The 58,598-nt window shown below is 34.7% G+C and overlaps 6 protein-coding genes across 14 annotated transcripts; 2 read left to right on the forward strand and 4 right to left on the reverse strand.

The window, feature by feature from the left end:
* Positions 1-2,153: 2,153 nt before the first annotated feature.
* LOC147412124 (phosphatidylglycerophosphate phosphatase PTPMT2-like) lies at positions 2,154-5,796 on the forward strand. 2 transcript variants are annotated; one of them, XM_086456555.1, is made up of 7 exons: positions 2,154-2,311; positions 2,426-2,752; positions 3,117-3,239; positions 4,039-4,132; positions 4,341-4,423; positions 4,685-4,774; positions 5,230-5,796. In XM_086456555.1, the coding sequence occupies exons 2-7, from the start codon at positions 2,555-2,557 to the stop codon at positions 5,485-5,487; spliced, it is 846 nt and encodes a 281-aa protein (XP_086312681.1). In that variant the 5' UTR covers positions 2,154-2,311; positions 2,426-2,554; the 3' UTR covers positions 5,488-5,796. The 2 variants fall into 2 exon arrangements, with proteins under 2 accessions (XP_086312681.1, XP_086312691.1); XM_086456565.1 differs by having other exon boundaries at positions 2,456-2,752.
* Positions 5,797-14,710: 8,914 nt separating this feature from the next.
* LOC147412125 (NAC domain-containing protein 75-like) lies at positions 14,711-20,479 on the reverse strand. Of its 7 annotated transcripts, XM_086456579.1 has the most exons (7): positions 20,331-20,479; positions 19,035-19,341; positions 18,662-18,839; positions 17,767-18,308; positions 17,369-17,647; positions 17,051-17,146; positions 14,711-15,492 (listed from the first exon to the last, which is right to left on the reverse strand). In XM_086456579.1, the coding sequence occupies exons 2-7, from the start codon at positions 19,170-19,172 to the stop codon at positions 15,406-15,408; spliced, it is 1,320 nt and encodes a 439-aa protein (XP_086312705.1). In that variant the 5' UTR covers positions 19,173-19,341; positions 20,331-20,479; the 3' UTR covers positions 14,711-15,405. The 7 variants fall into 7 exon arrangements, with proteins under 7 accessions (XP_086312705.1, XP_086312719.1, XP_086312712.1 ...); XM_086456593.1 differs by lacking the exon at positions 20,331-20,479 and having other exon boundaries at positions 17,051-17,137; positions 19,035-20,207; XM_086456586.1 differs by lacking the exon at positions 20,331-20,479 and having other exon boundaries at positions 17,051-17,140; positions 19,035-20,205.
* Positions 20,480-24,508: 4,029 nt separating this feature from the next.
* LOC147412126 (pentatricopeptide repeat-containing protein At1g51965, mitochondrial-like) lies at positions 24,509-28,165 on the reverse strand. Its single transcript, XM_086456627.1, has 2 exons — positions 27,320-28,165; positions 24,509-25,913 (listed from the first exon to the last, which is right to left on the reverse strand). The coding sequence occupies exons 1-2, from the start codon at positions 28,070-28,072 to the stop codon at positions 24,708-24,710; spliced, it is 1,959 nt and encodes a 652-aa protein (XP_086312753.1). The 5' UTR covers positions 28,073-28,165; the 3' UTR covers positions 24,509-24,707.
* A 1,792-nt stretch (positions 28,166-29,957) lies between these two features.
* On the reverse strand, positions 29,958-34,752 carry LOC147412127 (mitochondrial-processing peptidase subunit alpha-like). The gene is made up of 13 exons (XM_086456633.1): positions 34,566-34,752; positions 33,739-33,966; positions 33,342-33,638; positions 33,052-33,219; positions 32,757-32,924; positions 32,580-32,660; positions 32,355-32,421; positions 32,129-32,226; positions 31,208-31,280; positions 31,046-31,116; positions 30,821-30,870; positions 30,423-30,535; positions 29,958-30,325 (listed from the first exon to the last, which is right to left on the reverse strand). Exons 1-13 carry the CDS (start codon positions 34,602-34,604, stop codon positions 30,273-30,275), a joined length of 1,506 nt encoding a protein of 501 aa, XP_086312759.1. The 5' UTR covers positions 34,605-34,752; the 3' UTR covers positions 29,958-30,272.
* A 4,029-nt stretch (positions 34,753-38,781) lies between these two features.
* LOC147412128 (pentatricopeptide repeat-containing protein At1g51965, mitochondrial-like) lies at positions 38,782-42,451 on the reverse strand. Its single transcript, XM_086458968.1, is given in 3 exon segments — positions 38,782-39,743; positions 39,745-40,110; positions 41,616-42,451. Coding segments are annotated over 3 exon segments (1,950 nt in total). The 5' UTR covers positions 42,360-42,451; the 3' UTR covers positions 38,782-38,903.
* An 8,948-nt stretch (positions 42,452-51,399) lies between these two features.
* LOC147412129 (nudix hydrolase 8-like) lies at positions 51,400-58,455 on the forward strand. Of its 2 annotated transcripts, none has more exons than XM_086456645.1 (9): positions 51,400-51,543; positions 52,820-53,100; positions 53,239-53,322; positions 53,925-54,062; positions 54,151-54,228; positions 56,065-56,115; positions 56,264-56,298; positions 57,756-57,864; positions 58,196-58,455. In XM_086456645.1, exons 1-9 carry the CDS (start codon positions 51,429-51,431, stop codon positions 58,370-58,372), a joined length of 1,068 nt encoding a protein of 355 aa, XP_086312771.1. In that variant the 5' UTR covers positions 51,400-51,428; the 3' UTR covers positions 58,373-58,455. The 2 variants fall into 2 exon arrangements, with proteins under 2 accessions (XP_086312771.1, XP_086312780.1); XM_086456654.1 differs by having other exon boundaries at positions 53,257-53,322.
* The last annotated feature ends 143 nt before the right edge of the window (positions 58,456-58,598 follow it).

Below are 58,598 nucleotides of genomic sequence, written 5' to 3' on the forward strand. Positions count from 1 at the left end.
ACCCAACACCGTCGAATATGAGCTTTTTTCATGTTATGGACATGATTATGATCCAAAATCAATTATGCTCAACCCAAATCCACTAACTTTGTATCTTCCATGAGTTGTGTTAAGATTACCATCCCTAACTAAAACCCAATTGACATCAAATTCTGATAAAAAATAAAAAAAAGTGGTATCACATTGTTATGTCTAGGTTGGTTTGGGCTTATCCTAATCCAAGCCCAGGCCAAACGAAGAGACTCCTCTTTTTTTTCCTTTTTCTTTTTCTTGTTAATGGTGTGTTGGGCTTTGAACGGACCAGGTTCGAATCTAGTTGTTGCTAAATTTGGTCTGGATGTGATCTGATTTTGTCCGACAACCCAATATTTTTGGATCGGGCTTAATCTAATCTGATTTGATTTAATAAAAATAATATTTGCATCTTATATTTAAATAAAATATAATATACATATATAGAATTCATAATTTTTCTTATATGTTATTGGATCAAGATATAGTTGAACCAAAACCCATCCGATAAGTTATCAAATCAGATCCTTGTCAGATTTGGTCTTTATTGAAATTGCAATCTTTGGTCCTCTGATCTGGATTTTTCTTTGGATTGAAATGGATCAGATATCGGGCATGATCCACTCCATGGCAGTCTTGTAGTTGAGTGGTTTGATCCAGGTAGAAAGTGGTGATAATCGGTCCTGAAACGTAGCATAAGCCCGATTTCTTCATGAAATGGGTTAGGCCCATGACGTGTATCGTCCATGAACAAGACTGAGTCATCTCGGACAAGACATTTGATTTATTCGAGTTGTCTTGGACGGAATTAAAAAGAAAATGCTTTTAAACCTAGAACAAACCATGTTTTTGAGATGACTTGTCAACTCATCTCATTGATGGACGATACCAAGATAACTTGGACAAGTCATATCGGTCTTGATCGAGATTTAAAACCATTGTTTGGCCTTTGGGAAATGAAAAAGCAGTAAGGCCAAATGCAAATTCGACCCATTTGTGTGATGTAAAGTTACATTATTTATTTGAGATTTCTTAAAACAAGTTATTAAATTAATTATAAAGATAATTATAATCTTACATAAACATTAATTTTTATAAGCCCTTGAAAAGATTTATAAATGTATTTAAATATATAATAATATATATAAAAAAGTATTTTTAAGATTCTCTAAACAAACAACAAAATGTGCAATAACTTGGCCTCAATTTTATAAAAATCACATTGCAAAATTGATTATTTGGTTGATAGTACAATATGCTTTTTAGTTATTAATATCATTTATCTTAGAAATATTATAAAATTATTTTAATAATTAATTTAAATTAAAGGTATTTATATTTAAAAAAAGGAAAATTATTTTAAAAACAATATATTAATTTATAATTATTAAAAAATAATAGTTTTTTCAAATTTATAAAAAAAAGTAATAAATCGATGGTTGGATCGTCGATTTTCAAGATGACAAAAATACCCCAATGAAAATCGATGGTTGGACTGCCAATTTTTGAACAAATTATTTATATTTTATATTATTTTAAAATAATAATTATCCATATATCTCTCATTTTTCATTTTCGTTTTTCGTCTCTTTGAAACAAAACAAATTAGAGCCATGTTCTTCTCTCTCACACATAATAAAGTCGAACACCAATGAATAATTTTAGTTTTAAAATATAAATAATAATAATTATTAATTAAATAATACTGAAAACCGGTGTTCCAACAACGGATTTTTGAAAATCGGCCACTGGTTTATTACTTTTTTGCCAAATTCAAAAAAAGTATTTTTTAATAATTATGAATTAATATATTGTTATTTGAATAAATTTCCACAAAAAATAAATCATGAATTTAAGTTCAGTCATAGTGGAAAAAGGTTGTCTAGACAGTCACTTTTACTTAAAAGTCAAAGTTCTTGGACAAGTAGTAAAAAAAAAAAAGCGTGCCACGTTGCGCTAGAAGATGCTGGGAGTTAGATACAATTTCACTCCATGAAGCTCAGGATGCTTACTTTTTCCCAAGACACGCACAACCACATTCAGCAATATTTTTCGTTAACTAGATTGGTCTCGTTTGTAAATAAAAGCTTCACAGATGGCATTTTAACATTTCTATTTTCCAATATATATATAGTTGCATTCTGACTTTCCTCACTAGTATCGTTCTGGTTTTCTACTTCCGAAGAGTTCCAGACCTGAAAATTCGCTTAAAAATTGTCACTTTTGGGGGATTAACAACTCAGAATCCTAAAATTCTCGCGCAAGAAATGAAAATTATGCTTACCAGCTGTGGATCGAGGTATCTTTTGTTCGATTTGGTTTAGTTTTTTGAATCGGGAAATGTTTTTCTTATAAGGTTTGATTTGATGCAATTTCCTTCAAATTCGTTCGTAATTATGATATTTTATTTCAGTTTGAATGATTCTTCGTGAATCTGATGTAGTATTGGAGCTATTGGAGGATTGTCTGTATAGAGAGAACTGTTGATCGAAATTGGGGTTAGGTTTTACATCTGTATTTGAGTTTTGGGTGCCTTTGTAACATGAAAATCAAGGAATTGGAGGAGGTGGAATCTGATGGAAAAGATAGTCGTCTTTCTCAAAGAGAGATTGTTCGAGTGGACGCAAAGAGAGCGTTAGTTGGGGCTGGAGCTCGGATTCTATTTTATCCGACTCTTCTGTACAATGTCTTCAGGAACAAGATCGAAACTGAGTTCCGATGGTGGGACGAGGTTGATCAGGTTTTGTTTCTCTTCTTTTTGATTCAATCTTCCTCTAATGTTTCATTAAATTTTTTTATGTTCATTCAATGGAATCTGTTTGCATACTTATCTGTGAAGGAAACAATTTTTATGAGAAAACGAATTCTCAGTACCTAGCAATTTTATAATGTTATTTGTAGATATGTATTTGGTTCTATTTTTTACCTGTCTGTTGATTTTTGGGGATAGAGTGGCAAATATTAGTTGCGACTTGCAAGTAAATTCAACCAAAAAATGCGAGTGCCCATTTGAGACAGGAAGTAAACTCTGGGCTTTTGACATTTGTTCACAATTTGTACTTTGGAATGTTGAATGTAATTAACTCTTTATTGTTGTTTTACAGTTTCTTTTGTTGGGAGCTGTCCCATTTCCCAGGGATGTTCCACGGTTGAAGCAGCTTGGTGTTGGGGGTGTCATAACCCTTAATGAACCTTATGAGACTTTGGTTCCGACATCTTTATACAACGTGAGTATGTTGTTCGATTCTTCTTTAATGTTCACATGATGTATTAGTGAATAATTCATGGGTGATGGAAATTTTGGATTGGTAGTAAGTTTTATAGAATCTTTAAGGGTCTGTTTGGGAGTAAATTTTCAGTTGTCCACCAAGTGTTGGGGATTTAATTGTTGTTGGGTTTTGTTTATAAACGGGTGTTTAGAATGAATTTCAAGCTGATAAGTACCTTGGTCAGACAAAATTAAGGGAGAAAAAGCTTCAACTTGCATTCCCTTAATTTTGTCTGACCAAAATATTTATCAGCTTGAAATTCATTCCAAACACCCTTTAAGTTTCTCCAATTGATTGGACTTGCGCTTCTTTACTATGATTTCTTACTGTTTTTTTTTTCCTGCTTTTCATGTCAAGAAACTTGTGTCATTAATCTTTATTCGCTTAATTTTTTATGAACTGCTTCAAACACAGCTATAAATCTGAGGTCAAACTATCCCAGGGCTGTCGAGCATCAAAATATAAGTGGTGGGAAAGAATTGTGTATTTTCCATCCATGTCATCTGATATTGGTCTATATGATTACCTAAAAATGTATTGACTTTTTAATTATAAAAAATGTGTTGACTTTTTATTTTTTCAAAAAATATTATTCAATATGGTAAGATTAATTTTTAATATTAAGCAAAGATGTTGAAGTATAAAAGTTTTTTCATAGGGGCCACAGTTGCTCTTTTTATTTTTGTTTTTTTATGGAGAAATATAGTTTTCCAAGTTCACTTTTCTTCATTCATGATTTCCATTTAATGGTTTTCAGGCGCATGGGATTGAGAATCTGGTGATTCCTACAAGAGATTACCTTTTTGCCCCATCATTTTTCGATATTAGTAGGGCGGTGGACTTCATTCACAGTGAGTGACTCTTCGCTGAACTTATGTATGTCACATGGTTTTCTTTTTAAATATTTTCCAAGGAGGGTGGAATTTCTGTAGTGCTGTTTAGATGTTATATATATTAGGATTTGGATCTCGGAGTTTGTTGGTTAGTTTAGTTGTCCATATCAGAAATGACACATTTATATCCTTTGTTCTTGAAATGTAAATTTGCTTTCTTATCCAGGGAATGCATCCTGTGGGAGGACTACTTATGTTCACTGTAAAGCTGGTCGGGGTAGGAGCACCACAATTGTCCTGTGCTATTTGGTATAGTCCTGCTCACTGTATACCCATTGTTTCTTATGTTGTTGAACCATTTATGGTAGTTCTGTTAATCTCTTAGCTGATGCATTGTTCCTATGGTTCATGGCTCGTAGTCCTTCTAGGCCTCTCCATTCCCTATTTTTCTTACTGAAAACTTCTCCTATGAGGAATTCATCGAACAGCTCGCTTCCCCCCCTCCCCCCCTTTTGTATTTCTTGGCATTGAAGTGGTTCTTTACCTTTTAAAATCATATGAATGTTTTAGGTGGAGTATAAGCATATGACACCTGCTGCTGCTCTGGAGTATGTACGTTCCAGAAGACCTCGAGTGCTCTTAGCTCCCTCTCAGTGGAAGGTGTGCAAAAAAGCCTCCCCTTTGCTGCTCATAATAGCATTCTGTTATTGCATTTTGTTTTGCTGTGGTGACTTGAAATTCTATTCTCCAAAATTTCTTCCTTCGCTGATTGATGTTATTTTTTTGTTGGATTGGCTTAAGTAATTGTACCATGAAATGAATTACCCTTAATTTTAGAGCGATGAACCTGTAGCAAAGTGGTTTCCAGATTTACCTGCAAAAGTTACATTGAAATGTTAAATCTAACCTTTTCAGAGTTCACTAGTATTCAGTTGTAGCTACAAAATCACCATTGCTTGAACCTTTCGTTGAACCTTGTTTTTCAGAATTCCCTGATTTTTTAGAACAAGTTGAATTCTTTAATCTGGGATGCTTAATGGATGTTTTTTATTTTTTTGAAAACCGTTTACTAACAGATCAGTTCACCCACTGTAGTTGTTTACACGTATTTGTAGGCAGTTCAAGAGTATGGAAAGCGAGTGCTAGATTTTCCTGCAAGCTCTCCCTCGGGTGATGAAGTTCTGATAACAAAGGCAGATCTCGAGGGGTATCACAGCACTTGTGATGATAGTACGAAACAACTAAGCCTTGTCCGAAGGACTGTGAGTGCTCGGCCCATGATTGCTAGGCTGACTTGCCTTTTATCATCCTTAAAAGTTTCTAGTGGTTGCTCTCCAGTCACTGGGCGGCTGCCCGAGTTACGTGCTTGTTAAGTTCAAGTTCACTTGCCACTGCTTGTACAGGAAAGCATTATGGAAAACAGCTTTGGTTGGTTGCTTGATACTGCAAGATAGACAACCATAAATTCCTTTTTTCGATACAGAACAACTTTGAAACTACCTTATGTTGTCTTATATATTATCTGTATTCAATGAAGAAGAACGCAGTACTTGAATAGCGCCCACACATCATTTTAGTTCACATGGTAAATAGCATGTAAATCCTGGGATCCTATGAAAAACTCTCTTTATGGGTTATGCCAACGGTACTAATATGATCTCTCTTATTTTTGCTGTATATAATATTTGTGGTGCAGGTTTATTAAACATGATCCAAGTAAATAGTCTTTTTATTATGGTCGTTCAATCTACGTGAGCCACATGTCAAGCATCTTTGGAATTACTTGTATTCAGGTATAAATGGGATTACTGTATAATTAGCTTTCTATAAGAATCAAATACGATTTGGGATCATTCCAAATGCCAAACAGACTAAAGAATATTTTCCTTCATTGGTCTTTAAAGAATATGATGGAAAAAAAAAATTATGGATTCTCATTTCTAAGATGAAGGAAACAAAAATAGCATATATTCATTTTTTGTAATTTACCTTATATCTCAACCTCGGATGGTTATATGTTTCTTATTTTCACTATGTTCAAGGTTCTGTTTGTAATATTTTTGGTGGAAAGTCTTACTCATATAAGTGAGGGTAAGTGGTTAGTTTTTATAAAGCGTAGTGTGAATAGTGTGATTTGGTCATAGAAAATTTTCATATTGTTCTTAGGTTTATAATTCTTTTATATTATTTTAGAGTGCAATAATTAAAATGGCTAGCAAAATTTTCATATTGTTCTTAGGTTTATATTTCTTTTAAGAAGATTTTTATTCATATATTTAAGTCGATCTTATAGTTCCTCAACATGTGAACTAAATAAGGCAGCATTGAAGTTGTATAAGCAAATGGGAGAAATAGATTTGACACCATATATGTTAGAAAGCTTAATTTACAAAATAATCAGATCAAAGATGAAAAGTAATTGTGGTGATATTAAAAAATAACAGATCTTAAGAAAGTTTGAAAGTTTCCTAAATATCTGGATACATTTTTGAAATTATTTATTTGTTGAGCTCGATTTATACCCAAATGTTTCTAGTATCACATATTTTTTGTCCTTTGTTTTTTTAACAGAAGTTTAGATGAACTGCATCGAATTAATCCTGTAAAGTTTATTTCTGTTTAAAATCATGATAAACGGACTAAAAAAAGACATTTAAAATTAACTACAGTGATGTGGCATGTGCACCAAACCATAGATTTTTTTCATCGGGATACACAAGGAAAATATCTAAGGTTCTATGCAGTTGAGTGGTTTTTTTTATATATATATTTAAAGTCAGTTTATCATTATTCTTCTGTTTAAATAGAATTCTTTACTTACTTATATAGCTAATAAATAAATAAATAACACTAGAAAAAAATGAACTCTAGGCTTGCTTACCAAGGTTTTTGGTATAATAAATCAGGTAAAATCATGGTGAACAAAGTAGTCTATACTATACAAACTACAAAGGTTTCCTCCTCTTACAAAAGGTATTAAAAAAAATAATTTACAGCATTGAGCCTCCGTTTGTTTGCAGCTGCATCTCTTGGACTTAGATTGAGGATTTGATTTGAAATATCGATAACCAAATGAACCAGAAGTAAGCCCTCATAGGCCTAACATGTATCTTCAAGACTTGCCTAGCCTCAAATAACATTTTGGGGCTCTCCATAACACAAATGTACAGTTGAGATGGATGAAAACAAGTTTCCTAGGAATCCATTTCTTAGGGAATCCTTAGAAATATCATGGAACACATAAGTTGTAAAACCCTTAATAAAAGAAAGAGATGCAGTGTATGAATGTCTCAAATCAATTTAGTAAATCAACATGCAAGAACAAATCCTATTTTTCTATTAGAAACATCCCTCAAAATGACTTATATCAATGGGCATTGTCAAGCCCATTGGACCCATAATTACTTTCCCTTGGCTATGCTCGAATTCAACAAATAGCTCTAGGTAGAGAATGTAATTGGATTCTCTCGATTATGATTACAGCATCCCTGACAATCCAATTATATTTAATATTGCTAAAACATCAAAGATTTACTAACAATGGATTTTGAGTTTGTAGGTCTAGCCAAAAAAAAAAAAAAAACAAAGGAAAAATATATATTTGTAATACGTAGGTGTACAATAACCTAATCACAAACAATAATGATTTCCTAACTAGAAAGTCTTCACTTCGTCAATACTCTGCTAACATGGCATGGACGCGGAGCCATAGATCTTTTTTCCTCTGGATACACAACTAAACATCATCATAAAAGATGTGCAGTTGTGTATCCCAAAGAAAAATATCTATGGTCTCGTGTCCATGTCACATCAGTCGAGTATTGACCGAGTGAAGACTTTCCAGATAGAAAATCAACAATCAAATCATGAATCATTCATCTGAGAGTGTTCCAGTTTAAAAAGAGTCAGGATGAATGCAAGCAGTCTTGGTACGCGGTTGGGTATGGAGCTAATGTGGCAAAGGCATGGAACCATAGATTGTTTTCATAGGGATACACAAGAAAAAGATGTGCGGTTCTGTACCTTACCACGCCAGCTACGTACCAAGACCTCGTGCATTCATCATTATTCTTATGGAAACTACTGGCTCATGTTCGTCTTATTGTTTATAAAGTTAAAAATCTTGACTCACTTAGCTTTCGATCTGAGTTAATCATCTGGTTGAATTGGATGATTTAACTCAGGTCTCAACTCAATAATTAATTAAGGAATATTGTTCTCTATGCACTGCCACATCAGCGCAGTGTCGAACTAAGTCAATGTAGCACGACTCTTAATTAAAAAATTACAACTTAAAATAGAAACTCATCTCTCTCTCTCTCTCCCTCTCTTTCAGAATTTAGAGAGCTTATCATGAATGTATTACAAGTTAAATTCCACTACAACATCCCAATAAGTTTTTATTTTTTTATTTTAAATAATTTAATTTAAGCTCACTTCAAGTTTCAAAACAGAAGAAGAGAAAGAAGAAAAGATAAAGAGGTAGGGTTGAAGTTGAAAAGTAGGAATAGTTGTTGTAGTTGTAGAGAATCCAATAAAAGAGAGGGTCATGTTGTGATATTCTCCTTCCCACTATCTTCCAATTCTTTCTGCAACTTCTTTAAGAGACCAAATCTGTATATAGTAGCATGGGAAAACTCTTAACAATCCCTCCCTTTAAAAGCATCCAAAATCTTCCATAAAGTCATGAAAGAAACGAATATCGACTTTTAAGTTAGAAACAAGACATATCTCCCTTTTCCCTATTGCATGCATGTGGAAAGACACTCTTCTCTTCCACATTCTATTCTGAATTCTCCCCCCCACCCCATGTTCTATTCCCAAGTTTTATTCCTCTTTTTTTTTTTCTCTCTTTCAAAATTTATATTTTCAGGCACATTTTGTTATTGCCAGGCACATCAACCCCCACAATAATATTAAAGAAAATTGTATTCGAAAATCACACAGATTTTCTAGTGATGGTGACCATATTCCAGATGCTTTGACTGGTTTAATTAGGGTTTAAAATGATTGAAGAAAAAAAATATTCATAGTATTTCTATACTTAAGACACTTGTTCACAAGAGCTTTCATGAGAGATCTTATAGAGTTTCCAAATTTTCATGATGGAGAGTTGATCCCATGATCTAGGACTAATATATATTGATATGTATGTTTTGTGTGATACGTAATTGTAAAGAGAAATAACTGTGCATTAATCTAAGTCGTACATGTGTCCTAGCTGACTAAGTGGTATCAGGCGCGGAACAGTTTACAGGCTGCAAACCTATCAATAGGACAGGTCAAAGTCAAGACCTCCCTAACCTGAATGGCAGAGCAGGCGCGAGGTCTCTTCATCTCCTTGAGAGTAATCTTCTTTAATCTTACATAAAGGTGAATGGAACTAAATCAACAATCTTCCAAGGTTGATTCTCTTGATTGAATTACATAAAAAATAAAGATTTTTTTTTAATAATATAATTAGAAGAAATAATCTAATCTTCTAATCACATTTTTTCTTAATTAATCTTTAGAAAAAGATGATTTGATGTGGCATAAAACATCTTATTCAAATACATATTATGATACTGTAATAATGCCAAAATATCAAGGCAGCTCATTCGTCTTTATCCATTTGAGTTTGAAAGACGAATAAAATAAGGAACTCATCCACAACTAACTACATTAATTACATAAGATGTACCAATGAGGGAGAAGATGTTGGCTGTTTGGTAACTTAAAAAAGATTATTCTTGTTCTCTCTTTGATTTGCGCACTTTATTCCCTCCATTTGAGAAACTACTAAGAAGCTGCCTCTCTAACCACGTTGATGTTCATCTACCTTTCTTTCATGCACGTCCCATAAAAGAAAAAGTTAGCATGATCTCTCTCTCTCTAACACATCCAAATCTTGTGTACTAATGGTGAAAAAAGCTACAATCTAGAATAAAATAAAGTAATAAAGAATCTCACTTTCATAAGTAACAGAAAACAAAGATTGAATGATTTAAAATATGAATTATGTCCTCACTATTATAAAAATATTCACAATTCCCAAAAAGAAGTCTCTTAACCAAAGCCAACATTAGTTCCTATCCTTTTCCAAGTAAGGGTACGACCATTATTCCTCTACAATTCTATCTCGCATTACATTTGTGGATAAATAATATATGTGAAGTATGGGTACTGATGTGACCATTCAACGAGAAATATTTTGCTGAGGTGCCGCGATGTCAAAACAGTGGCTCAAGGGCTATGGAGAAGAGAAGGGATAGAAGCAATTTGTATATATTCTCTTTGTCATATGGGCAATCTAGACCCATTGAACATTTTGGCCCTGTTTGGTACCTTGTAAATTTTTTGTTGCAAGAAAATGTTGTGGTCTTTTAAAATATGTAATTTCTATGAAAAACTATGGAGATATTGCTGCATTTCACTATCAATGAAATATAATCAAGTACCTCAAAGTGATAACCAAGCACCAAAAGACTAGAAACTTTTTATTTACGACAATTTGCTATCGTGCCAATACAAAAAAAAAAAAAAAAAACAATGTGATACATCCAAATGGTTATAAGTCAAAGTAGTCAACTTTTAGATAGTAGATCTTGTAGGCAAGGGTCACGAAATGGCTTATCGTCTAGTCTCACCATAATTATTTTTGAGGAGTACCAAATTCAAAAGAGTATCGAGATTCGAATCAACTGTTTCTTCCACTAATAAAGATGAATAATCTTTCACCCAAATAAGTGTTGGTGGAGATCAATGTTGAAAGCATGGAATAAATGGTTCGGGAATCTTATTCCATTCTCTATCAAGATATTCAGAATGGAATGATTTTGAATAATGATTCACTGGTAAAAATTCCTCGTCTACTTTTCATCTATCGAAAGAAAAACTTTATGTGAGAGTGGAGAACATATATTTGGGAATATGTCCATATTTATGTTGTATTTGGATATTTACTAAAATCCTCTCATGTAGATGATTTAGAAGATATAATTGGAGAACATGTAATCAATGATAATGTCACTGTATTGCAAGTAAAATCTCCAACTATCATGTAGTTTTACAAATTCCTGGATCCAGACCATCAAATTGATGGGCCCTAATTATCTCCTAGTCCAAGAATCAACGTGATTAGGTGAGCCTATCCAACAAGTTGGTAAGTCAATACAACTAAAATATAAGCAAAATAATAATTATGTATGTTGTGTAAATGTCTTGTATTCTATTGATGGTATACCGAGTTGTGTGGGTGCAGACACATTGCCGAACCACATAACACCTTGAGTTTTCTGCCTATTTGTTCTCTTTGCTGTTTTGATTTTTCACAATGTAGCCATCAATATTCAGGCGGTCTGACACCTCTCTAAAATGTTTTAATTTTATACATTCTTGCAATTTTGGGTGAATATTTGACACCCTTATATTCTAAAATTAATAAAATATCCCTTAAACCACAGTTTCTACAAAAATATTATATAAAATTACGATTTTTACCCACCTTTTAAAATCCAATTTAAAGTGGGTGGGACCTAGGCACTTGGATGGTCTAGGCAAACCAAAAGGAGGACTAGACACAACTTTTGACAACATTGATCCTTACCATCCATACATTAAATTCTTTTGAATGACTATGGTGGATTCTCTAAAAAAAAATTTATAGTTATTATAAAACAATAAACATTTGGTTTAGCTCAAGCCCTTTTTGTTGGCCACCCCTAAGGATTTATCCTGATTTACCTTATATGTGTGATATTGCATGTATCTAGTGAATTTGGGCAAAATATAATGTTTTAAGAGGTCAATTGCCTCGCCTCTCCTAGTATTTTTTTTCTGCTAAGAATGCAAAGATTGTATTAGTAAAGGAACAGTAGGCCTATCACCCAACAAGCTTTTCTCAATTAGTAAAGGATGAGTGTCAACAATGGGCCTACGGTTTGGATAACTCGTCATAGAAAAGGGAAAAACCATAAATAAATAAATAAACATTTGGCTCATTTATCCATGTTCTATATGGTTGCCTTCATATATGGACCCAACTTCATTTGGCCAAAAAGATGGTTCTAATGAAGAGGTGGATCGACCATTTTATCAAGTGAAACTTTGGCATTGTAATTGGTATCATTGACATTTTGGTGCTATCATGACCATCTTATCATGCAACCTACTTTTAAGAAAAGATGGGATGGTCCCTTTTTTTTTCCCCTCCCTATTTGGGAATGCTAGCAGTTTCTGTTGTCAGGAGAAGTAGAAAGCCAAGGAGTGTGTTTAGGCTAGTTTGATATTTGGTAACCATGTTTGGAAAAGTGTTGTTCTGTGTAGATAAATTAGAGTTATTATTTGGTAAAAACATTAACTTTCAGTTATTGTGTGATGTCAAAATGATGAGAATGCCCTTACATATACAAAAAGCAAGAGTATATATTTTAGCCCTCCTAAGACAAGTACTATACATATAGTAGTTCTAAATCCAATACTATCATATATCTATTTTGATGTGCATATCATGTGATCAAATTTAAATATCCGAACCCATATCAAATTAAACAGATCTTTACAAACTATTAAAAACCAAAATTTGGACCTAATAATTTATCATGGAGCATTGATCATCTGTTAAAAATTGATCAATGATCATTAATACATGATCAATATTTCTAAAAGTGATCATTGATCAGTTCCATGATCAATAATCGTGGGTTAATGATTGACGATCGTCCAGACTTTGCTAGTTTGGAAAAATGATTTTTTTGTGTGTGTGTGTGTCATTAATCAAAGGAGGACGAGATCATAGGAGTTAAGTAGTAGATGATGGCATTTTTGACATACGACAAACAGTTGTGAATTTGAGGTCATCGACAATGACAATAACAGATTGAGGAAGAATAAGAAAGAAAGAAAATGTTCGGTTTCGATCAAGTAAAATGGGAAGAAATTTTTTTCTCTATTTCTTAAAAATAATAGGGACAACTACTAAATTACAAGGCACATTTGACGACAATCTTTTGCTTCATGAAAAATCTAGAAGGGAAGAAGCATCTCCAGGTTACTTCTCTAGGACTTGTTTTTTTTTTATATTGGTGGATGGTGGATAGCAAGAGTTCTTCTCATTGCCAAAGGATCTTCTCAACATTGAAAGTGTGAGAAGAGCTCCTGGACAAATTTTCAAATTCCAACACATGCTATGCACGAGCTTCTTGATAAAGTCTTCTCAAAACTATGAGTTCTTATTGTTACACATTGTTTTATCTATCAAAGGAATTTTAATAAATAAAATAATATTTAATTTACATAATTATCCAGGAATTATTTTAAATGCATTAATTAATCTATCTTCAAAGTATATCATTAATTTAAAAAATATTAATTGATTTGGATTTGCATCATCAACCCTCATCTTTATCTCATTATTATAGTAAAGATTGAATATATCTTCAGCATACAAGTGATGCATATTCTCATCAATCTGGACCATCCAATTGATGAGTTTTTAACCTTAGGCCAACTATTATCCTGATTGAATGACCCCATTGGATAAATATATACAAGAATGCATTTACCATATGATTGGGATCATTTAATTGGGCTGATTTCAGATTTAAATCAAAATGAGACCCCACTGATACAAAGAATTAAAAAAGGAGGGGGGGGGGGTGATAATTACGAAAAAGTAATAAACTTTTTTGTGGATTTTATGATTCTGGCTCACTATACATTTTAATTACCAAAACTAGAATGATAACGAATTTGGAGGTTTTTAAAGTGACTATTTTGTAGGTTTAAAAGTGAACTTGCTAATTAAGTCACTTTAAAACCACCAAATTTGTTACTGTTCTAAATTTTTTTATATAACATAAACGTGATCATTCACATTTTGACAATCAAAATGGACAGTTGGCCGGAATCTTAAATATTCAACTCACGAAATGGTAATTCACCTTACAAAAAAAGTGAGTTCGTGTGCTGCCATAGTAATATTGGTGCACTATCAGATATCTCCTCCTATCTATCTTCAAGATGTGAAAAGATGGGGAAAATGTGATACACCAATAAAACTCGTGATAAGGTGACTAAAACAACATACTCAAATGACGTGGCATGTGCACAGAACTATAGATTTTTTTCCTTAAAATAATGGAAAATGCTGGAATAACACAAAGGTGACAAAAATGATGTGGTGGCATGCACATAACCGTAGATGCTTTTTACTCATATCTCATGGAAAAGCATCTACGGTTATGTGCATACACAATGTGAAAAAAGCTCAAATGTGACGGCCATGGACTGTCAAATTTTTTATTGTCAACTTTTTTTTTCGATGGGTCGAAACTGTCAAATTAATGAAGGATGGGAGAAATTCGACAGTTCTAAGTAGTCAAATATGGAAATATCTAGAATTTCGACAGTCCTAGACTGTCAAAATTCAATTTCTAAAATTCGTGGCTCATGGCCTGTCAATTTTTTCTGTCGAATTTTCCAATTGTCACGTAATGACACCACCACATCATTTTGTCACCTTTGTGTCTCTGTTTGTGTCACCCCAGCACGACTCTAAAATAATACAGATTTCATTTTCCCAAGTAAAGAAGAATGTTAATGTCTTTGCCTCGTGATTTGAATAAGATATTTAGGGGAGCATCCAATGGTTCAAATTGATCTTCCGACAATTAAGCTTTAAGCATCAACTTTGTCAATGAAAGTTCAACCATATAACAAGAACAACCAACCAGTTTGCTTCAATTACAAGAACAAGAAAAAGAAAAGAAAACTAGCAAAGTTTGTTTGTGAACAAACCCTTTGGTTTCAGAGTTCGAAAACAAATTAAAATGATTCCAAAAAAAAAAAAAAAGACTCAAAAAAAATATAAAAACAATAAAAGTAAGAATTATAATAAAGATTATACCGTAGTCATGATGTTGATGATTTCATGCATGATTGATCTACTTTGGACCTTTGATTTTCCCTCCTTCTATTGTCAGCATCGGCAGCCTTCTTTCTGTCTTTTCCTTTTCTTTATTTAATCTTTTGTTTTTTCTTTCTTTCTTTCCAACATGGAGGGATTATTATATAGTTAGTCTAATCGAACCATTAGCCCTTATCCAATCCCTTAGAAGAAGAAGAAGAAGAAGAAGAAAAACAAGAAACAAAAGAAACAAAAGAAACCCTAGAATGGTACTTGTCTTCTCTTGGAAAAGAGCTGTGGTTGCAGCAGCGTTTCAAGTACTTGTGATGATGACTATGATGTTGTCTGCTATGGTTTCTTGTTTTCTTTCTTTCTTTCTTTCTCTCTCTTTTCTCTTTTGCTCCTACCCATGATGATCCGGGTTGTCAGAGTCAGGCCAGAAGGAGTACTTTAGCCATTCAGGTTCATGTGAGTTTGGGATGGATGACTCCTGCAAGAAAAGAAAAAAAAGGATTAGGGTTAGGGTTATTTTATCACTATTTACAATAAATGAAAAATCTGTAAATATGTTAATGGAAAGTGCTTTCTACCACTACACTTTACATATTATCATCATCATCAAAATTTGATGATTCAGGGTAATCAAGTGTGAAAGAACATTAAGGGAATGAATTAAACAAAATGGGCGCCCAGTGGAGAAAGTACTTCCCTTAATTTTTTCAAATAATCTACTTTAAAGGCATAAATGGTTTGGTTCTCAGTTAATTTGACATCAAATTGGAACCCACAAATATTTGGACTCATAGTCGTATACTCATATTTGCTCTTTTTTTCTTTTAAATTTTAAGGGAATATTTTTTTCTCCTAACCAATTACTTTTATTATAAGAACAAGAGCACTCATTTAAAAAGTCTTTCATTCACTTTCTTTCTTTTTTATTTCAATAAAGACCAAATGGTTTCAGTTATATTTCATGAATTTTTCTTTTGAAATTGTAACAAGAACAGCACGACACATGAGAAAAGCTTATCAACTCTTTTTTCTTTTTCTTTTTGTTTTCATTCAAAATACCTAGCTGGGTACCTGTTTGCATTAGAAGCTAGGTCTAAAAGGTAAAGCATCCCTCAAGAAAAATGGTTGTTTATTACTTTTGGTTGTTTCTAAAAGAATAATAATGAAGGAAAGTTCTGTTTTTATCTCCTATGTACTTGTATTTAATTTGTTTTCTTTATAATCTTGGGTGGATCCTGATTTTGTTAACATGTTGGGAAAGGTCTAACCCAGCAAAAAAATAAAAAATCAGCAGAAGAGAAAAATAAAATTGTTTAATTAATTTTTAGTCTATGTTGTTTAATTAGAATAGAAAAGAAAAAAAAAAAAACAAACATTCTCATTTATTATATAATCCACATTGTATCGGTGAACAAACAAACACCTAGAGAGAAATACACACTGAATAATCAACCAGGTTTTATTTTCATCATGTTTTCAGATATTCTTCTTTGCACCTCTTAAAAGTAGTATTGTTTTTTCTCATTAGAGAATTTTTCTTTAACAATTTTTTTGTCAAAAAGAAATTTGTATTTCTTCCAAATTTTCAAAGAATTCACAAAACAGCAGAAATTTATTTTAAGGAAATATCCTTTAGGAAGTTTCCATTATATAGTACTTAATTTTTTCAGCTAGATGGGTGATTTATAGCCGTTGAATTTGGAAATAATGTGAATCATCAAATCCATCCACTTGTAAGCCCATGATGAAAAACTACTTAATCTAATAGTGTAGAATCACCAATCAGGATGATTTTCGGTATGTGTACCTATCAAGAGGTGAGCCAAACATATTCATGAATTTTAGGTCCAAAAGAGAATATTTTTTTTCTTGAATAATGAGAGGGAGAGACTTCTAGTTTGTCTTTCAAAATAAATGGAAAAGAATTTCATACCTTTCTTTTTTCCTTGTTTATCTTTCTTGCTTTTATTAACTTTAGTTGGCTAAATGAAACGTAAGACTCATGGATTTCAGTGTCAAAATGCCCATAAACTTACTCCTTTGATGTCAGCTGAAGTGCAACCCATCAACAGTTCCTCCAATCCAGAAGCAGACCTCCCTCCCAATTTATGATGTTGTTGTTGCTGCTGTTGCTATCCAAGTTATGAAATTAGAGAAGAAAAATAACAAAATGGAAAAGAATTAATTCATGTATATAAAAAAAAATAGATAATATTTAAATTATATGAAACTAATCGCATCGAGTTGTCACCATATTTATATGAAACTTACCAATATGACTAGCTTGAGTCGATCCAATTCAAACTATAAACACTATCAAAAACTAAATTTATAAATAGGGTTTTCTTAAATACCTGGAATTTTTCATTTTGGAGTATAATTCTTGACATATGGTAGGAGTCTTCATCAAGAACAATGGAGGTGTGATGGAGGGGAGGAGAGATAATTGTAGAGATGGGATGTGAAGGTCTGCTGACATGAAAGGCTGCTGTTGCAATCTGATGATGGTGATGATGCTGTGTTTGTTGTTCATGGGTCACGTGATGCGTCCTTTGGTGCTCATATTCTTCATGTTCTTGGCACGTGCCAACTGCTGAAGCATCTCTTAACTTTGAAGCTTCTTCCATTCCCACCTGTAACAAACATACCAAAGAAAAAAAAGCTTGTTATATAATCAGTTTCTCTTTCTACTTCAATCAGTCGCTTAACTATTTCTTTCAAATATAACAAAAATCACATGAAATATATGTACCTCATCAAAGCTTTTTCTAAATGGAGAAAAGCTGAAATTATCAGATTTCATTTGTTGAATATCCATGGCACTGTAAGTACTTGAAATTACATCTCTATGGTTACTAACTTCCTTAGAAGAAGAACAACTCCCACTACCACTCTCTCTTCTACTAGTTCTTTCAATGCTTCCTTCACCCGTCGTAGCACTTCGATCTGACCAATTACATTGTCGAGGCTGTGTTTGATAAAATATCTTGGAGACGACGAGTTCTCCTTCTTTTTCTTCTTCTAGCTGACCCAAGTGGTATTGGTGCATGACCCAATTAGTTTTTTCAGGTTTTCGATGCTTGCCAAAGTTGGTATAGAGGACTAGAATTTTCTTGCACCCTTTTTGTTTTCCATTCACCATCACTGGCCTTGTCTTTCCTGTTTTATGCCACCGCGTCTCACTGCCTTGTATATCGCATTCAGTCTGTATTTTTCTTCGCTTTCGAGTTCCCGTTGTGTACGCTTTAGAGGGTCTGTGAAAGAAATGTCTGCTTAGACCATCTCTTGTCACACCTGTGAGAACAAGTGAAGCATTTTCAAAATTAAAGTTTGGTTAACTTAGGTGTAACTAACTGTAACACTCTAGGATTCTTGCAACACATAACAATCTTGAGTATTATAAAACAAACCCAAGAATATTACAAGTTTTAGCTTCATTTGTGAGAGGAGGAGAGAAAGCTTATAACCCCAAAATATTGATAGAAATATCTAAATCAACATTATCTCAAATATTGGTTAAAATATCAAAATCAACATGATAATCTTCTTGAGAGATAATTTTCTGTCTTCTTTTCCTCTTCTTTCATGAAAATAACATTATTCTCCAGTATTTTATGTAGTAGGCGGAAGGGGAAGAAGAGAATGACCTGGAAGTTTTTCAGGATGAGTGTAGCAAATCCCATCTTCTCCTTCAAGTGTTGGGATAAACTCATTTATCAATGGGTGAGACTTTGAATCCTCGGCTTCGACCTTGGCCTCAAGATGCTCTATCAGTTCTTGATCTGTTGGATCAAATTTCACTCCTGCTGGAAGACCTAACCAGTCCTACAAAATCCAATTAAAATTCAACAAAATAACTAAATGCATTTTCTTTTTCATTTTTCTTGAAAAGGTATTCTTCTAATGTTCATAGAAATTGTAACACTCAAACAATTCTAATCACGGTCAATATCAAACATATAAATCATTATCTTGTTCGATTTTTTTGAGCAATCTTATAGTTGAAGCTGAGGATATTACTGTAATTTTTCGTACCGGCTTTCGCTCAAGCTTGTGTCCACAACCAGGGCACTGCTTGGATCCACACATCTGATGCTCTTCAAGCTTTGCGTCGATAAGATCGGAACTACTGAGGGAACCTATTTGATTCTTATTCATAGCTCTATAACATATAGAGAAGATATGCTATTCTTCCTTTCAACTTAACTGAAAATTCTCAACTTTATGTAACAATACACTTCTGTTGTCCTCCTGATCTAATTCTCCAGACCGTTCGCTTTTCAGAAATATGAATCAGTAGCATCTGAATTTTGATTAAAAGGAATACCTACCAACAGAATTATAAGTATGAAAGAGATCTGATGATTCTGATCACTACAGAAAATATAAACAAAAAATAATAATTTGTGGGTATGATAGAATTGACTTTAATTAAACCCTAAATTAAAAGCAATGAAAAAGGAAGAAATAAAATGTTTTGTATCTGATCTTGAGAGGTGAATCGATCAAAAACAGCTAGAAAACTATGAAAGATTCATTGAGAGAAAGAACACCCCACATATTGAAAATTAAATTATTAGAACCAACAACCTAACTCAGTCTAGAAATAGAAATTTAACAAAAACCTATATGAGGAAAGATTCAAAACAGAAAAACAGCATCAGTGCTTCCTAAGGCAATAAGGAAGGAACAAGTGAGAAGAAGAGCACAGAAGAAGTGATGATAGTATGAAAGAGAACAAAAGAAGAAACTATCACTGAGGGATAGAGCTATAAACCCACTTTAACCATGAGAAACACCAGAATTCCTTCTACTTTAACTGAAGCCAATGAGAAAAAGGAAAAGGTGTTGAAAGAGAGAGAGAGAGAGAGAGATTAGAGAAAACCAAATTTGTTTTTAAAAGTTATATAAAGCCTCAAAACACCTTTGTTTTAACCTTGACTACTAAAGGAAAAGCAAGAAACGGCCTTCACAGCTGTTACAGAGGCAAAACACATTCAAAAGCACACACAACCCCAACCCATCTGTATATTTGAAAATTTGAAAAATAAATTAATTGAAAAACAGTTCATTAAGGATTGATATAACTACATATAAAGATATAAAAGTTTATTTTGTTTTAAGTTCAAAAAAGAAACTAACAGTTCAAACTTCAAATACTTGAAGAACAAATTATATTTGGAAATTTTATGTTCTAAGTAAAGAAATTTTTTTTTTCCATTTAATAAGAAAAGGAGATATTCAACTTTGTTATGAGAGAGAGAGAGAGAGAGATCTAAAAATGAAAACATAGAAGAAAAGAAGATAGGAACTCACATGGGTTTTGAACCGGAGTGCTGAAATCATGATTCTTTTGCCATGAGAGTTGCAGAGAGAGAGAGAGAGAGAGGTGTGAATTCTGAAGTTGCTTGATATGCAAGGCAAATGAGCAGTATACTTGATGGACCACCACCACCCCTTCTAATTTAAACATATAATATATAAAATCACCAAACTTCAACAAGAAGCACCACATAGAAATTAGAATACCAAGCCAAAAAACATAATAGAAAGGAAGGAAAAAAAAATTCTGCTTATTAATTATTCATTTTTATAAATAATATTTATCTCTCGTATTTTGGGCTTTTATAGTTTTGTATACTAATGTATATATATGAGATATTCTAAGGATAGACCCACATTTCATGGGCCTTACTTTGTAGGTCATCTCATCTTCTGTACCCTATGATGAGTGGTCCTGATTATTATTTTTACATAACTGATTGTTAGAGTCATCCAATATGATCAATTTTGGGGTAAAAGTTATACCATGAAAACACTACGATAGGCCCACTAACATCATGTCCTACCCAAGAATTAGTTTTTTAATTTTTTTAAGTTTTCTAATTTTTTTTTTTTTTTTTTTTAATTTATAAAGTTCAGCCTGATTCACTAATTATTACCAAAGAATATATAGATTTTTTTAAAGTTATTTTTAACCTGATAGTGATTGGTGGGATCCAACCCTAGTTTTCATAGGTCCCATTCTATGTGAAGTCCAAAAATATCATCAGCTCATAAGGTGTGAAAATGTGAACTATGAAGACTAAATTAGTATAAAAATGAAAATAATTTTTAGGTCCAACTGCAATAGGTGTGGGATGCAAAATCAACAATATTTTAAGGATAATCTTGACTTGCCCTTCCAAGTTTTAGTAAATATTTTTATGTACCTGCATTTTTAAACTATATCTGTACACATTTCCTTTGATCTTTTATGGAGACCAACTAAAATGTCCTAAATACCCTCATTTTGAACTTCTTACCAAAGTCTCCCGATTTTTCTCCAAAATACCCTTCATCTCCAATCTTAGGTATTAAGAGTGATTTTTTGCACACAAAATTTCTCGTCATAGCACTCGTAGGCTCTGTAGCATGTGCCACGTCAAGCACAACGAGGGTAATTTTATAAATTTGGGATGCCTTCAAACGCAAGGTCATGTGATTGGTGGATCCCGGACTCTATGAGGAGCACTCTGAGCAAAAGTGCTTATAGTTCTCCACACAATTTGATTAATTACTCAATATGTTTTAATTCCATGAAAGAAAAAAATTAATAGTTTTCATTCTAGATCACTTGATACATTGTTAAATAAAGCAAACATCGAAGATGATGAATTTTTGGAAAAAAATCAAGAGCTTTGTGGGGGAAAATAGAGTTGTCAAATAAATCAAAGCTTCAACTAATGATTGAGGAGGTTGGAGTAGATGTTTTATTTATTTATTATTACATAAAATCAAGGATTTCGAAAGATATTGAAGATAAAGGTATTTTGGTCATTTCATAAGTCACCTCATAAAAAGGGTATCTCAAGTATTCACGAAAACGCCCCTGTCTGTACTTTGTAGCAATTGGATACACATTATTTATTTATTTTTAAGAAAAAGATAGCCGTGAATTTAATAAAGCATAAAGCAAAAGGAGAATAAAAATAAAGAAAATTCAAATAAAAACCCGAAAATTAAAAATAAAAGGAGAAATTTGGAAGGGGGAATAATGGGTTGTGAGGCCCACTTGATTAGCTTTCAAGTTTCAAGAGTTAGGGGAGGGAAGAGTGTTACAAAGGTTTCTGATTTGGAGAGTTGGGTACGACTCTCTCTCTCTCTCTCTGGTACGCGGTAAACGTTAGCTGATCTAATTTTAGCTAATCTTACGAACTCAAGTTAGCAGCCATGCGAGTTGACTCGATATCCGATCCGTTCATATTTACCACTCTGGCTACGATGATATCGTATGGATATGGGACTATAAGATCAGAGACTTTAAATCAACGGTGTTAGAATTCACGAGGCTGTTTAATCCGGTGCATCCAAATGTAGACTTCCCAAAACTCACTCTCAGACTTTTTACACAAACGATGTAGTACTACTAAATGTAAGTTAATATAATACCCCTTGAAATGGCAAGCCGCCTGAGTCAGATAATGTTACCAAGTTGGTCAACAGTCAAAATATGAGCCAATATTCCTGTGGGTTATCTTTCCATCCCAACCGTTGGTTGGACAGTGTGACCTTTCCTTATTTTAATTTTTTTAAAATTTTTTTAAATATAATAAATTTCCAATTTATGCAATATTTATATATTTTTTCTTAAGAGCATCTTTGGCAAAAGGGTAGAGAAAGATGGCTTACCTACGTGCCAGTAAGGTTATGAGAAAGAATAATATTTACAAAAACAGTAAAATATTATTTTTGATTAACAACTACTTTTTTTTTTTTAAACAATATTTTCTTTCCGAAAAATGTCAAAGTGACTTGAAATAACACTAAAAGTAGTACTTACAAGTAGGGTTACAACCTGGCCGGGTTGGAGGGTATAGTCAAACTCAACCCAAGTAATAGAACCCTCAACCTGGACTCCATTGGTTGAGCTTGGGGTTAGCCCGAGTTGGGTAATTTTGGACGATTTGATCAAGTTGGGCTAGATGAATAATCCTAATTTCAACACCAAATTACTAATCTTATTAAAAACATACATACCAATAAATAAATAAATAATATTTTACCATGAAATACAACACAAACAAAATCACTTAGAATCTTCAAATTATCATTGAAAGAATATTTAGACAAATCACACTAAACTAAAGCCCACATTAATAATATATAATTGTCAATAACCCATGATAATGAGATGAAATTAAAAAACATTTATATATTCATGTATAGTATCGGGTTAGGGTTGAGTTGGGTTGACCGAACCCTCAACCTAAGCTCAATCCATATTGAGGTTGGGTTGATATATACTAACCCATGCTCAACTCATCTTTTACATAACTTGGCCCATGCTCGCCTATCAATCAGGTTGACTTCAAGCCAATCCGCCCAAGTTGCAACCCTACTTAAGAGTTTACTCGAGTATGCATAAAACCATTAGTTACTTCTTGAGATGCTAGTGTTAGACATTCAAGGAAAATCAATTGTGCGTGTAATAACGAATCACTCTTGTTTTAAGAAAGAGTCATGATTTTCTGATGCCCCCTCTAACACAAGCCCTCTGATGTGGCATAGGTTAGAAAAAATAGACTTTTCCCTCGGGATTTACAACTGTACATCCCCATAAATATGTGCAATTGTGTAACCGGAGGAAAAAGGATCTATGGTTCTAGCACATGCCATGTCAGGGGCGTGTGTCATAAGAGAGGGAGGGAGGGAGGCATCAGAAAACCATTATTCTTTATGAAAACATGCAAATTACCTTATGCTATTACTTCTTCCTCACACAACTGACGCTCCCAAGGTGATTTCTCGGTCAAGGAACATCATCCAATGTCATATTAACAGTCATTGATTATTTTTGTATTACTTTTTTTTATATTATTTATAACTAGTCAATGCTATTTTGGAAAATAAGTTTCTTACCCAAATGGAATTTTACCATTTTTTAACAAAATTTGAAAACCTGATCCATATTTTTCGCAAAATTCTCATTTCTTTTAACTATCAGTCAAATGGCATTTAGTGTGTTTCTCCTCAAACATTTCCTTCTATTTGGAAAGCGGATTTTTAAAACAGCATTGTTGGGTTCCCAACTCCATAGGAAGCACTTCGCATGTCTATTACCAATGTTCAGTTGATTCTCAATATTGCTCCTGAGCATGAGACGCTATCTCCGAATGCATCCAAACACTTCAAAGGCATTTCTATTCCTCCCAAATTTTATAAGGGCTTTGGGTTAAGGTCTTGAAAACAAAATTGAATGTTCTGCATGGTTTGCCCAGAATCTTACAATGATGTAATAAGTTTGGCTGACCAAATATCTTCTAGGATCAAACTTCCCGGCCCAACTCTTGACCACCCACTCAAGCTCACCAACCAAACAAGCATGGCCCAAGTCCGACTTCTTAGTAACACCAGCCACTAGCCCTACCCAACAAAACAAGGGGCACAATCTTACTTGACTCAGGCCATACTCAAGCTCGAAACATTCTCTGATTCATGAAACATGGAGATATAAGAATAAGAATGACGTATTGATATATTCCACAATGCTGGATGTGAACATAACTAAGTTGCTCTCCCTTCCCCTCCAAGACACTCAAGGAGCATCTAATGATCCTTTTGTAATCCACTTGTCAGCATAGATCAATTTACATGCAAGCATATCTTGAGAAGAATCGGTTCTTCTACATTTCATTATGTGACCCGTCTTCATCATCTTAAAGGGCTAACAACCCAACCTGTAATGGGACTCTGTCTTCGTACTCGTATTGTCCGATGGGATCCACTCTGTAAACGCTCAAGGACAGCATATGTAATAGAATCGGGAGATAATCCTTGTTGCTTCATCTTTGCATACAGCTCTAAAGCTTCAGATGTTTTTCCACACTTCTCAAGGCAGTCAAGTAAAATATTGTAAGTCACAATGTTAGGAAAACAACCCTTGGCAAGCATCTCATCAAACAAACTACAAGCCATCTCTACCTTATTCGTCTTGCCAAAACACTCAATAAGTGTGCTATATGTTATGACATCAGGACTCAACCCCATCTCTTGCATCTCCTTGAACCGCATGTGAGCTTCATCAAGATCGCCGTGCTTACCAAGACAATTAATTAAAGAATTATAGGTAATAACATCAGGTTTACAATTGTTATTATCCATTTCTTCAAATAGTTTGACAACCTCATAAACTCTGCCAGTTCTACCAAAGCTGGAGATAAGAATATTGTATGTGAATATGTCTGGAGAAGGGCCATCTCGCTTCATCTGTTCATAAAGATCATGAACATGGGATATCTGTTTTAACTTGCCAAGAGCAGAGAGTACCATGTTATGCATGATAGTATCAGTTCCTATTCCTTTTTCATTAATCTTACTCAACAGGTCCAGGGCCTCAGCTGCTTTGCCTGCACTGCATAAACTCTCCAACATGGACATGTAAGCATCCCTATCTCCTCTGTCATGGAAGTTCCACATATTACAAAATAGCCTATGGGCCTCACTTGCATGACCCAATTTACTCAGTGACTTCACTAGATATGCATAAATTGACTTATTCATGTATTTCTTCGATACTTCTATAACCTCATCTAATTTGCCAAGCTGGCCTTTCGCAGCCAAAACATCCAAAATCACGCTGTATGTAAATTCATTTGGTCGGCAGTCACTCTCAACCATTTTAGAGAAGAGAAAGATCATTTTGTCCACCATCCAGTTCCTAGCAAGTGCCTCGATCATAGTGTTGTAGGCAATCATGTTAGGGGCACAACCCTTGGTTATCATCTCTTCAAAGAGAGCCAAAGATTCATCCGGTTTCTTAATCTTTCCGGTCATTCTGATCATAATTGTGTATGTATATTCATCAGGCTCACAATGCTTCCGCTTCATGTCTGCAAAAACCTTGTAAGCTTGCTCAACCTGTCGAATTGCTTCAAATCAGTTGATATGTAAAAATAATTATAAAAATTACATGAAGACCCAGTAATCAAAGGCTATCAACTAAGGAAAACTAGTAACTTGGTTTTACCAATCCACAAGCTTCAACAACAAATCATAGTGTAACCAAATATCTTCACTCAAAACCATATTATTTGGCGTCAAAGAGCCTTGTGTCTTGTTCAAAAGTAAAGAAAGCTTATTTAATTAGCTTGCCAAATAGACCAAGTATGCAATGTCGAAATGATTTGAGCAAGTGTCAGCAAACTACTGACAAGGTAAAAGTTTACAGCAGTCATATGTTTGGTGTTGTTTTCAAGTTTTAATTTTCCTATTTAATTCTAGTTTCTAGAGGCTTGAATCCTTTTCATGGTTTTCATTTTTCCAATTACCTCAATTTAATTGATTGGATGATATATTTGAAAGATTATCTTGTAAAAAATTTAAAGAAAGTCAAATTTCTAGTAGTTCTAAGAGAGTTTTTATTTTATCTCTATTTTCTGTTTATAAAATTAAAAACACAACACACGAAATCCTATGGTATTCAATCCACCTCAGATCCTCAATCATACAAAATCCAAATCCCCTTCCAAAAAGACCCATGAAAAGGGTCACCCAAAAACCCCCTTAATCCCTTCATTATAGCCCATCAAATTGGTCATCTTCCATTCACACCCTAGTAACTAGTGTCCTATCAAACCCTATTTAATACCCCATTATCTCCTATACAACCCTGGTAGTGCATCTTAAACCTACCTATAAATAACTTCTGCACCACCCTTGATCCTCTATAACGATCAGAAACCGATTATCCTAATCCACTCCCCAATACCCTTTTCATCGTCACTCTTATTCTATGGATCACCAAAAAACTCCCCTTAGATTAGGCGATCTGTGTTTAAAAAGACCTTTTCCCACAAGACTTGACCCTAAAGGCACAAACCCAGGAAGGCGTGGATGCCTCTAACTTTTAAAACACCTCGTTTTAACTGCATTCTTCAGGTTTTGAAAACATGCCCGTTTCCAGAAATCCCTACTTTTATACAATATATTGGTTTTGAATGCAATTGATTAAGACTCGGCAACTTGGCTTCCACCGAAAATCCTACTAGCTTCAGTGGACATATTGATTCCCAAAACATCATAACTTGTAGAGACATCCATGTCAACCACAAAACGCTGAAGTACTCCACTAGGACTGAGAACCCATTATGAACAGAAAATATAACAATAATCCACAACTAATTCTTAAAAAAATAAAAATAAAAATGCAGATTATTGAATCTAAATTCGATGACTTACACAGGAGAAATACCCAATTTGATATAAATATGCCTAAAAGAAAAGGAAAAACATTTAGAAAGCAAAATTAACAAGAAAAATCCAACCTTTTGGTCTTTGGCAAGCGCATCCAACAACATATTATACGAGAAAATGTCCAATTTATAACCACGCCTCCTCATCTCCACATAAACCCCGAACGCCCTTGGCAACTCATTCGACCTCAAAAACGCCTGAAGAAGACACTTATATGTATAACAATTGTACCTCAAATCCCACTTTTTCACCAATTCCAAACATCTCTCCAACTCCCCAACCCCCTCACCATCACTACCGAAAATCCCAATCAAGATATTAACGGTAGAGATGCTACCCTTCACTCCAGATCGCTCCATCTCATCCACAATCCGACGGACCAATTCAAGCGAATCGGGCGTCGAAGATTTCGATAAAATGGTGATAATTCGATTATAAGTGAAGCAATCATGGCGGAAACCAGGGACAGAGGAGGCGCAGAATTGGAAGAATTCGAGTGCTTGTCGTGGGGTTCGGATGGATTTGAGAATTTCGCTAGCTTCAGAAGTGGTTAGAGTTAGGGTTAGTGTTTGGAGAAAATCTGAGAGTTCGATAAAAGGGTCAGTTGAGGTGAGAGAAGATTGAAGGATTTTGGTGATTTTGCAGATTAGGTCTCGACGAGGTAGAGCGTAGCCTTTGATATCTCTAAGGATGTTTGGGGTCTCGACTTCAACAGCGATGACTCGGTCATTTCTGGACTCGCCCACGACTCGACCACTGTATTTGGTGGAGAGTCGGCGTTTGGAGATGTTGAAGAGTTGCAGGAGTTGATGACGATGCCGCATTTCGTTGGTTTGGACTTGGAGGGAGCGGGACAGAGTTCCTCCTCATACTTTCGAACTTAGAAGTTAGATTTAGACCACCTATGGGAATGACCCAATTAACCTTCACGTTCAGGAATTTAATTTAAATTGAATTTTATATTTAAAAAAAATGTCAATAATAAAGAAAATCTTACTATCTTAAGAATTTGTTAGGGATCGTCATTAAATTTTAATAGAAAATCTTCATGCATAAAAATCACATAAAAAAATGATTGAAGGTTCTTACTAGAGATTTTGATTGATTATTCCATCAAATACGCACACAACATGTTATTGAATATTTTTTATAGGTATGTTTTTGAATAAACTTAATTACGTGAATATCATCATGATAGATTTTTTAAAATATATGTGGATTCTAATCGGTGTAAATGACATGGTATAGTTTAATGTTCATGTTGAATGTATTTTTGAATGATGAAAAGTATAATATTAGGGGTGTATGATTTGACTGAAAGCATTTTCTACAGATTAATTTGAAGAAAAAGATCAGGAGAAAAGGAATTTCGCTTGTAATAAGTTTAAGAGTTTCCAATCTTGATGGGAGAATCAATTTACTTGGACTTGGGTGGGAGTAGTATTTTCAAGTCAAGAAAAGAAATTCACTTTTTTGAAAAGATTTCTTAAACAATATGCATTATCTATATTTGCAAATGATTTACAAAGCATGACATGCTTATACTTTATGGCTACTAAGAAATCTCGTGTAAAATTATTTTTTATGGTAGGTTTTTTTTTTTTTTCAATGCAAACTTTTCCAGTGATTTCTTATTAAAATAAAAATGATTTTCTTTTTTTCAAATTTATTCGAAGACTCATCTTCATCCACTTGTAAAAAAAAATTCTTGATTTTTCTATATGGATTAGAAGTTTCAGAATGGACTGATTTTCTCACGAAAGAAATTATCCTCACAAAAAATCAACTCATTCTAAAACTTCTAACCCGCTCAATTACCAATAAACAATTAATCAGAAAAATTAACGATCAATAATTCTTCAACTTGTAAATCACTTTTAATGGGGTTAGAAATTTCAAAATGAACTGAATTTTTGTAAGTACGATCCCTACAAATGCTTTTCAAGGAAGTATATATATCAAGAAATTCTTGTAAGAGGTGGACGTTGCATTTTCGTAAAAGTGAATGGATGATTATAAGTAGAAGTTGGGGTGCCAATAGAAAATCTCTTTTTTTTTATTTATTTTTGGCTTGATGACTATTTTTTGATTTTAGGATTTTAAAAGCCTAATCATAATTGCAAACTACTGAAATTGTTTGATCTGTACTATAATATTTTGTAACGTGAGATTATAATTTGAGCCAAACCTTTTGTAACTTTTGAAGTGTTTTCATCTTTATTTGGGGTGTGATGAATAATTTAAAACATTAGAGTTTAACAAGTAAAAGCTGGGGTGCCAATATGAGCTCTCTAAGGTTTCTGTAGTAAATAAAATACAAATATTTAAAAATTATATAATTTCTAAAATAAAGATTGCTAACCCGTTTAAAATCCTGAAATTAGTTGTGAAGAGCGTTAAATCAATGAGCCACAAGCAAGCATTCGGACTCAAGACACGCATTTGAACCGATGGGATGATTTGGTTCACAAAAGCTTGGCTAGAGATCAAACATGTTATAGGCACCTGTGATCTCATAAGGTGACATTGCAGCTATAGATTCCATCAAATGTAGAGAGAGTAATGTGACAACAAATGGAGACTCACTTCAACCGTACAACTGTAATGTAACTCAGAATTTTATTTCCCCCATTTTGGAAAGACCAATTGGAGACCCCATAAGAATAAACCATTGTAATCAGGTTTAACCACTAAAGAAAACTACTCGTGTAACTCACAAAATCAAAAGTAAATATGCAAAATTCCCCATCAGGAAAATTATGAATCACATCAATGAACATAAAGATTAATACCCACGCTTAGGCTAGTCGAACCCACAGCCAGGCCGACTTCTTCAAACAATTTTGAACGAGTCTCAGTGTTTCATGCCTGCACATCATTTTCTCTTTTTATTTTCAAGATTTACTGATCATAAAATTTAAAAAAAAAAAAAAAAACGGGTGACATTTGAAATATGATTATCTTCCGAATTTGCAGAAAACAGATATTCCAGGTATCAGCCCAGTCAGCTACATGACCAACACCTCATTTCACATGGAACTTGCTGCTTACAGAATCGTAACTGGGAACATGTACAACTGCCATGACATAAAAAACGTAATTGAGAATTGGAATCCTCTTGCATGCTGAATAGAATCAAAATAAGTACAGGATTTTTTTAAAAAGGAAAATTACCGTCTCCCCATGATGCCATAGTGAGAGGAGAGGAAACAATCTTCTGGGTAAGGGATGCAATATCCTTCAAAGAAACTTCATCTACCTCCTTCAGGAAATGCTCCACAGGCTTCCTGCAAAAGAAAATGAACTTTTTTTAAAAAGTATTGAAGTAACCTGATTTTTGGAAGAAACCAAAAAAGCTTACATAACATTTCATTTTTGGGTCCAACCGGCTTGACCAGCTGGTCCGACCATTTTCGACCCACCCAGTCAGTCATACAGGTCAACAACCAGTCCAGGTTGTAAAACATTGCAAGAAACAACAAAACTAAGGAAAACGGAGTAAGCAATGTGCATGGAATGCATAAGAAAAATCTAATCCCTTTAAAAAGAGTGGGTCATTATGCAGGACAGACCTCTCTCCATACGTCAAAATCTGGCGTCCTATATCTTCTGATGCAACCATCTGCAGAACAACCCATTAATGATCACATAAAAAACAATAAAATAAAACAATGCTTGATAAGACTTATCAAAAATAAAAATAAATGCTTGATAAGGATCAGGGTGCACAACCCAGACCAAGAACGTGAAACTCCCACACCGATCACGAAATCAAATAAAATAAAATAAATTCATACTCTTGATTCCAAGTTCATCAGAACTGCTGACTTTGTTGATTCCTTCGCACGATCGAGCTCAGCCTGTTTTACTGCCAGAGAAAGAACAAATAATTTCTCAAGAAACAGTTGCAATGAATGATGCATCTATATCAACCAAGAGAGAAAGGTGCAGAATAAAACCTTTCCCAAGGGTCGCAACTTCAAGAAGTTCTTGTGCTGCTAAATCAACAGCTTTTGATACAAACTCCGAGCCCTAATACAGAAAAGATGATAAGTTTCAGCTGAATGTAGGTATAATAAACAGCAATCATCCGAAATGATGCACACAAATCAGGTATTGAGTCCGACAACAACATGAAGTGTCAAACACATTGGCCCCACAAAACTCAGCACACCAAAAAGTCTATATAGCTAAGTCCATATGTTAAGCGGCATTTTAAAACTATTTTAGTTTATTTTAAGTTTATAATATACAAAAAAAGTATTATTGCAGTAAAAAATAATTTTATCAAAAGGGAAAAGATCCCAAGGGTACAAGAGAATAGGACTGGTAAGAGAGAGCTTCACAAAGACCCATGAAGAATGAAAACAAGCCAGAAAGATCTCCTTCTAACTATTTCCTCCAAACATGTAGTCATCAACCATAATACGCATGAAATTTGCCCAATCTGAAAGACCATTCATACAAATTAGCACTTCAACCTTTTCCAAGTTATTTACCTGGTTATTAAATAACTGATTTTCCATTCCATATAGAACATGATACATCATCAAATCCTTAATCCAAGTATATGGGATTGGCAACATAACACATTTCAACATCATTTAATGAAGCAGAAGAAAGTTCTAACCAAAGCAACACTGATATATCAAGAGAAACTACCCCACTAAATAAGAAAAAAAAGATTGTCAACAAGAACCAAAAGTGAAAAATATCGTTAATCCAAGAAATTCCAAACGGAATGAAGTTGCAGCTAAATGTGGGAGTCTTCTATTGTTGTTTGGCAGCATGAAACTCAATTCAAAAGCAAAATAGAGAAATTTTCAACAAACTGTCAGTCAAATTTAATAAAATTTTGAAAGACAAAATAGGTAGCTCACAGTGGTTGCATGAATCCCAAAGATGCCAGTATCATTATATACGCTGTTGAATGCAGAAAATGATTGAATTTGTTGATACTCATTCAGGATGCGAACATCTGTTCACATAAGCACCAAAGATAATATTAAAATGTCTGCAATAAAGAGTGAAATCAAAATCTAGCAAACAAATTTGGCATCATGTATTTGTGGTAGTAAACCTATGCCTTCACAACGTAAAACTTACATAGCCGTGAGTACATCCCTTTACCAGGACCTCCAGCCGAGAAAGACCCACCTCCACCCATGAGCATCTATAGTAAGATGGCTAGAAAATTATTCTCTCTCATATAAACAATAACATAAAACAAAAACGAAAGGAGAGAAAAATAGAGAAGAAAAAAAAAAAACAAGAAAACTCAATACTAAACACACTGAAGAACTTTAGAAAGCAAGGATCAGAATGGAGGACCTGAAGTACAGTCAATGTCATGGCCTCCTTCTCCTTGTGCCAGCCACCGGGAACTTCAAAAGCAAGGGCAACATGTGTACTCTAGCCTCACAAGGGAGAAAAGAGAACTTATCAATATATATACTAAACCAATTAATGACAAAAGAAAAAATCATAAGCAATGCTCATAATACACACCGGTGAATCAGCTTGACAACGAAAATCACCTCCAACATATTGAGATTTTGGCTCCACTAGCCGAGGCACCCCAGGAAGATCAGACAGAAGCGGCTCCGCAATAGATAACAAATCCTCATGTTCAACCCCAGATGCCGCAAGTACCATACGAGGAGCGGTATAGTTTTCCTGAAATTCTCAAAGAAAAGAGTCTGAATATACCCAAAAAAAACCCAAGAAAAGAAAACGAAATAAGAAAGTAATAACCAAATGAAGAGATTAAAAAGATATGAAAAAGAAAAATTCATGCTCTTACAGCAACAAATTCCTCCAAGATCGTACTATTCAATCTGTTTAATGCAGATTCTGGGGCCAAAAGAGGATTAGCCAATGCACCAGAATAGCCAGCAGAGTGAATTGCCTCCAAAAGCAATCCCTGAGGGTTGTTACTAATTTCCGCAATCTCTGCTTTCACCTTCTGAAGCTGCATAATAATGTAATATGATTTTTGAATAAACCAAACATTATACGAAACATCAAAAAACTAGAATTCTCAATAAAACATTGGCAGAACAGAACATATTCAACAAGATGATGGAAGAATACCTGTTCATTGACTTCCCAATCCAGGAACACAGGGTTCCTCACAGAGTCAATGAGCAGCTCTAACATTTCAGGCACGTAAGTCTTCAAAGCATCATAAGTGTATCCCATCTGCTCCCGAGAGGCCGAAGCTGTCACATTGCCTCCAATTGCTTCCACCTCCCGTACAACGCGTAGGTGACTCCGGTTTGCTGTGCTCTTGAAGGCCATCCGTTCTAGGAGATGAGTTGTCCCATATGAGTTGGGTGTCTCATAAACGGAACCACAGTCGACATATAACCCAATGGAGGCAGCGGGGTTCTGCTCAACCATCACACAAATAAGCAATTACCCGACATTAAAAATGGTTCTCATTCCTCAAAAAGTGTATAAATTACATATGTGGAAATATCGTAGATACCGTTGATGTTTCCGAGGCAATCTTGACACCATTGGGCAAAGTTGTTATCTTGGTCTTGCTTGGTTCAACGTAATCCGGTAATGGAGGTGGGAGGGTAACGCCTGGAAGCGGGAAATGTAAAGGAGGGAGAGAACTAGAGCGTTCCCCTGTAAGCCAACTGAAGAAACCCCCCGATGACGGCCTCTTGACCACAGCACTTGAACTTGCAAACCCATAGGTGCCATGACCCTACTCACAAACATTTTCAGTTTGGAAAATAACAAAATTGTGTCTCCTATAAGACTTACAACATAGAATGATCAATAAATCAATTTATTGCTATTTAAGGGGAAAATTATAACTGGTGTAGAGCATCCCATTATTCAAAAGCTCTCTTATTTTCTGGGTTCTGTTGTAAAAATGCAATTACGTGTGAATCAGCTCGGAAATGAGATAAAAACAGTTCTTCAGAGATCACAAATAAATCGACGAACTAAGTCTAACACACATATCAAAACAAATAGATATCGTGTAACTGAGTTCTCGTTCTCGCTTACAGGATTTCTTCATCAAATCCAACAGAAATAACACGGACAAACCAACATCCAACCAAACATCAGTGATCAGATCCAACCAAAGCGCAGAAAATTATAGACATTTAGACAGAAATCAAAATCTAACTTGGATAATTTCCAAACCAAAAAAAAAATTGAATTAATCTATCAATCAATGAGATGCAAATCACATAAAATGAATAAAGCCATAGTTGTGTTGATGAGGATTATTGTTATTGTGAGATCCAATAGAGGATAAAATGTTCAAATTAGGGTTTGTAGAGTGATCCTGACCTTGAGAGACCTAATTCGTGAAGCTGCAATTCTGTACATGATCGCTTGCGAAGAAACCCTAGAAAATCTGTTATGGTACTCTGTTTCTGAGCCAAGGTTGTGAGACGAATGGAGAGCTGTAGAAGAGACTCGAGGGCACAATCGCACGATTGGTTCTAATTCAGCGCTCCACTCGCACGTGTTAATGGGTTGGCTGCTTGATTTACATATTTTGTAACCTCGAGCTCCCAATCAGAGCCACTAATCAATGGGCCCATGCAGATCTAGTAGACTCGTGGAAGAAAGAGAGCTGCTATTGGCACCCTCAAGATCTACTTACTAAACCTCAATTTTTTAAATTATTTATCACACCCCAATTAAAGATTATAACACACTATTCAAACATTACAATGATTTGGCTAGAAGTTATCATCTCCACAATACAAAATAGGATAATGCTAAATTAATATTAAAATATACATTTTGATGCGGTGGTGTACACATAATCACACATAGCCATAAATACTTTTCATCAAGATACGAGTGAAAAGCATCTATGATTATGTGTACACCACCACATCAAAATGTCAGAATCGATGTACATTTCAATGTTACTCCAGCTCGACTCTACAAAATATTATAGGATAATGCTGAAGTAACATTGAAATGTTCATCGATTCAGACATTTTGATGCGGTGTGGTGCACACATAACCATAAATTTTTCAGAGTGATACGAGTGAAAAGCATCTATGGTTATGTGTGCACCACCACATTAGAATGTCCAAATTGATGAACATTTCAATGTTACTCCATCAAGACTCAATATTATAACACTCATTCAAACCATTTTAGTAGTTGTTTACAATTAGCTTTAGGCTCATATAAAATCTTAAAACTTAAAAATAATTTTTTTTTTTTTTTTTTTTAAGATGAGAGAGCTTCTAACGGCACTCCGACTTCTACTTATTTTCAATCATTTCTTTAATAATTATTTAATTGGGGTGTAATAATTAAAAGTTAAAGTGCTAATAGTAGTTCTCAAAAAAAGAAGACAACCGGAATAATAGGGATTGTTTTAGGCAATGTATCAAAGACATTAGTAATGTAGAATGTTTTATACAAGGAAAATTACTTAAATAGAGCCTTTGTGAGGGGTTTCTTTCTAAATAGTCCCAAACTTTTAGGAATTGCTTGATTTTTTGTCGTTAATGACCAGATAAATGACATGTAATTTGGAAAATAGTTGAATAGACTATTTTACATTCCAAAAGTCAAAAAAATATCAAAAGACATATACTTGATCCTTTTTGTCACATGTTACACGTTAAGAAGATTTATATTTCAAATAATTTATTTACCCATACCTTTTGAGATATTTACAAAATGGTCAAAAGAAAAAAAATTTCACATCACTTTTACCTAACATCTATTTTTTTCACTATCAACAAAATCATGGCACATGACATTACATACATGGACTTAACCAAATGGCCTAGTTCAAGAGGCCAATGACAATTCAATCTCTTACCCTCAATAAAATTGAAAATTAAAAGAAATTTCATGTAAAATCCATGTCATTTTTTTAACTATTTTTAGGATTGAACCATCTTATCCCTAAAAACGTCCAAAAACTCTACAAAAAGGGGTTCCTCCTTTGATTGAGGACATTGATTTTTTTTGCTTCAAAGCTTTCTACGTATATTCAATTCTACCTAAATCCATTCTTTCCCTTCCCCCTCTCTCTCTCTCTTCCTTCCTCTCAAATCCCATTGAAAACTTAAGAAAAAGAAGAAGTAGGAGAAGAAGAAAAGCAAAATAAGAACAAACATCCAAGGTAGGTTAGGATAGATTTTCTTTTAAGGGTATGTTTGATTGCATGGAAAGTCACTTTCCATGGATTTTGAAATCCATGAAAAATTAGTTGTGGAAAATAGGTAGGATTGGAAAATCAAATTCTATTGTTTGATTTCACTTGGATAAAATTATGAAAAAATATGAGAAAAAAGAAGAAGAGGAGAAGGAGGAAGAAGATGAGAGGAGGGGGAGAGGAAAAAGAAGATGAAGAGGAAGAGGGAGAGGGGAGGATGTGGCGATGAAGGTGACGGCGACGACGACGACGGTGGCGATGACGGCGACGGTGGCGACGGCGACGGAGGTAAGTGAGGAAGATGAGGGGAGAACGTGGTGGTGGTGGTGGTGGTGGCGGAGGAGGTGAGGGATGGCGAAGAAGGAGAAGAAGAAAAAGAATAAGAGAGAGAAAGAAGGTGGTCGGAGACAGAGTCGACGGCGACGGCGACGGCGATGGCGATGGTGACGACGGTGATGATGACGACGATGAGGTTAGTGTAATGGTGGTGGTGGTTGTGGTAGTGGTGGTGGTAGGGAAGAATTGAGGATGAGAAATATGAGTGGATTTCATTTTCCCACCCATATGGGTGGGAAAGTGAAATCCATGATTTAGTGGACTTTTTGAATGGGGTGGAAAATGAATTTCCATTTCCATGTGCAATCAAACACTTGAAAAATGTCATTGTCCATGGAAATTGATTTTCCACCCTATTTTCCATGTGCAATCAAACATACCCTAAGTTCATTGCATTCTTCATATCCCTCTTCTACCTCCTTTGCTATATTTATTTATTCTTTTTATAATATAAAAAAAACCTTAAGATGCAATGATCCCTCTCTCACCATCAGTAGGACAAGCCTAAACCTTGCCTATGAAATATATAAGTACAAGGTGATTTGATCAAAAAGGCAAGGATTGAAGTCCTATAATCCAATGAAAAGAAGTCAAGTCTTAGATGCCCATTATCAGTTGGGGGATTGTATCATTCTTGTTGTCTTAACCACCATGTTCATCATTATCATTCTCTTGCTCACTTGTTCACATTGCACACACTCACTATTCATATGGCCATGATGATAAGAATGACTTCAAATACCCAAAAAAAAAACCCCACTCATCCATTCGTCCACGTGCGGGTTGTGAATTTGTAAGCATTACCAGTGTAGACAGAATCACACCCAAATACGTCTTTCTTAATATTATTATTATCTATGGTTTACTACAGGTTAGGTAGTACCTTGTGTTTTTTCCTTCAAATGCTAGGTATGCTTTTACCCTTTATTTCATTTTATTTTTCTGTGATTTTACTCGAAGAGATTTAACAAGTAGACATTTGACATACCAACATCAAACATTCATCTGAGTTTGGAAGATGTTCATGGAGATTCCCAAGAGAAACTAATCTCTAGGAAAAAAAACTATTTTCCCTCCCATCTTAGTCCATCTTTTGATGCAAAAAGTTGCTTAAGGTTAGAAAAGTCCTATGGTTGAACGTGAAAAATAAAAAAAACAAAATTGAAAACGGAGACTTTTTGGTTGATTTAACATATGATCCAAGGTGTAGACTTTTTCTTTGGCTGGTCATTCTAGTAAACTCAACCACGTTCTGGTTTGCACAAAAATCTTAATGATTTTGAAGAAAACTATCTTAAATGAAAACCACATCCATACGATAATATACATATTTTGTTTTTCATAATTTGTATATTTATTAAGCCTTTCTATACTATATGATTGAATTGTGTGCTACCCTAAAAGAAACTATAGGTTATGAGATCCCTTTCAACAATACTTCACCATTCATATTCAACCTCTCTCTCTAAATGGTAGGTACCACTTCAAAAGGAAATATTAGGGGGAGTCATAATTCATACACCATTTGTTGGGAGGGAGTGGCATCGGAAATTCAGATATCATCTACCCATATTTATTGAAACAACTTTAGTGTCTACAAAGCTAAATCTAGCCAAACACTTGAGAGTCGACTTGAGTGAATTAAAAATATATTAAATTTTCATTAAATTTTTCAGATTAAAATTTTCTTTTTAAAAGTATTGTTTATTTTGGACTATGGTATTACCACTCCATTAATATATTATGATATTGACACATCATTATAATATGAATACGTTGGCTTGCTTCAAAGTATTATTTTTAGCTCTGGGATCAAGTCACCTCGAAATTAAATCGAGTAAATTTAACTTGGTCGAACTTCGAGCAAATGACTAACTTTTATAATGACGCAAAGAACTAGTTCTTCTTGCTTTATTTTGATGCATTTATAACATGATTAAGTGTTTTATAAGGTGGGGACCTACCAATAAAAAGAAAGATCGAAAAACGAAAGAAGGAATGGGTGATCTCCAACTTCTTGTTCCCATAAAATATCAGTTTTTTAACAAATCTAACTTTAAAGTTAAGAATTATATTTAGTTTTTTCTTAAAAAAATAAAATAGTAAATAAATCATTCCTCTCTATTGAGTTCATTTGCAAGTTGACTCGTCTTCGTCACTTTAAAGGGCTAACCACCCAACCTGTAATGGGATTCTGTCTGCGTACTTTTACAGTTTGATGGGATCCACTTTGCAAACGCTCAAGGATAGCATATGTAATAGAATCTGGACATAATCCTTGCTGCTTCAACGTGGCGTACAGCTCCAATGCTTCAGATGTTTTCCCACACTTCTCCAGGCAATCAAGTAAAATATTGTACGTTACAATGTTAGGGAAACACCCTTTTGCAAGCATCTCATCAAACAAACTACAAGCCATCTCTACCTTATTCGTCTTACCAAAGCACTCGATTAGTGTGCTATATGTTATGACATCAGGACTCAACCCCATCTCTTGCATCTCCTTGAACCGCATGTGGGCTTCATCAAGGTCACCGTGCTTCCCGAGACAATTAATTAAAGAATTGTAGGTAATAACATCTGGTTTACAATTGTTGTTCTCCATTTCTTCAAAGAGTTTGAACGCCTCATAAACTTTGCCAACTCTACCAAAACTGGAGATGAGAATGTTGTTAGTGAATGTGTCTGGAAAAGGGCCATCCCGCTTCATCTGCTCATAAAGATCATGAATATGGGGTATCTGCTTTAGCTTGCCAAGGGCAGAGAGTACCATGTTATGCATGATAGTATCAGTTCCTATTCCTTTTTCATGAATCTTATTCAGCAGGTCCAGTGCCTCAGCTGCTTTGCCTGCACTGCATAAACTCTCCAACATGGACATGTAAGCATCCTTATCTCCTCGGTCGTGGAAGTTCCACATATTACAGAATAGCCTATGGGCCTCACTTGCATGGCCCATTTTGCTCAGTGACTTCACTAGAAATGCATAAAATTGACTTATTCATGTATTTCTTGGATATTTTCACAACCTCATCTAATTTGCCGAGCTGTCCTTCCGCAGCCAAAACATCCAAAATCACGCTGTATGTAAATTCATTTGGTCGATAATCACTCTCAACCATTTTAGAGAAGAGAAAGATCATTTTATCCACCATCCGGTTCCTAGCAAGTGCCTCGATGATAGTGTTGTAAGCGATCATGTTGGGAGCACAACCATTGGTTATCATTTCTTGAAAGAGAGCCAAGGATTCATCCAGTTTATTAATCTTTCCGGTCATTCTAATCATAATTGTGTAAGTATATTCATCAGGCTCGCAATGCTTCTGCTTCATGTCTGCAAAAACCTTGTAAGCCTGCTCAACCTGCCAAACTTCTTCAAATCAGTTGACATTATAAATTACATATAGACCCAGTAATCAAAGCACATCAACTAAGGAAAACTGATAAGTTGGTTTTAACCAATCAACAAGTTTCAACAACAAATCATAGTGTAACCAAATATATTCACTCAAGACCATATTATTTATACATAAAGAAAGCTTATTTGATTAGCTTTCCAAATAGACCAAATATGCAATTTCAGAATGATTTGAGCCAATGGTTTGATTAGTTTTCCAAATACGCAACGTCCCAATGATTTGAGCCAGATTTAGCAAACCATTGACAGAGTAGAAGTTTACAACAGTAATATGTTTGGTGTAAACACGTGGTTTTCAAGCATTTTTTAATTTTCCTAGTAGATTCTAGTTTCTAGAAGTTTGATCCTTCATTTGTTATTGGTCGTGGTTTCCATTTCCTAACTACCACAATTTAATTGTAAGTGGATGATATTTGAAAAGTAACTTGTAAAAATTAAAGAAAAAAAAGGGTCAAATTTCTAGAACTAGAGTTCTTATTTTTTTAGGAAAATTGGTTTGTTTGTTTGTTTTTTCTATTTTTTTATGGGAAAGCTGGACTTGAACCCACAACCTCAAAGTTGCTTTGCAATCGGTCAAACGGACTGAGCTATGGGTCTAAGCCCCTTGGAAACTTGGTTTTGTATGCATCAAATAAGATTCAGAAACTTGGTTTCCGTCGAATCCTACTAGCTTCGGTGGACATATTGATTCCAAAAACAACTCAACTTGTAGAGATATCCATGTCAATCTCAAAATAATCAAGTACTCCAATAGGAATGAGAACCCATTATAAACAATAAAAACTAATAAACACTAATGCTAGGGTGACATTGGATTTACTGCGAGTATCGTATTTCTGACATGGAGGTCAGCACATACCAGTAAAAAGCATCTAAGGTTATCTGCGCACCTCATGTCAGACATCAGAAATGTGAAATTTGATAATAGTAGTAAATCCCAATGTCACCCAAGTACAACTCTAAACATAAAATATAATAAGAGTCGTTCTGGGGTGACAGGATTTACTGTGATTCTCACAATTCTATCGTAGAGATGCGTTCATAACCGTAGATGGTTGTTACTCATTTCGCGAGGAAACACATCTATGATTATATGCACGTCTCACGTTAGACTTGTGAGAATATCGCAATAAATACCGTGTCATTCCAGCATTTTCCATATAATAATGATGATCCACAACTAAGGATAATGCTGAAATGACAAAAAGAATTTATTCCGATTCTCACAAGTCTGACGTGGGATGTGCACATAACCATAGATGTGTTTCCTCGTGATACAAGTAAAAACTATCTACAGTTATGTATGCATGTCCACGTCAGAATTGTGAGAATCACAGTAAATCCTGTGTCACCCCAGCACGACTCACTAATTCACAACTAATTCCTGAAAAAAAAATATACACAGGAAACAAAATTAAAAATAAATAAATAAATAAATAAAAATCCAACCTTTTCATCTTTGGCAAGCGCATCCAACAGCATATTATACGAGAAAATGTCCAATTTATAACCACGCCTCCTCATCTCCACATAAACCTTGAACGCCTTTGGCAACTCATTTGACCTCAAATACGCCTGAAGAAGACACTTATAAGTATAACAATTGAACTTCAAATCCCACTTTTTCACCAAACGCAAACAACTCTCCAACTCCCCAACCCCTTCACCACCACTACCGAAAATCCCAATCAAGATATTAACAGTTGAGATGCTACCCTTCACTCCAGATCGCTCCATCTCATCGACAATCCGACGAACCAATTCAAGCGAATCAGGAGTTGAAGATTTTGATAAGATGGTGATAATTCGATTGTAAGTAAAGCAATCATGGCGGAAACCAGGGACCGAGGAGGTGCAGAATTCGAGTGCTTTACGTGGAGTTCGTATGGATTTGAGAATTTCGCTAGCTTCAGAAGGGGTTAGAGTTAGGTTTAAGGTTTGAAAAAAATCGAAGAGCCCGAGAAAAGGGTCATTTGAGGTGAAAGGAGATTGGTGGATTTTGATGATTTTGCAGATTAGGTCTCGACGAGGGAGAGCGTAGCCTTTGATATCTCTGAGGATGTTTGGGGTCTCGACTTCTACATTGATGACTCGGTCGTTTGCAGACTCACCCACGACTCGGCTACTGTATTTGGTGGAGAATCGGCGTTTGGAGATGTTGAAGAGTTGCAGGAGTTGATGATGATGCCGCATTACTCTCGTCTGCAAGACTGCAACATATACAAAAACTTTTATTTCTTATTGCTTTCCTCCTCAAAACCAATCATCTTCAACCCCTCTCTTCTTCAAAACCAAACCTACCATCTTTAAACTTCGATAGACTAATATAGGATAATTTTTTTAGAGAAAATCTGAGTCCGAGTTTGATGCCAACTATTACACTCAAGAAGAAGAAGATGATCTTCATTCATATATTCCAAACAATACAGAAGCCAGCTATTTATATAGCCACTATTACAATGAAGTAGTTATAACAGAAAGCATAATGAGAAAGCTATCTAACTAACTAACAGTTACAACAGATTAACAACTAAGCATTATTACAATATTTACACCCTAATACTCCCCTTCAAGGTGGCTTGTAAATGTCCTTTACAGCCATCTTGGACAACAAAGAAAAAAGTTGAGTAGATGGGAGAGGTTTAGTAAACATGTCAGCCAATTGGTATTGAGATCTAATGGGTAGCAATTTGAGAACTCCCGAAGCAACTCTTTCACGAACAAAATGGCAATCTATCTCGATATGCTTAGTGCGTTCATGAAAGGTGGGATTAGAGGCAATATGTATCGCAGCTTGATTGTCACAATATAGCAAAGCAGGAGAATCAATCTGGACTTGAAAATCTTTAAGAAGTTGCTGCAACCAAATAAGCTCACTGGCAGTAGAGGAAAGAGCTCTATACTCAGCTTCAGCTGAGGATCGAGAGACAGTGGTCTGCTTTTTGGCCTTCCAAGAGACTAAAGAGTCTCCAATAAATATGCAAAAACCTGTAATGGAGCGTCGAGAATCAGGACATGATCCCCAATCAGCATCAAAGAATGCTTTCAAACGAACTGGAGCACAAGCATCAGAGTAAGCTCTGAGTTGCAAGGAAGAAGTAGAAGAAAACAACAACCCTTGACCAGGACTTTTCTTGAGATAACGAAGTAGGTGATGCACTGCCTTGAGATGAGGAAGTCGAGGTTGAGCCAAGAATTGAGTGAGCTTGTGAACGGCAAAAGTAATATCTGGGCGAGATAAAGTGAGATAAAGAAGTTTCCCAACAAGCCGTCGATAGTGTGTTATATCAGGAAGCAAGTCACTTTCAGTGGCAGTTAAACAAAGTTTTGGATCCATTGGAACAGCAGTTGGCTTACAAGCCAAGTAACCTGTGTCCTCAAGCAATTGTAAGGTGTAATGGCGTTGAGAAAGCACAATACCTTGTGTGGACTTAGCAATCTCAAGACCAAGGAAGTACTTGAGACAACCAAGATCCTTGAGCTTAAACTGTGCATGCAGAAACTGTTTGAGCTCATCAATAGCTTGAGATAAAGGACTAGTAAGAATTATATCATCCACATAAACGAGAAGGGCAACAAAAGAGGATCCATGACCTTTTGTGAAAAGAGAGTAATCAGATTTTGACTGAAGAAAACCAAACTTGAGCAAAGCTTGAGAAAATTTTGAATACCATTGTCTCGAAGCTTGCTTGAGACCATAAATGGACTTGTGAAGCTTGCATACTAGTTTGCTTTGAGATGAAGAGGACTCCCCCTGTCTAAGATAGCCGAGAGGAAGATCCATATAGACTTCCTCAAAAAGATCGCCATTTAAAAAGGCGTTGTTGACATCGAGTTGAGCTAGATGCCAATTATGTGAGGCAGCAAGTGCAAGAAGAACCTTCACAGTCAGTAATTTTGCTACTGGAGAAAAGGTTTCAACAAAGTCCAAACCCTCTTGTTGTGTATAGCCTTTAGCTACCAAACGAGCCTTATGTCGCTCAATAGATCCATCCGATTTAAGCTTGATCTTATAAATCCATTTGCATCCAATGGTATGCTTGTTATGAGGAAGATGAGTGACAGTCCAGGTGTTATTTTCTTCCATAGCTTTCAACTCGTCATGCATAGCTGATCTCCATTCAGGAAACTTCACTGCTTGGTGATAGTATTGAGGCTCAACCTGAGAGGATACACTAAGCACAAACTGCTTGTGGGAATTAGAAAGGCCATGATAAGAGATGTAGTTAGAGATTGGATAAGATGTAGATGTGGAAGCATGAATAGAAGAGCCAGCAAGTAAATTGCAGTGATAATCCTTCAAGTAATTAGGTTGATGAATCACTCTGGTAGATTTTCGAAGAACACCACCAGATGTAGAAGGAGCAATTGCTGGAATATCATCTATTGGAATAATAGCTGCTGAAGGAGAAGCAAAATCAATTGGAGAATTAGAATCCGGACGATCAATGGGAAGATCAACTGGAATACCAGAAGTAACAGGAGGATCATGAACATGGGAAGTAGCAATATCTGAAATAAAATGAGTTTGTAATGAAGAATGTGGCAGAACCAAATCTGGAAACGGATCAGTAACTTGATCTGAACTAGTAATAGCATGAAAAGGAAATACTTTCTCATGAAACACTGCATCTCGTGAAAGAAAAACTTGTTTGGTCTCCACATCATAGAACTTATAACCTTTCACACCAGGTGGATAACCAAGGAAAGCACAAACTCGAGCACGAGGTTGGAACTTGGTTCGATGAGCAGCTAAGGTGGAAACAAATGCTAAACAGCCAAAAACTCGAAAAAGAGTATAATCAGGAGCTGTTTTGTATAGCAAATGAAAAGGTGTGTTGTGCCGCAATAGTGGAGAAGGAGTTCTGTTAATCAAGAAAGCCGCAGTAAGAACACAATCTGTCAAAAAAGAAACTGGAATCCTGGATTGAAAAAACAATGACCGAGCCACATTCAAGAGGTGTTGATGTTTGCGCTCCACAACTGAGTTTTGCTGAGGCCTTTCAACACAGGAAAACTGATGCAAAACTCCTTTATGTTGGAAAAACTCAACAAAAGATAACTCAGGTGCATTATCAGATCGAAATACCTTGATTTTGGCATTAAACTGAGTGGAAACCATGTTGAAAAACCTTGGTATCACAAAGACAGCATCAGATTTATTCTTCAACAAATAAACCCAAGTAAAACGAGTGCAATCATCAACAAGAGTCAAGAAAAATCGATGACCAGTATAAGAAACAGTTTGATATGGCCCCCAAATATCACAATGCACAAGATCAAAAGGAAACTTGGACAAATGATTATTGGATTCAAAAGGCAGCCTTCTTTGCTTAGCAAGAGGACAAATATAACAAGGATTCGACTTATGCAATCTAGTTACATCACATTTCAACTGATCTTTCAAAGAATCAAGTCTCTTAAAAGAAATATGTCCTAGCCTATTATGCCAAATATGAGCAGAAACATTATTGACAAAGGCATTAGAAATAGAATTCAAACACTGAACATTAAGAACATAGAGATCTTGGACTTTGTCACCCCTGCCAATCATCCTCTTGGTTGATAGATCCTGGATAACAAAGTAGTCAGGAAGGAAACTCACTGTAAGGCCAGATCCAGTTACTAAAGCACTGACTGAAATCAAGTTGAATTTGAATTGAGGAACAAACAATACATCTTTAAGCACAAGGTCAGAATGCAGTTTGACATCACCAACAAAATGGACCAAAATCTGAGAATGATTTGGTAAAGTAACTGTTGTGTGATGAATGGAATGCAAGGAAACAAAGGCACTAGCTTGTGAACAAATATGTCGAGTAGCTCCTGAGTCTACAATCCAGAACTGATTGGATGAAAATAGAGGACTCAAAGATACATAAAAGCAAATACCTGCGAGACAGTTGGTTTGAGAAGGATCAGGAGCATTGGTGACCTTTGCTGAGCTACTCAAATGTGTAGAAAGCATGGACATTAGCTGTTGATATTGATTGGAGTTCAGATTCTGAACAAAACCTCCAAAAGAATTAGACTGGTCTGGTCTATCATCAGAAGTAGAAACTTGATGAGCAGCAGCATTAGAATTGTTGTTCAATCTGAATTTATATCCAGGAGGATATCCATGGATCTTGTAGCAACGATCCACTGTATGTCCAAGAATCTTGCAATGTGTGCAAAAAGGCCTGTCTCTTTTCTGATTCTTGGAAGCACTGATATTGGAATTTTGAGAATTATGAGAACCAGATCCACCAGACTTAGCAACATCTGTTTTAACAGCAAAAGCCATTGTGCCAGTAGAATTACTCGAATCAGATGAAGGATTAATCCTCCTTTGTTGTTCTTCTTGAACAATTAGAGAGAAAACACGATTGATAGGAGGCATCGGATCCATGAGAAGCAACTGACCACGAACTTGAGAGAAAGAGTCATCAAGTCCCATTAAGAAGGACATTATGTACTCCATTTGATGATGATCGTTAAGATTTTTAATTCCACCACAAGAGCACTTTCCACAAGAACAATTAGGCCGATAATTACTCAGTTCTTCCCATATAGTTTTCAACTTTGTGAAGTAAATGCTAACAGAACTCTGTTCTTGACGCAAATTCATCAATTCATGTTTAAGCTGAAAAATTCTAGGTCCGTTCCTCTGTTGAAAACGATCTCTAAGATCTAACCAAATCTCTCGGGCAGAAGTAGCAAAAATAATACTGGCAGAAATTTCTTTTGAAACCGAATTTAATATCCAAGATATGACAATATTATTATTACGAATCCAGGAGTTGAACAAATTAGCATCGGTACCTTGAGGTTCAGGAATGGAACCGTCGACAAATCCCAATTTGTTCTTCACAGATAGTGCAATTAACATCGCGCGACTCCAATTGGTGTAATTCTCACCGGTGAGCTGTTGCGAGACAAGCACTTGCCCAGGGCTATCAGAATGATGAAGATAGTAGGGATTCGAAGGTTCTTCAATGGCGGAACGATTCGAATTGGTACGCTCTCCAGGATTGGAATCACTCATCGAGGAAAGATTCGCCATATCGATGAAAATAAGAACAATCAACGAAGGAAGAAGAAAACAAGCAAATTTGCAGCAGATCAGATCTGCTCTGATACCATATTACACTCAAGAAGAAGAAGATGATCTTCATTCATATATTCCAAACAATACAGAAGCCAGCTATTTATATAGCCACTATTACAATGAAGTAGTTATAACAGAAAGCATAATGAGAAAGCTATCTAACTAACTAACAGTTACAACAGATTAACAACTAAGCATTATTACAATATTTACACCCTAATACCAACTCTTCTTACTAAAAGAACGAAATTGTGGAAAGTCACGCATTATCGCCACATCAATTTGTATTAATTTAAGAGTCCTACTAGCCTTACTAAGTTAGCAAGGATTTCACCCTTACTAGGGTCCTTGGGCTCACCTCATGGCATCTAAAAAACATGTTCACATGCTTTAGGGTCGTTGAGAATTAAATTTTATGGAAGTTAATTAGGAAAAAAAATATTTTGGAAAAATATTTTTTTTCGTGTTAAATTTTAATTTTAAGTTTAGGAGTTATGTGAAAGTTTGGTAACAGTCCATTTTCAAAATCTTTGATTATTCAAAGGAAATTCATTAATTATTTTTTTTAATCTGAGTTTTTGTTTTTAATGAAACTTAGAGGGCTGTTGGATTTCTAATGTGGTAATTAAGCGAGACAGCCATTATAAGATTCAAAATCTTATTATATTAGTAAGGAAAGTACTTCACTTAATTTAACACTCCACGACATCAGATTTTGAGCCTGACTAATGGTCCTTTTGCTCAAGACTCAAAGGGATTACCACTTCACCAGCATTAATCTCCAATATAAAAAAAAAGTGCAATGTGCATAGAAATGGGTCACCTTCTAGATCATGACACATATAGGATTGTGTGCATGACTTGTTTAGGAGTCTCATGTGTATTAAACACTGTTCAAATCTTGCACGTAGAGACCATTCCTATAGAATAGGAATGGTGTCTATGTAGCGTATTTTGGTAAGTGTTAAGTCTCAATTTTCGGTAAGTGCTTATTTAAGACACATTGGATTCCTAAACAAGCCGTTTTCTATGACACACAGCCCAATTTGTTTATTCTCCAATAATGTCACGTAGACATTGTATTTTTCCATTATCCTCTTGATTGCAATTCTTTTTTTTTTCTTTTCTTTTTTCCTTTTCAAAAGGATTTTAAGAAGGAAAGAAACCTATGAAGAAAGGTCGAGGGATTTCTGGTTGGGATTCTACGAATTGGTTCATATTCATGATATATTGACAAATTTTGGGTCCTCTATGTATTAATGTGGATATATGTTAAGGAAAATTACTTAAAGGACATTGGTGGAAGGATTTTTTTCTAATTAATCCCTAAGTTTTAGAACTTCTTTTAATAGAAAATTTAATAAGACTTTCTTTTCTAATCAGTGCCTAAACCCCATTCACCACATTTCTCACGATTGAATGTCTTAATTGTTCAATCTCACAGTTTTCATCCTATGGCCAAAACATATCAAATTGGATGATTATCTTCAAGATTGTTGAGATCTTGCAATCTTGAGGACCATCGTGGTGGTCCTCACTTGCATACACCTGAGCCAGGGATGAGGATGGTAGACCATTCATTTTTTGGAGGATACTTGATGGGGTATCAAAAAGACTGCTGAAAGGTATATATATCTATAATAGGGAAAAGAATCGAAGCATCCGATGCTTGGACGCAAGCACAGGACCACCCTTTCCTCTTTTTTCTTTAAAGGAAAAAAATTAACAAGAATCGAACACAGAATCTCTTGTTTCATAAATTAGCACCTTACTCATCAGCCCCGCTCAGGATTTACATATTATTCGTGCTTAGATAAGATAACATCAGTGTTTTGGAATAAATTGATAAACGCTGTCAATGTCGTAAAACATTATTTTATGTCAAACATAAATAGTTATAGTTAAATTCTTAAAATTAAGATGATTTAACTGATTAAATAAGTATGGACTCAGTCTAGTTTTGGAAAATAGAAAGAAAAAAGCAAGTGAGTTGGATCACAGACGAGTCATTGTCGTGGCTGACTCATAATGGGCATCTCACTTGGACACTTCTGAGATTGAGATGACTCATTTGGGACGACTTCGAGAGAAGAAACAAATGTAATACTAGGGCTAAAAATGGATCGGATTTGGAACCCTTTTTTATGCTTATTGGATCCAGTTTTTATCGACTCCAAATTTGGATCCAAATCCGATATGATACTTGGATTAGGCTTGGATTGTATTAAACTAAAATTCATATATTGTAGTAGGATTGGGTCCATACTGAGGAACATAACTGATATGGTTCGGTTTCAATCACCAAATATTGATATTCAATGCTTAAATAGTGTTACCCCACCTACTCTTTCATGATTTCCATGGTTATCTCACATATCACATGCTAACGACCATTTTTTGACCTCAAACATTCTCTACTCCATACAAAGACCATCTTTAACATACAAGTATTTGTTTTCAAAAAAAAAAAAAAGAATAACTTACACATCAGTGGTAAAACTATTCTCCGAGAAGTCCCATAACATCAAGGAGACTAAATCCACTTGCTTCAAATATAAAATCAGTGAATGGGCTAGGAAGAATTTGGAACTTATCTTAGCATCTAAAAGAGTGCAGGAATCAATCTAATGAACTTAGAATACTAGAGTTCCTTATCTCACACTAATAGTGTGAGAAATTATAAATTTACATTTGAATATCAAATGGATGTTATTTAAGGGAATATGAGAATCTAAAATGCCTCAAGTGCAGAACATTCCTCATCGGCCACATCTTTGGAATATGAAGCATATTTTGATATAAGTAGAAACCCTTTTTTTTTTTTTTTTAAATCTCCTTTGTTTATAATTTATATTGGATATTGTTATACCACCCGGACTTTAAAAACTTATAGGGACCTCCTTTGACCTTTTGACTTTGACAAGTTTCGATGATAAATGATGCAATTAATCCTTTATCGAACGAAATTTCAATAGATGGATATAAAACTAAAAAGAAATGACATGGTTGCACCTTCAAGAGCTTAGGCACAAAATTCTCAGCATCATTACGAAAATTCATTAAATTCTTTGAATAAGGGATCAGCTGATTGAATCGACAAATCAATGATTTATTTCTTAATCGTCAATTATGGTAACACTTTTACCCTCAAAATTATATATTTTTTCAACAAAGACTTTGTCATTTTGATTAAAATCTTCAAACTCTCTCTTATTTAGAAAGCAACACTATTTTTCAATCCCGGGGAGGCATATGCAATATGGTACTTAGTAAGGGAGGTAAGTTACAATACTCACAGATAATTAAATCAGTCATGAAATGGAGGGAACATTCTCACCACATTGATAAAGGAATATGCATACCTAGTTGATGATGTTATCGTTGGCCTATGTGATTAATTCATGCAACAATTATTATTGCCGAAAGTACCAAAATGATCATATATGAGGCCAAAATTATTCATCCAGACGTTTTTTTTTTTTTAAATAATAATTATCAAAAGAGTCATGTATCTGTTTCGGTGTTTATTTTTATAATATGGGTACCTACTGTACTAACAACATTTGCAATTTTACGTTTTTAGACTCATTGTGAACCTCAAATGAAAGAAAATGTTTTTTTACAAAATTATAATTGTATCTTGGGTTTAGGGTTTATTCTTGATTCTTAAGGTAAATTCATGTAAATGGGAACTCGATCTGAGGAAAATCAGTTTATTTGTAAGAACTAAATATATAAATTTGATAGAAGAGATGTAAAAGTAAATTCAATTTTGATGAAATGAATAAATACCAAAATGGATATATGTCCCTTTTGATAAATACTAAAAATTAAAACATTGTTGAGGCAGTAAAGTGTTGGCAAAATATTTAGCTGTTTTGGTAAAATGCCCATTATTATTGTTATATTAGTTTATACGAACAAGGTAAGCTTACAGTTGTTAGGGTTTGTATGTGGATAGTGTAGCTTAGGATGTGGGGCTCACTTCACTCAACTAGGATTATTGCTAACTACAAACTGAAATTGCCTAGTTGCACCCCTACTTATCTCCTCCTACAGGATTCCATATCCCATGCTTTTTCAACAGTTGCTTACCCATATGCAGCAGCTCTTTCCAACAGCTATATATATAGCCATGGCCATTTGGGGTCGTCGTAAAATTGGTGACAATAATGATAACGATGACGATGACGACAACTTGTATGGAGGGCTGGCCATCATCTGGTTTGTATCATCACAGAGGATCACACGTGAAACCAGGGATTTCATGGACAAGAAATTTCAATGGTGAGTGTAAAGTTTTTTCGTCTTCTTCATGAGAAGTGTTCTTCCAATACCGTTGTTGTTACTAGTATTCTTACTGAGCTAAGTTTCAATACAAGCATCTCTTTGTGTTTTAATTTTCTTTCTTTTTAGCTGTTTAAATTTTAGTATTTTTTTGCTATTAGTAGAGATTTTATAGAAAAGGGAGTGTTTTTTTTTTTTTTCCTTTTTCTTGTTATGACATATTTTTATCCTTTATGAAATATTTACGAAAACGTGATCAACTTTTGACGAATTTACCAAAACGTGAACGGGTACTATATCAGAGGTTTTAAAGTGACAATACCGCACCGCATGTATCAAGTGACCGTCTTGCAGGTTTCAATTTTGACGAGATAGTCACCATACAAACCAGCCAGTTTGTCACTTTAAACATGCAATCTCGTCACTTGAAATAAGGAAAGTTTAAAATTCTTTACAAAATAAATTATATTTAACATTTTAGATAGTTTATATTGCCATACCAGCTTTTTATTATAGCATATCAATCACACAATTAAATTGTTTTCAAGGTGGGGGTGGATATAGCTTTCTTACTTTTTTCATTATCACACTTTTTTCCTTCCTTATCAAGGGAGGGGCAAAGAGATGAAAGGATTGGGGGAGAAAGAAGAGGGAAAATACCTAATATACGTCCCTTTAATTAGGGGTGCAACTTGGTCCGGTTCAAACCGAGAACCAAACCAAACCAATAGCTTTGGGGTGGTTTGGTTCGGTTTGGAACAAGTTGTGGTTCGATTTTGTGTCAAACTTGTATAGAACCGAACCCCTATGCAATAAATAAGTAATTATTATTAAGAATTATTTTAGGAGTTAGAACATGGATTAGTTGTTTTTTGTGATAAACTAATGACTTTTTATAGATAGATTAGTGACTATTGTATGAAATTTTATGTTTATTATATGCTTGTTTTTTCATTAAAAAATATTATTTACAATTTATAGAATATTGACAATCCGTAAAATCGAACTGAACCAAACCAACTTTAGTTCGGTTTGGGTTAATTTGGTTCTAATGGAATTTGACTCAGTTCTAATTCTTATTTAGTAGAACCGACCTATGTCGATTTGGTTCCATTTGACCTCAAACCAAACCAAGTTATACCCCTACCTTTAATTGTTTAGGTAAGTGGGGATAATTTTATTAATTGGAGTGTTATAACAAAGAATTGGTGTGGCATTATAAATTATCATATTTTATTCCATGTTTAACTCTACAATAATTTGTATCATCATCCAGGTATCTCATACAAACCATTTCTCTCAACAAACTCAGTTGATAGACTGACTTCGTCGTCCTCCCAATGGACGAAGATGCTATTAGAAGGTGGAAATATGTCCAAGAGAAAAGGAACCCCAGTTGTCTATCCCAAGATCTCATCACCAATCACAACACAAGGGTTTCTTGATGGATATGATGATGAATATGGTGGGCTCACCATTGATCCACAGTGCTTGCCATCAAGCGCCAATGCATTTGCATCCATACTTCACTCTTCACTCTCTACTTGGAAGCTACAAGTTTGTTTTGCCTCTACACATCTTTTTTTTTTCTTTTCTTTTAGAACTCTGTTTATGGTATAGTTTTTAAAACTATGGTTTACTATCAAGATTATGTGATGACTGTTGAGGGAAAAATAACAATTTAAAAGCAAATAGGTTCAATATATATTGCAGGGAAGGAAGGGAATATGGCTCAAGATACTTACAGAGCAAGCTGATCTTCTTCCAATTGCCATTAAGGTAATTCGGGTTCTTTTCTTCGTGAGAGTTTCTATTAACACACCAACTTTTACTTACAACACATCAATCCCTTTGAAAATCATTAATTTGTAAACCACTTTTGTGAGATCAACCTCACATAAAATCAGCCCAATCCAAAACCTTTAAGCCATAGAGGAAAATTTTTGGCTCGCGACGTTGATTGTCAAATACTATCCTATTTGAGTTCGGCAGCCAACTTTAAGGAGCCAACACAGAGTCAATGCCTTTGTCCTATATGCGTTAAAAGTTTCAGAATGAGCTGACTTTTTGTGAGGATGATTTCTATGGTGAGGAGATTAGTCTCACCAAAAATCAGCCTAATCTGAAACTTCTAACCCCATTAGAAGTGATTTAGAATTGTGGAAGGTTGTTTTTTTACCATTTATTTGTAAACCAATTCTGATGGGGTTAGAAGTTTCAGATTGGGCTGATTTTTGGATTCTGATTATGGGAAGATCATTTCTTTAATCCAAACCAAATGTAACATGGGATTCTAAAATTCAATTATGAGCAATTAATAATCAGATTACAAGGCCAATCCAGCTTTCTTTATGGATTTCTTTACTTGCTACATATATCAGGAAGGTTTCAATTTTCACCATGCTGAGCCTGGATATGTTATGTTGGCATATTGGATTCCTGATGAGCCTTGCATGCTCCCTGATGGCCCTTCACATCAAATAGGTGTTGGAGGGTTTGTCATCAATGAACAAAGAGAGGTAATAATTAACCAAATTAGTTTTTGGGTTCAATTAATTTGGTTGATTTTTAATTTGTATCTCTCTTATTTTATATACAACAAAGTAGGTTCTTGTTGTCAAAGAAAAGCAGTGCCCTTGTCGTTGCTCAGGTTTGTGGAAGTTGCCCACTGGTTTTATTAATAAGGTATTCTATTATTTGGTTGTTGAATTTCATTTCCATGGTTTTAAGTATATTTTTAAAACTTGTGGAATGGACTCGAAACTCGGCTATGTTGACTCAACTCGATCGGATTTTGAAATGATTAGCCCTAGGAATCAACTCAACAAGTTAAGTTGTCAAGTCGACAATACACCAAGGTGGACCAAAAATTAACGTTACTGAGTTACGTCGATGGGACTACATTTAGCCTGTTTGGATACATAAAAAAATAACTTTTGGACTTTTGAAAGTTAAAAAATAATAAAATTTATTCGGATTCATTTTAGAAAATTACTTTTAGAAAGTTAAAATCCTTGTTTTCTAAAAGATTAATGCTGGAGTGACCTCAATGGGGAACATCTTTTTGTGGTGGCTTGTGTTTGCAGATACGTTTTCTCTTAGATATGAGTAAATGCATCTACGGACATGCATGCGCCACCCCGTCAAGGTGTCCCCCGTTGAGGTCTCTCCAGCACGACTCTTTCTAAAATGCAAAAGAAACTATTTTCTACTTTCTAAAAATTATTTTATTTCAAAGCTACTTTCTTCCTATCTACTTTTTATCCAAACGGGCTAATATTTTAAGAAAATTACCATTTTGTGAGCCAAATATAACAGAAATCCAATTATGGCTAACTTTACATTTTAATTTCCAAAATGTGAATATGTGAGATCGCGAGTTATTCAAGTGACGATCTCGTTGGTTTAAAGTGATAATTTCTCTAGTTTTTTTTCCCCGAAGTGACAATCTCATTGGTCTAGTGACAATCTAGCTAAATGTAGTAAACTTGTGAGATTGTCACTTGAAAAGTTATGAGCATTAGTTCCTCAGAGGCCACCCGCGAGAGCGCACCTTCACTTACCTGGTGCATGTGCCTCGGGACTTAGTCCTGGACAAAATCATAGTCTATGGACTAAGTGAAGCCTAGATACAGGCCCAATCCACTGTCTACAGGGACCCCAGTTATATAAAAAAAAAACCAATTAATTTTTATTTGACTAATCCAACTCAACCCAGAAACATCACCTTGACTTGACTCCACTCAACTCAATGGATGTAGGAATCGCTCTAGTTAAGATTGTTAAGTCCTAGAACTATCTCCGATTTCAAAACCAATTTTATGATTAAAATCGGATCCGACACGACCAAAATGATTAAAAAGTGTTATTTTGATATATCTTTCCAGGTTTTGGAATATTTGAGATACCCATGTTTCCAAAGAGAAGACATACCTTTTGACTATAAGGAAAGGCCTCATCCTCAATTTCTTGCCAAAAATCATTGATTTTTTCCCTTAAAATCCATCATGTTCAACCAGTATTTGAATATATTAAAAAACTCTGAATATTTGACTACCATTAATTTTCTCCCCAAAAAGACCATCCCTGATTTATTTGGCAAATTCATCAAAGCTAAAAGCGCTTTATTTATTCATTTAGTTCCATTAATTTAGAATATCAAATAGTAGAATAAATCCACTAACTCAAATCATGTGGATAACAAGTAGTACTGTCAATGGGCCAGGCTTTAGCCCAACCTAGCATGGACCAGGTTTGGGTAATGTAACTAGGTAGGCCTGTTTAGTTATAAAACCAAGTTAGGCTAGGCTTCGTTCACGTTTAGGCCTGGGCTTGAGCTTGGAAACTAGGCCCATCGGGTGGCCTGGTTTTTGGCAAAACAGTTATAGAAGTGGGTATTTTAGTAATTCAATCCATCGACGTACCTAAATTTACCCAAAAACATGTGTTTGAAATATTTGAAAATTAAGTTTAGCTCTGATAATGAGAGATAACTGAGTTTATGTGTTTGATATGTCTCAGTCAGAAGAAATATTTTCTGGAGTTGTAAGAGAAGTTAAAGAAGAAACTGGTGTAAGATAATTAACTCATCTCTCTCTCTTCTCCTTTTAATTTATCTATTATTATTCTTTAATCATAAAATAAATTGTTTGATTGTTTGCTAGATCAAGATTACTTTCTATCTTACATTTTATTTTATTTTATTTTATTTTAATTTCAGGTGGACACGAATTTCTTAGAGGTCATCGCTTTCAGGTAATTATCTTAATTTCTAATAAGCATATAGAGGAATCAAAGTAGTGTAGAAATTTGATTTATTGAATATTCTTAGATGAATATTACATGAACCTAATAGTGTATTTATAGAGATTAGATATTACATCAACCTAACTATAGAAATATATAAATATTCTACTTTATTTATATTCCTCATGTAGAATATTCTAACTGATATTGTTACACATTGTTTTCCATCACTATCTTTCTTTTGTGGTGAGATGCATTGACAATGATACAATGCATCTCATGCATCATATTCTCTTACAAAGTGGTTTTTTTTTTCGTCTCATTATCATGAACAAATGATAAATTGGGGAATATTTGTACGAATTACCAATTATAATTGTTCTTCAAACTCTCGAGTGTATTTTTCATATAGAAATCTTTGATCAAACAATAAATTCTATATTAATAAGATTACATAATTTTGACCTTAACGTGGGACTTCTTCTTAGATTTACACTACGGAGGAGGGGAACGAGTTTGATTCAAGTTAGTTGCATAAGAAACTGGAAAAAATTTAACGGGCAAGTAAGACTGGAAAAAATATTGTGGGGGCAAATAAGAGTGCATTTTCTTTTTTTTTGTGTGTGTGTGTGTGGGGTGGGGGGGTAATAGCGGCGGATTTTTTATCTGTCAGCTATCGTAATAACTCCTTAAGGCTTCGAAAATTTTTACGGGGGCAAGTGCCACCACATTAAATCAGACCCTTGCCCACTCTTACCTGGTCAGGGGAGATTCAAACTCAAGAATCAGCCAGGCCATCTCTGCAACCCTTTTGGGTTGCCATCAAAGGTTTGATGTTCTCCTTTTGAAAAAGTCTTTTTTACATACTTAATTCGACGCATGGACACCACGGTATCCAATCCATCTTTTATATATATACCCACGAATTAGATGGTATCAAATTAATAATTGAGAATGAACAGTGAAAATTTTCAAATTTAATAGTTAGAAGTCATTGACCTAAGTATGAATTTATAAGTCCATTAAAAAATTTACATGTTGGGTTAGCGGATCCATTAAAAAATTGACCTTGCTTTTTATACTTAAAAGAAATTGGACTTTTCTAACATGTTTCCTTGTTTCCCAAGGCTGAGTACATGTTCACTAACTAGAGATTCATTTCATATGGAAATCCCAAGGGAAGATCCTCCCATCTCAGCTGTTTGTTTTATGGGTCGGATGGAACTGGCTTTGGGCACAAAATTTTAGCCCAAACCAGGTCTATCTCTAAGTTTGGCCCACTAGTACTTACCCTATTTATGGGCCTAGCAACACAAACCAAACCTACATCCGGATGGGCCAATCTTCCAGCCCATTGACATTTGAGTTACTTTTATTTCCTTATCTTCTTGTTGTATTGATTTGTGAGCTGCAAATATCTGCATTTTATAATTTTGGTTGATTATAAATAAATAAAATGTCGGCAGGCACGTCCACCGAATGGCGTTTGAGAAATCGGATTTGATGTTTGTGTGCATGCTTAAACCTTTGTCCTCCCACATCACCATCGATGAGAAAGAGATTCAAGCTTCCAAGGTGAGTAAGCCCAAAATAGCAAAAACTAAATTGATTGGTCAGTTCAATTTTTTTGTTTTGTTTTGGCTCTATAATTTAATTTTGACACATTGAGCTATCTCAAAATATTTCAATTAAGACAATCTCAATTTTTACACATTGAAACACTATATTTGATTGGTGTCATTCGTATCAAAGAATTCGAGAACTTCCTTTTCCGTTTTCTTTTCCTAGATACTTTGTATGTAGACCCACATGTCACCATCTCATTGGTTTTCATCCCTAATTAAGGCACAATCTCTCCATTTTGATTTTGATTGATTTTTTTATATATTTTTTTGTGTTTCTTTAGTGGATGCCGCTTGACGAATTCGTGGGACAATCGTATTATCAAGAAGACCATATGCTGAAAAAGGCCATTGATATTTGCATCGCGAAATATGAAAATCGTTACAGCGGATTTATTGCTCATCAACTCATCTCAAAATTCGATGGGAAATTATCCTACCTTTATTATAATAATTTCTGATGAAATTTAAAAGTTTAGGGTCCCTATTTATACTTAATGAAAATATCAAAATATTGTGTGATATATTATTGATTTTCCATGAATTTCAATCTAATTAGTGATTAGAAGACCACATTTTGAATGGGTCTCACCTTCCAAAAAAAAAAAAAAATGTCGGATCAAGATATGACCAACGATTAAGTTATTGTGTCAGAATACCTAACCTAATCAACATCAAAGAGAGCAA

This window comes from Akebia trifoliata, chromosome 1 (assembly GCF_017979445.1).
Source record: "Akebia trifoliata isolate Shusen 1 chromosome 1, ASM1797944v1, whole genome shotgun sequence".
Taxonomy (NCBI): Eukaryota; Viridiplantae; Streptophyta; class Magnoliopsida; order Ranunculales; family Lardizabalaceae; genus Akebia; species Akebia trifoliata.

Coding starts and splice junctions, on each gene's coding strand:
- LOC147412127 (XM_086456633.1), bottom strand. CDS start 34,604: ATGTACAGAATTGCAGCTTCACGAATTAGGTCTCTCAAG. Junction 33,220..33,341: donor ATTGGGAAGTCAATGAACAG/GTATTCTTCCAT, acceptor ATTATTATGCAG/CTTCAGAAGGTGAAAGCAGA. Junction 31,117..31,207: donor AGTTGCGACCCTTGGGAAAG/GTTTTATTCTGC, acceptor TTTCTCTGGCAG/TAAAACAGGCTGAGCTCGAT.
- LOC147412125 (XM_086456579.1), bottom strand. CDS start 19,172: ATGAATAAGAATCAAATAGGTTCCCTCAGTAGTTCCGATCTTATCGAC. Junction 18,840..19,034: donor AGCCGGTACGAAAAATTACA/GTAATATCCTCA, acceptor TGGATTTTGTAG/GACTGGTTAGGTCTTCCAGC. Junction 17,147..17,368: donor TCCAAAATGAAAAATTCCAG/GTATTTAAGAAA, acceptor TAACTTGGATAG/CAACAGCAGCAACAACAACA.
- LOC147412126 (XM_086456627.1), bottom strand. CDS start 28,072: ATGCGGCATCGTCATCAACTCCTGCAACTCTTCAACATCTCCAAACGC. Junction 25,914..27,319: donor CGCTTGCCAAAGACCAAAAG/GTTGGATTTTTC, acceptor GCAATTCGACAG/GTTGAGCAAGCTTACAAGGT.
- LOC147412129 (XM_086456645.1), top strand. CDS start 51,429: ATGATAACGATGACGATGACGACAACTTGTATGGAGGGCTGGCCATCA. Junction 54,229..56,064: donor CCACTGGTTTTATTAATAAG/GTATTCTATTAT, acceptor GATATGTCTCAG/TCAGAAGAAATATTTTCTGG. Junction 57,865..58,195: donor AAGAGATTCAAGCTTCCAAG/GTGAGTAAGCCC, acceptor GTGTTTCTTTAG/TGGATGCCGCTTGACGAATT.
- LOC147412124 (XM_086456555.1), top strand. CDS start 2,555: ATGAAAATCAAGGAATTGGAGGAGGTGGAATCTGATGGAAAAGATAGT. Junction 4,133..4,340: donor GGCGGTGGACTTCATTCACA/GTGAGTGACTCT, acceptor TTTCTTATCCAG/GGAATGCATCCTGTGGGAGG. Junction 4,424..4,684: donor CAATTGTCCTGTGCTATTTG/GTATAGTCCTGC, acceptor TGAATGTTTTAG/GTGGAGTATAAGCATATGAC.